This window comes from Anolis sagrei, chromosome 1, assembly GCF_037176765.1.
Source record: "Anolis sagrei isolate rAnoSag1 chromosome 1, rAnoSag1.mat, whole genome shotgun sequence".
Taxonomy (NCBI): domain Eukaryota; kingdom Metazoa; phylum Chordata; class Lepidosauria; order Squamata; family Dactyloidae; genus Anolis; species Anolis sagrei.
The window spans coordinates 231882578-231936017 of record NC_090021.1 but is presented as its reverse complement, the minus strand read 5'-3'; the positions used below and the strand labels follow the sequence as shown (position 1 = coordinate 231936017).

At 39.4% G+C, this 53440-nt stretch overlaps 1 protein-coding gene across 1 annotated transcript; it reads left to right on the top strand.

The window, feature by feature from the left end:
- The first annotated feature begins 7317 nt into the window (after nucleotides 1–7317).
- On the top strand, nucleotides 7318–52955 carry NUP160 (nucleoporin 160). The gene is made up of 36 exons (XM_060772637.2): nucleotides 7318–7483; nucleotides 8750–8858; nucleotides 11625–11835; nucleotides 12307–12529; nucleotides 13104–13188; nucleotides 14015–14129; nucleotides 15281–15439; nucleotides 16015–16092; nucleotides 16694–16791; nucleotides 17079–17163; nucleotides 18693–18761; nucleotides 20385–20468; nucleotides 21854–22024; nucleotides 22557–22656; nucleotides 24338–24503; nucleotides 24999–25126; nucleotides 25231–25391; nucleotides 26274–26407; nucleotides 27317–27387; nucleotides 28201–28357; nucleotides 28621–28690; nucleotides 29288–29386; nucleotides 30010–30129; nucleotides 31048–31143; nucleotides 31276–31370; nucleotides 32428–32524; nucleotides 33659–33764; nucleotides 39539–39699; nucleotides 40288–40348; nucleotides 42346–42456; nucleotides 42922–43045; nucleotides 43226–43327; nucleotides 44774–44915; nucleotides 49182–49307; nucleotides 49995–50099; nucleotides 52399–52955. The coding sequence occupies exons 1-36, from the start codon at nucleotides 7375–7377 to the stop codon at nucleotides 52483–52485; spliced, it is 4215 nt and encodes a 1404-aa protein (XP_060628620.2). The 5' UTR covers nucleotides 7318–7374; the 3' UTR covers nucleotides 52486–52955.
- The last annotated feature ends 485 nt before the right edge of the window (nucleotides 52956–53440 follow it).

The window sequence follows — 53440 nt, the reverse complement described above, 5'->3', positions numbered from 1 at the left end:
GCCATGTTTACAAGGCTTGGGAATCCTGTAGATCTTGATTTTTTGTAGTCAGCAAAAAAAGAACATCAAGGTAAACGTATAAAGAATGGGGAAGAGGACTGAAATGTGCTGAAAGTGAAGGGGGAAATTATAGGTAGTAAACTGAAGATATACTAATATAACCAAATTATACTGGCACAATACCACTTATACTGTTATGGTTCCATTTTATGGAATCCAAAGATATGACAATTAGACCTATGGTGTATCTAGAAGGAGAAGGAGGAGAAGAAGATGACAATGACAATGACTCTGGCACAAGCTAGTAAAGGTGGTCCCAGTGGTGATTGGCACACTGGGTGCAGTGCCTAAAGACCTTGGCCTGCACTTAAATACAATCGGCGCTGACAAAATTACCATCTGCCAGCTGCAAAAGGCCACCTTGCTGGGATCTGCACGCATTCGCCGATACATCACACAGTCCTAGACACTTGGGAAGTGTTCGACGTGTGATCCAATACAACAGCCAGCAGAGTGATCTTGTTTGCTGTAGAGTCATTTGTTGTGTTTCTAATAATAATAATTTGCACCTGTTTTTTTCATGTCGTACACCGCAATGAGTCACCCTTGGGCTGAGAATTGCAGTATATAAGCGCAGTAAATAAATAAATAAATAAATAAATAATAATTTATATCCTGCCCTCTCTCCCTGAAGGGACTCAGCCTTCTCTGCCGGGAGTGCTAATGCCTCAACAAACTACAGCTTCCAGGATTTGATAGCAGTTAAAGCAGTCAAACTGCACAAATTATATAGTATATGAACCCTTAGAATAAGCTGCCAGAGAACTCTTGCATTTGCTACAATATAAGAGCACATTTGTGAATGCAAAGCTACTCACAAAGCTAAAATTAAGGCTCCCATTATTCTGCAATATTGTGTCTACAGTCAATGCTGGTGAAAGGATTGTGTAAACTGCAGTCCCCAAAAGTAACTATCAAAATTCTGCATCACAGAGACAACAATTAACTTTGATCGCTTACGCCCACTGGGCTGGCTGTCAGGGGGAAAAGATTCAAGTGCAATTGAGCAAAATAGGTCTCTCTGCAAGGCTGACTGAAGATAAATATCACTTCTGCAAAAGAGCAGCCAGTCCCTGAAAAGCATGGCTCTAGAAAGTGCTAGTCAAGTTCTGGATCGGAGAGATTCCGTCTAAACAATAGGAAGAACTTCCTGATGGTAAGAGGTGTTTGGTAATGGAATATTCTCTGGAGGTTTCAAAGCAGACGCTGAATGGCCATCAGTTGGGAGTGCTTTGATTCTGTGTTCCTGCATGATAAGGGGTTGGACTGGATGATCCTTGTGGTGTCTTCCAACTCTGATTCAATGAAAAAAGTTTGCCTTTCCTTCTTCCTCAAGCTATGTCAGATATAGGGTGGTCAATTCAAAGCATGTATCCCCAATCCAGCATTGTGTCTCTGTTCCAGTACAGGGCCTGTTCTAGTTAGTGCCTACGTTCCAAGAAGCAGGCCCTGGTCTGCCACCTGACTTGCACAATAATGCAGCTATTCTGCATAGGAAGACAGACTGCATTGTATAGCTGCAGCCGCCTAAGAGCTGTTCATGCAGCCCTTCAGCCTGAAAAGAAGTATTGTTCATGATGGCCCACCCTTCAATCTCTCCCCAACACTAGGGAGGCAGAGCTCTCCCCAGCAGCCAGAACAACACCATTCAGAGTCTTCCACATCTCCATCCCAGATGATGATGGGTTTAACCTTTCCCTCATCCTGCATGGCTCTAGAAGAATCGAGAGCTGGGTAGACAGGCAAGAGCCATGGGGCAAAGAGCTTTAAATTCAGAAGTAGAATTTTGGCAATGGGCCCTTAAGTGACTAGAGATCTATTCTGAATCTGCATGGTGTATCACAATGAGAACATAGATTTCCAGATGGAAGATGATTCCAACAAGGTTTGCTTGACTCTCCTTCTTCTTGGCATATTTCCCCCTTTCCCCCTCTCTTTGTGCCTCTTCAAAATCCACAGCACTGTTGGTTACAGCTGACCTTCAGTTAGAACACTTAAGGGCCAGGACTTCCTGGTTCTTGGTGTTTATTCCACTTTTTAAAGGTTAGCTTTAAGCCCACCTTTAAATCTCGTTTGCTGTCAACTGACATCCTGTTTTCTGTTCTTGAGCTGAGAGTGAAATAACTGCTTTGGGAGACAGTGATCGAGCATTCATACAACATAGCCAATCCAACAAAGTTAATGATGGAGGATCATTGCTTAGATGCTGGTGGCCCTTGCTTCTTCCAGAATGCTGACATTTGTCCGTCTGTCTTCTCAAGAGATTGGGTTTTTTTGAAGGCAACATTGATAGAATAGTTCCAGAAGTTGAGAGTGACATTTGTAGATGGTTCATGTTTTACAGGCATACAACAAGTTGGAAGGACAATAACTTTATAAACCAGCATCTTCATATCCCTACGAATGTCCCAATCCTCAAACACTCTCTGCTTTATTTTTTAAAAATGCTGCACTCGCAGTGCTCAGATGATAGAGCAACGAAGATACCTTCAATTTCCCTTCCCTAGTCTAGAGAAAATTACAACGTCCATTTCAGATCATTCTCCAATTTCAACTGGCCTTCTACTATCATACTTCCTCCTGGATTAGCCATCAGCAGTACTAACATTCAAGCACCACCCCTGAAAAATAATATTTATATTTACATACAAATAGTGAGCTTGTGTACACTACAATGTTCACACCCTAGAGCCATTCAAAAATCATGATATCCTGCCAAATTTTCTGTTGCCCTCGCAAACGTAACATAGTTATGGGATTCAATTCCTATTACAGCCAGAATTCTCTTATGTGAAAGGGCTACGAGATAGCTATAGCCCAGAGGTTACACAAATTAAGTCACTAAAGAGGATGTTATGTTAAAATCATACAGGTACATTGTTATCTGAGTATATGAAAATGATGAAAAGGCATGGTTTTAGAGGCAATACTTTCCTGCTGCATAACAAAGCTTCCAAGGCCATTGTGATACAATGAGGTAGCACAGATGAAGTGACAACTGATATCTAGATTCAAAGAATCGAACAGCAAGGATCTAAGCTCATCTGGAAATCCATTGATAAAGCAGATAAAAGGCTGACCCTGAACTAAATACATCCTCTTGAAGAAAGTCCAAAGTATAGATAGAAAAGAGACGTAAGGGTCCAGGTTCTTAAAAAATATAATTTGAGTGTATAATTTAGGGTGTCCAGCCTCCCAAATCTAATCTCATCTGCTATAGCAAGGGAGATGTGAGAATTAACGATAAAGACAGAATTAAAGGTTTAATAGAACTAAACTGGTATAACGCCAGGGCTGGCATCCATATGCCCAACTGATGCAAGAAATGATGGTTGTCATGAAGTAACAGCAAAGTGTTAGTTATTTGCTTTGTTATTTAGGGGTTTTTTAACATCTGAAGATGGGCAAAAGTGTTTCTGGTATTTTCTGTGTCATGTGTCAAAACAATTCAGCTAGTTTTGGGCATTTGCAGCTACTATTTAGGCAACAAAATACTTTGGGTCAGTTGTGTTGATGAATTACTGGGGGGGGGGTAGAAAAAGATATTTTTAACTCTGTATATTGATCACTTTGTTCTACAGTCTCAACAAATCTGCCTTTTGGTATGGAAAAGCAACCACTGGGGGTACATCTACACTGTAGAATTTATGTAGTTTGACACCACTTGCTATGGCATAATGGGAGTTGTAGTTTGGTGAGGCGCCAACACTATTTGGTGGAGAAGGCAAAAGGCCCTGTAAAACTACAGCTCCCAGTATTCCATATCATTCAGTTACAGTTGTTAAAGTGGTGTTAAGGGTGTATTAATTCTACAGTGTAGGTTCACCTTGTGTCTCACTATGAGAAACAGCAACACAAAAGGTGTAATACAGACCAAAGCTAGATTGCTGATTCAGATTGTAAATTTCAGCAGTGTTCCAGGGCAGAAGCAATGGAGATAACTTTTTAAAAACCCATAAATAAATATATTGCCTTTAAAATTAATTAATAAAGCAAAGAGTTTAGAAAGGTTAGTTTTTTGAACAATAATCCTCAGGAATCTTTTACCTAGCACGAACATGTTGGCTAGTTGATACAGGGAATTTTAGCTCTCCAAAATCTAAGTTCTTGAAAAGTGTTGTTCTGCTAAAGTAGGGGTAGGAATCACAAATTGCAACTTTTAGCATTCCTCTCATATTTCAGAATGCTAAGTTAAATATATTGGGATCCCACCTATGCTGTCATATAATGCAATTTCAAACTGAGAGTTGTAATCCAACAGCATCTAGGACTCTATTTGATTTCCATTCCTGTATGAGAGAAAGGAGACAATAAAAAGGGAAATCAAAGCTTTTGGGGAAAGCAAAGTCTTTGAGGGAAAGAGGAAAGTGTTTGTTTTTATTGTTGGATTGAGAAAGATAAGCAACAAAAGCAACTCACTAAGTGTTGTTCTTGCTCTTTCTGGACTCTGTCCTCAATCCCGTGATAAATAATAAGCAGAAATGACTCTCACAATGTTGCATAGGACTATACAAAGAGAAACATTTTCTTGAAATTTAAAACAAAGCATTGAGTGCTCATGGGATAATAAAACATGTCTTCACAAGCACTTTCTGTACTAATATTCTCATACATTACTTTAATGTAACGTTGTCTCGCTCTCCATAGGGCGAAAAATGTGAGAACAGAACAATATGTAAGACTATATTTAGGTCTGTGACTCCATCACCTTTCATATTTTAACACATTTGCCTGATTAAAACGTGAACAGAGATTTGAAAGTTTGCATCATTGGTTTTATGCATTTTGGTTGGTCAATAAAGATATTATTCTTTTGTGGATACTTCCAAAATAAGACAGACTCAATTTAGTCATTATTTATTCTATTGAGAGTTCAGACTTGATTTTCTCTAAATCCCATTAATTTGGGTTTGTTGGGGTTTTTTTTTAGTAGTCTGTGGTATCCCTATAACTCTTCTCCAGCACATTGAAATGAATAGGTTTTCTTAACATATGAACTTATGGGGAAAATAAACAAACGATGTGCCAAGGATCTTAAAGTGACTGATGCCCTCTAGAGACAGAGCCAAGGTAAATCAGCAACTGGAATTCCTGAAAACATAAAGCATACTGACCTCTATTTTGTTTTTTAAAAAGCAAGAACAGGAGACAGGAGGAGAGCCAGTGTGGTATACAGTAGTAGTTTAAGTGTTCAACTACAACTTTGAGACCAGAGTTCAAATTCCTGCTCAGCCATATCTCAATGATATAAACTCATGAGAATTGTAACTTTACAAGGGCATTTGCCTTCCTTGCCAAATAGTGCTGGTACCTCCCCAAATTATAAATCTCATTATTCCATAGCATTGAGCCATGGCAGTTAATGTAGTGCAATATGAACAAATCAGTAAAATGACACATCAGTGTCCAAGGAAACACCAGACCTCTTATCACTGACCTTAACACAACTGCTGTGGGGAAAAAGAAACAAAAAAGAAAGATTTGAATGAAAGGGAGAGTGAAGGGAAATAGCTGCATTATAATTCATTATAATGCAGTCTATAATTCAATATTATGACATGTGTTATCTACTGCCAAGGCATTTGTATTATAAATAAAAGTTGCATGGACATGTTAATAAGGTAAATACCAGTCAGTACTTTCTCATTTGATTTCTCTTTGATCACAATGGCTACAATCCTATCCTATACATGTGCATAATACTCTTATAGTCAGCCCTCCATATCCATAGATTCTGCATGCATGGATTCTACCATCCACAGCTTGAAAATATATATTACAAATCCAAAAAAGCAAAATATTGATTTTGTTTTTAATGCGAGTGGCACCATTTTCTACACAATTGTATATAATGAGACTGAGCATCCATCTTTATTTATTAATGTTCATGTATAATTGTTATTTGTTATCCTGTATTTTATGATGTGGCATTGAATTATTGCCAATTGTAAGCTGCCCTGAGTCCCCCCAGGGATTGAGAAGGGTGGGGTAAAAATGTTCTAAATAAATAAATAAACAAATAAAAATGCGCTCAAATTTCTGAATGACACTGTATGTAGCATGGGTGATAGTCATGAAAACTTATGCTATGTGCAAAGAAGCTGTTAGGAAAATGTGATAATGCTCTCAAATCAACCAGAAAAGGAAGAAACAAAACCTCTCCCATGGGCCAGGATCCTCTTCCTTTGAAGAATACTGAACCTGGCAGATATTATGATGCTACAGCACCTTCCAATGTGTTATTTCTTGTAACAAGAGCTCCAGGCATCCATGCATATGGAGGTTATATTCCTTACATACAGCACACTGCTCACACAATGCTTTTTGGTGACTTGAGGGCTTTTTTGTGACACACAGTGTAAGAAAGTGAGTCCACATCCATGGCACCACAATATCTTCTTTGGAAGAAAGAATAATAAAGTAAATCTGAACTTGAGTTACAGTTATTTACAGAAGATGAACATTTGATTGGTAAAATATATAAGCTGTTATTAACACAAACTTTAATTTAAAATATTGTATAACATTACCTTTGGTTTATATGTATAAGGATAATACAAAAATGTCTTCAGGGTTCTGATTAGAAATACATTTATATATATCCTTAATGTGTTGTCGAAGGCTTTCATGGCTGGAATCACTGGGTTGCTGTGAGTTTTTCGGCCTGTATGGCCATGTTCCAAAAGCATTATCTCCTGACGTTTTGCCCACATCTATGGCAGGCATCCTCAGAGGTGAGATGGGAGAAAGAAACTAGGCAAGTGAGGTTTATATATGGGAGAAAGAACTCCTGTCTGCTTGAAGCAAGTGTGAATGTTGCAATTGATAATCTTGATTAGCATTTAATGGTCTTGCAGCTTCAAAGCTAATTGCTGCAAGGCCATTCAATCAATGCTAATCAAGGTGGCCAATTGCAACATTCACGCTTGCCTCCAGCAGACAATGTCTCCCACCCTGGGCATTATTCCACAGATATATAAACCTCACTTGCCTAGTTTCCAACAGACCATTCAACCTGTGAGGATTGATGTTTATATTTGGAAAATCATTGGTTCCGGCTGGACATCATCCCTTTTGAAATCAACGCGCACGCAACGACCGTTAGGCCGGACGTAACTGAGAGCCAATCATCCCGCCGTTGCCCTGGCAACGCCGCCTGTCCTTTCCGTAAGCAGCGTAAGGGCACGAGTCGCGCAGACAGCCACGCCCCCTCCCGCCCCATGATGCACAGCGGAGGCGCACTCCCTCCGGCCACGCCCTCTTCCTGCTCCTGCCTCCCGTGAGGCCCCGCGGCGCCGCGCGCGGGAAGGGAAGATGGCGGCGTCAGTGGCCGAGGGCCTCGGGGAGCGTGGCTACCTGGAGCTGGGCGGGACCTCAAGGAGGCCGCGACGCCGAGCCCGGGAGCTCGCCTTCAGCCTCCCAGGTGGGTGCTCTTTCCGGGCCAGGTGGGCCACCCTCCTATTCGAGCAGCGGTATCAGCCAGGCTGGAACAGTAGCTCAGGCCTGCAAAACCGAAGGCCGTCAATCCAAAAATGACCTCAGGGTTGCTCCACCACGTACATACTCCTATGTTCCTATGTTGTAGTACGTTACCGAATGAAATTTGTACAGGTTGAGTATCCCTGTATGCGAAATGCTTGGGGCTAGAGTAGGCATGGGCAAACTGAGGCTCTATTGGTGTTTTGGACTTCAATTCCCAGCAGCCTCAGGCCCCTCCCTTTCCCCCCTCAGCCGCTTAAGCGGCAGAGGGGGAAAAGGAAGGGACCTGAGGCTGCTGGGAATGGTGGGAATTGAAGTCCAAAACACCTATAGGGCCTCAGTTTGCCCATTTCTGGGCTAGAGCTACCCTGGATTTATTGGAGAAAATATACATACTTGTATTTGAATATATGTACCTAATGAGATATATAAATGGGCATCCAAATCTAAGCAGACAATTTATGTTTTGTAATGAGGTACCTTTAGATGGGACCCAAGCCTAAGCATGAAATTTGATTATACTTTGTATACATTTTATACTAGGCATGGGCAAATTTCAGCCCTGCCTCCAGGTGTTTTGGACTTCCAACTCCCGCAATTCCTAACAGCCAGTATAAAGATATTTTTAACGTACTTTTTAATGGTTTGTGCATGGAACGCAATTTGTGTATGTTGTACTATCAGAAGGCAAAGGTGTCTCTATGTCAGCCATCCAGTGTGGGCAATTTTGGAGCATATCAGAGTTCTGAATAAGGAATGTGCAACTTGTATTCACATAAGTACTAAAAGAACTGTGTATGCCTTCTTTGTTAAGGTTTTTGTATTTGTCACCCAAAATACTTTAAAAACTGTTACAAGCATTCAATTCACCATGAAAAAAGAATATGAAGGAAAGCTGCCATTTCTAGATGTCCTAGTTATCCGCAAACCCAATCAACAATTGAGCCACAGTTTACAGAAAACCTACACACATGGATAGATACCTACATAAAAACTACAACCATCACCCAAGTAAAAAAAGAAGCACAGTTAAAGCCCTGGCAGACTGTGCAAACAGAATCTGCGAATTCCTCCTCCAAGGGGAACTGGACCACCTAAACCGGGCTCTACAGGCCAATGGAAAAACATTTTTTTGTTGCCAGCAGGTGTAATGGTATTCTTTTATGTGGTGCATGGTGGCTGACCAGCCTCCCTTGTTTGCCCATTGCAGGTGGTGGTTTGTCCTCTACAGCCGCGCGGTATGCAGACAGCGCTGGTGGATACTGGTACCAGCAGAATGCGCAGCTGGGATCGGTAACCAGAAACCGCTTCATTCATTGGTGAGTGGGCCAAAGAAGTGCTTTTTGTCTGGCTGAACAGTTATTCTGTTCTTGTCACAAATATCTACCCCTTAGTTTGCTTTGAAAGGGGCCCTAGATTAAGAATTCTGTTTTTGGGGGGAGGGAGCAACCATATTAGGTTGAGGAAGCAATACTTATAGAATACTTTTCAAACTACCAAACTTACTATAACTTGTGATACAGATTCAGTCCACTTCCTCAGAGGAATGGAGTATTATCTTTGAGTTCCTTTCTAGAGAAAGAAATAAACAGACTTCCACAAAGTACATGATAAGCTGGAATACTGATTGAAGTCAGAGTAGAATTAAATACACAAAGTATAGTAAGGATTTTGTTATTAATACCATGAACTATGAATGGAAGTGTTGGTGATAACAAACATTCTAGTAGTGTCTGCTTCATTTGTTTCTTTCCAGTGGGCCCTTTTTGTCTGTTCCTGGTAACCTTTGTGTTTAGAGAGATGTCAACATTGATTATTTTTTTTTGCAACTAAGATTGGAGGAATGTTTTCTAGATCTTTGTCCAAAGGTGCTGTGTAAATAAAGCTGATTTTGTAAAGCTTTGATCAGGGGCCCCCAAACTAAGGCCCTCCAAGGTCATTTACCTGGCCCTCGCCCAGGGTCAACCTAACTCTGAAACGACTTGAAAGCACACAACAGCAGCTATTTAATCAACCAAAAACAGGCCCACACTTCCCATTGAAATACTAATAAGGTTATATTTGTTAAAATTGTTCTTCATTTTAATTATTGAATTGTTTTAAAGTGTTTTTTGCACTACAAATAATAATTGTGCAGTGTGCATAGGAAGTCATTCATGTTTTTTTCAAATTATAATTCGGCCCTCCAACAGTTTGAGGGACTGTGACCTGGCCCTCTGTTTAAAAAGTTTGAGGACCCCTGGCTTAGATGCTCCTTTTTTTGCATTGGCCAGTTCCTCACTAGGTAAAAATATACATCCAGGGAAGGAGTCTCAGGTGAGATGTGTATTTAAATCAGTGATGCGTAATTTGAATGTCCAGTGACAGCAACTGTATATGGTATTGAAATGGACATTGAAGTCAGAGTTAAAGCATTGATTTCTAGTGGCTTCCATAACAGTGTGATGCGGGTTTTGCTAAAGGTTTTAGTTTGAATTTTACAGGAACTGTCCCAGATGCTGAACTATAGGCCCACAAATGATTTCAGCACCTTGGATAACTCCTATAGAGTTTGCATATAAACCAGATTGGAGTTCTTGTTTCACTAACATGACTAGAATTGAATAAATGCGACTTACCTAAACATTAACAACTGATTTAATTGATTATAGTACTCTGTTGGGACTAACCAGCCGTATAGCAAAGAATTTCAGAGCCAACAAACAAGATAGGTTCTAGACATTTGTTCTTAAGTTGAATTTGTATGTAAGTCAGAACTACTACATTTTTTAAGTGAAAAGCCAGCCAAAACCATTTTTTAGTTTTAGATAGCATGGGAATGGATTAGCATGCCTGTAAAGTTTGTTTTGCTGTCTGTGCCCTGTTCAAAAGATTTCATCTCATTTCCTGTCCCTGTGACAATTGGATTTTGAAAATTTTGTCTTGTCATGGAAACAAGGATTGATAATGAGGCTTCAGTTGAGACACCTTTTTCCTCTTACAAGAGTGAATTTCCCTTTCCTCTCACTTCCTGTAATGAGACATCATTAGGAGTCATATGTAAGTGAGATGTTTATAACTAGATGTTTGCTTGTACTTTGAAGGTCAATTGCATATTGCAGTGAGATATGAGGCCTAAGTTTGAAAGTGCTTGAGTTAAAAGCAGGATGGTATATAAGGAAAACATGGAGTTGGTGAATGGAGTGATATCGAGGAGCTCACAATCATGTCTAAATCTCAAAAATCTGCATGAGGACAATTGTGACATAGTTCAGAACTTCTGTCAGGAAGGCTGCTGATTCATCTTTCAGGTGCATTGTTATGGGGGTGGATGGGCATAATTTCCAAAGCCATGAGGAGGGTGGGTGGGGAGAAGACCAATAAAATGAAATCATATTACTTTGAAATTGGTTAGGGGAAACTTGCACTTGTCTGAATAAACTTTTGAATTTTAGTTTCTGAAATTATTGCACAGGGGTTTGCTCTTTTCTTGGAAGTTAGTACATCAGAGGTGGTTACTGAGCTGAACCAAAAGTTGCTTTGTGGTCGGTTATGTGTTCATAAGTTGTCTTAATACTACCACAAGCAAAATAGAAGCTTATGTACAATACTACACCCAGGGTTCCATCCTCTGGATTGTAGAATAGCCCATGAATTGTTGGTGAGACCTTTACTTAACTGCTCTCCTCCTTGGATCAAGAATATGGTAGTGGTAGAATGAGAAAACATCACTCACATGATGTGTGCTTTTAATTGAGGCATTGTAGGACTGGGGGGGGGGGGACTGGTTCTTTTCCCCCCTCTTCCTTTACCCAACTCTGCAAATAAGGGGGTGCAATATATAGGGAGTTCTTCAATAGTGCAATTTCACATGGGTTTCCAAATCTTGAAATGTGCAGGTTCCTTTTCTTGTTCGGTTTTCCATAGCCAGGCATAGAGTGTAGCTGCACATGTCAGGCTTAGCTGTGATGCAAGGTGCCATACACATTTAGTTCCTAAGGATCGCTATGCTGGAGACATACCTCTATTAACACCAACGTTGGGTCGAGTTGTAATTTCTGAATTCGTTACTGCTGTCGGAATTGACTTGTGTTCCTTTTGTGCAGGGCTACTTCAGGTGGGACCCTAGAACTGATGGAAGAGTCCCTTGATATAAACCTTTTGAACAATGCTATTCAGTTCAAATTCCAGAACTGTAGCCTCTTACCTGGAGGAGTTCATATCTTTGAAACCCAGAATCATGTTGTGATCTTGATTTTAACCAATCAGACAGTGCACAGGTTGATATTACCACATCCTGCTCGGATGTACCGGAGTGTAAGTAATTTATTCCCTTTGTTTTGTTTTCCATTTTTTCCCAAGATTTTAAATACAGAGGGAAGGTACCATTTTGTCTCAGATGGTGGGTTATATTTAGATCAGGTATGGGCAAACTTCAGTCCTCCAGGTGTTTTGGACTTTGATTCCCACAATTCCTAACAGCTGGTAGATTGTTAGGAGTTGTGAGAGTCAAAGTCCAAAACACCTGGAGGACCGAAGTTTGTCCATGCCTGGTTTAGATGATACTCCAGGATGTGATTTGGAGAAGCAGAAACATGTTTGACTGTGTTCTACTCTTGAATGTACAGTGCCCTGCAGAAGTATTTATTCTCTGTTGAATTTTCCATGTTTGGTTGTGTTACACCCTGGAACTGAAATTGATGTAACTTTGCAGAGCCTGAGCAATTTTGCAAAGGCTGATGGACAAAAACTGAAAAAAATATGAATTATTTCATTATTCCATTACAGGAGCTGATATCAGAAAGCCACATGCAGTCTATTTTCACAGATATTGGAAAAGTTCATTTTAGAGATCCATTGAACTACTGTATCATCCCCACAGTACCTGGACTTTCTGCTCATTCCTCGGCTTCAACAGCTTGGCTTTCCAGTGATGGAGGAGCACTCTTTGCTCTGCCATCTGCATCTGGTGGGATTTTTGTCCTTCAGCTGCCGTCTTATGATGTTCATGGTAAGAGTGTAGGAGGATCCAGATATTTTGTTAATTTTCATTTAGAAATTTCAAACTGTATATCAAAACATCTGTACTAGGGGAAATGTGCAGTATTTCCTAATGTATGTAAAGAAAGGGGGAAAATATAACATCTTTAAAATCATATTGAAATATTGCTTGTGTTGAAATGTGTGGTTCTCGACTCCTGTCTCGAGGGACTGAAGTTCATTGCCACTGGATTCTCTCTGGGGCCCCATTAGCAGCTACTGGTGACCTGAGGGCTCAACTCATCTTGGTGCTTAAGCCAGACAAACTGATCAGCATTCCACTTAAGCATTCTTAAGTATTGACATTTCAGTTCAATTAAGCATTCTCAAGTCTTGGGAAATAAGCAGGCCGTTTTAGTACTCTTTTCAGAATATTTATTATATATATTCATAGATAAAATGCAGCAGTCACCTCATTAAATTTTGGGCATTTACTGTAAGTATTTCAAATAGATAATAACTTTGCTGTTAAAATCTCCTTAGAAAACTCGGGAGTGTTATTGTACTTTCCAGATAATAATGTGCTACTATTTCTCTTCTGTTAGGAATGGCATCACCATCAGTTTTGGAGTTGAAACAGAGCTCAGTTATGCAGCGCTTGCTTACAGGTTGGATGCCAACAGCTATCAGGTTAGTATTTTGATAGCATACACAGCTACATTTTTATTTAAAACTGTCAGCAAGTGCCATAGTTACAATTAAATAAGCACTCAGTGGAATCTACCTTCATGGCTTTGATCAGTTGAAAATAGTCACAAATTTTGCCATTATTGCTAAACATTTGAGTGGTTGTGGCAGTGCCAAAAAAATCTGCTTCTTCCCCATTCAAGTGCATGGAATCAGCATGCCTTGTTTTTAACATGGATTGTGTTTCCAGTACATGTTGGAAATTACCTCACATGCCTCCTCTTTTTTTGGTGGGGCAAGTGGGATTGCCCCATCTCCTCATTATAAATCAAATAACCAAAGTAGTGTTTCCCAAGCATATCTGATGTGAGGAGCCAAACATTATTTTTTTCTAATATACTAGAGGACAGTACTACATATATCTGTGCCTATTGGCTGCAGTTGTTTCTGTCCTAGAAGCTCTCTACGGATTGGCATGGATGGCGTGGGGGCTTGCACTGATCCACAGATCATTACTTTAAGTCGCGCTAATTTAGACAATCACTGTTCTATTTGACTATCTCATCCTTAGAGCACTGTTGTATTTGAGCTATATTAGAAATATGTTTCTGTGCACAATGGAACTGTAAAAATAATGTAAGCAGATACCTTACGCATATTAAATGGAGGATATTTCCTCTCATGTCTGGATGTCATTCCAGTTAGCCATTGCAGTCCTCTTCCAAATTGTACACAAATCTAAATCATATGTATGCATTGAAAGATGTCTGGAAAGCATGTGTTTATTTCTACTTTTATTTATTAAATGTTTGTTTCTTTTTTTCCCTAGGGGTGACCAGGGGCCTTCAGATCTTCCTGTTAGTATGTCTGTTCATTGTCGTGAACATGACACTCTCCTTTTTGCTCTCTACCAGGACCATAAACTAAGAATGTGGTCATACAAAGTGAGTGAAAGTTTTGTTTCCTGTAGATAACTCTGTTATTTAAGTACAGTTGCAATTCCTGGTTCCAATTAGAGTAGAACCATTGAACCAACTGCTGAATGCTAAATCAATATTTAAATAAATGCCATTAATTCAATGTGTACTCATGAAAAGATGAATTAGGCCACAATTATTCAAATGGACAAAACTCAAGTGGAACTGTGTCCCAGAGTAAAAGGCTTCGTTTGGACAATCCGGGAGAAAGTATAAACTCTTAAAAGTAAACAAAAGGGAGCTTATAGAGTTGGGCAATAATCATAATTATAAACAATTTGGGGGAAAATTTGAAGGGAGGAGGGGGAAGGAGTTGGAAACACAGCTTCTAAATCAGGGGTCAGGAACCTTCGGCCCTCCAGGTGTGGTGGACTTCAACTCCCACAATTCCTTGAGGCTCGGCATTCGCCCCAAAGGCTTACCTTGGCCTCAAGGAATTGTGGGAGTTGAAGTCCACCACACCTGGAGGGCCGAAGGTTCCCCATGCCTGTTCTAAATGGAAAATAGGACACCCCTTTTTTCAAGGTTTCTGACTCATGGGAGGGGGGATGATCACAAGTGATAGAAAAATGCATGGGCACAGGATGAAAATGTTAATAAAAAAGTCATTGAAGGTGCAGACAAATGTTACATGAAAATGAAGTGTGTTATAAGTATTAGCACCAACGAAAAGTAAGTGTAACCAAGATGATTTAATGTTGAAACATTCATATGGCTGCTATACTTGCCAAATAAGTTGCTAGCAGCATGCCGGTTCAAATATGCAACCAGCATTAAGTACTGGTAGCCTTTTAAAAAAGATGCACCTCAGTATAGTTTGTGTAGTAGGGTCAGAACAGGGCACCTAATTTTGGAATAAAAAAACCCAAGATGGAAAGGTGATAGTGGCAAGGACAGTGTCAGTGTGTGACAGCTTTGTGTGAAACAACTCTTGAGGTTGGAATTGCATTCTTGCAAATAGAATCGCCCAGACAAAGTCTGAGGCCAGATGCAAATAAGGCAATGTAACATCAGACTTTAGTGTCTCTCCAGTAAGTTATAGTGATGTTTTTGTAGTAATATATATATATACAGTTATTCTGCATTTTCTTTGCTTTTCTCTTCTGGTATCTTGACAGGATCAAATGTGCTTGATGGTAGCTGATATGTTGGAATTTGTACCTGTAAATAAGGACCTAAGAGTTGCTGCTGGAACGGGGCACAAATTACAGCTAGCATATTCTGAGACTTTGGGGCTTTATATTGGTGTGTACTTGCATGCACCCAAACAAGGACAGGTACTGTGATACCTTGCATTTGTAGAATATAGCTTTGTTGTTGCACATCACAATAAAATAGATTTTAGAGTCTATGCAGATGGCAGAATTAAGTTATAGAGTCCATGTGGATGAGAAGAATTAATTGTAAGATGTTTTATATTTGCTTTTGTAGTCCAGACAGCTTAGTGTAATTTTAAAATTTAAGATTCTGTCTTAAAAGGAGAGCTTGAAAAAGCTGACAATCTTAATCTTTTGGTGCTTTTAAAAATGGGGAATTGCTGTGCATTGATCCTAGACAAGATACATTTTGATGGGGTATATTTAGAATGATTTTTTACTTTCACTGTTCCAGGGGAGTACGATTTATCACACAATTCTATAAATCTTATTGTGTACGGGTTTTGTTTAAGAAAAGAGTGAAAGTCTTCTTTTAAAACATACTGCTTAAATGTTTTGTTTTCAACTTGATTTTCAAAAACACTTGTTTAGGTTGTCTTTAATTATTACCTTATTTTGTAGTAAGAGAACAGGGTAGAACTGGTTCCATTGTGATTTAATTTATGCTGACAAAAGTATTTTTATATTTTTGGTAGTTCTGTGTGTTTCAACTGGTCAGCACAGAGAGTCACCGCTATAGTCTCGATCACATATCATCACTATTCACTTCTCAGGTGAGAATAAACAAAATTTAATGAATGTTAATGAGTCTGAAGGGAATTTAGATAAAAACGGGTAGTCTCTCTAAGTCCTTATTTTGTGGACTTTATATCCACGCTCCAAAAAATACTTCCTGGAGAAGTGTTTGTGGGCCTCTCTAGGTCCTCCAGTGCTACTCTGTGGCATGTTTCCACTATAGTCAGAATACAGAGATTGCTGTTGTCCATGGTTTCAGGTATCTGTATGTGTGTGTGTGTCTTGAACCATATCCACAGTCAGTTTGGAAGTTGTATTGTACACCGATTGGGTTCAATAGAATTCTGCCTTCTGTCTCTTCCTATGTGAGAACAGGCAATGTGATGAGATGTTGGTGACAGGTGAAGATTTGTACTTACTTCCCATATTTTTATTCAGCCCTCCTCTTTATGGGTTGTTAGCTACATGTGGCCCCAGTATTTGTTGATAAATATCAATAGACTTTTGTAAAGTTCTTCATAGATCGCCAGAATTTTTATTTTTAACTTATTCATTTGTAAATTGTTCCCTTGAACTGATTCAGACTTCAAAATTATGTTCCATGCACTAATTGACTTGTCATGGTATCTTTTCATTTAGGAAACACTGATTGACTTTACCTTAACTACCTGTGAGATTTGGGCACTATGGCATGACGATGAAAATCAGACCACTGTGAAATATATCAATTTTGAGCAGTAAGTTTTATATCTTGTCCCTATTGATCTGGACCAAAGATTGTTCCTGGAATCTGCTGAACAACAATCAGAGTGCACATATGATGAAACATATCTAAAGTTATATAATACAGATATTTTGGTGTGTCATTGGTGAAATAAATGTGGCAAAATGGATTGGAATTTAGTATGATTGGTAATACTGTATAGTTTTTTTTTCAATTTGGAAGTAATTTTTATTGTTTAGAAAGACAATTTGATGATACATGTACTTTATATTAACTACACTGTTCTGCGTATATTTTCAGGAATGTTGCAGGTCAGTGGAACCAAGTGTCTATGCAGCCCCTGCCATCTGAAGAAGTGGATATTAGAGAAAGTCAACACCCAAGAGTGAGTGAACCATTAATTAGTTGAAATGATTAATCTAACATCTTCCTTAAGTTTTGTTTGTGCTGAACAATGCAAAGAAATATTTTAGACATTGTGCAAATACATTGTGATACATTGTGTCTTTCCTTCTGTTCAGTCATTGAATTTGAATGGTGAAACAGAAGTATGTAAAAGCATATTTTGTATCTGTTCAGGCAAATAAAACGGAGAGACCTTAAGATTTCTGTAGTTAAAGAGTGTCAAACATTGATTGACATAGATTGATAGTGTAAACCTTGTTTCTAGTGTAATTTTAATGTATTTTATGTTGCATTTGTTGTTCCTAGTGCCCAAATGTGTCGTAATACCTGAGCTTGTTATCAACACAGTGTAAAAAATAATTTGTGTACCTCTTACTTTACTTACATAAATGTGGAGCTTATTTCTAATTTGAACAGATTTTAAAGGAATTGGAAAAAAACATACTGAGGATATGTATTCTTTTGCTATAAAATGCAATTTTCTGAGCCCTGTACCAAAATGGCTTGATACAATTTGATAGTTTTGATCTGTAGTTTTGATAATATGGTATTCTACTTGTAGCCAACAATGTACTGCCACCTATGACTCAGTTTTCGGGGGGGGGGGGGGGGTTGGATTTGGTACTTTTTGGAAACAAACTCCAAAAATTCATTCCTGTTTTGTTTATACTAATTTTCTCTCACAGACTTGTTCTGCATTATCTTTGCTTGTTTTAAGTCTTGAATTTCCATTTTTGTACTTTAATTCAGCTTCAAGATTTTGTTGGCATGGTTGGAGTTGTAATACATTTCACGTGGTTGAAAGGCCACTAAAAGACAATGTGTGGTTTTATAGTGATTGTAATTTTTAAAAAATGTTTTAATGTATTCCAATTTTGATCTTAATTTTAATTTAAATGTTTATTTTAATTGTACATTGTTGTTAAGGCATTGAATTGTTGCCTATCTGTAAGCCACCTTGAGTCCCCCTAGGGTTGAGAAAGGCGGGATATAAATATAGTAAATAAATAAATATCCTTTAGCTCAGGGGTCCTCGAACTAAGGCCCGAGGGCCAGATACAGCCCTCCAAGGTCATGTTCCCATCCCTTACTCAGGGTCAACCTTAAGTCTGAAATGACTTGAAAGCACACAACAACAACAACAACAACAACAACAACAACAATCCTATCTCATCAGCCAAAAGCAGGCCCAGACTTCTCATTGAAATATTAATAAGTTTATATTTGTTAAATTGTTCTTCATTTTAATTGTTGTATTGTTTTAAGTGTATTTTGCACTACAAATAAGATATGTGCAGTGTGCATAGGAATTCATTAATGCTTTTTTCAAATTATAATTTGGCCTTCCAACAGTTTGAGAGACTGACCTAGCCCTCTGTTTAAAACGTTTGAGGACCCCTGCTTTAGCTAATAATAGTGCAAGGGATTACTATTACAACTGGAATTATTTGTTTTTTAATTAATCAAATATGTATACTTAAATATTTTAAAAGTATGATGCCTTTACAGGAAACGTTTACGGAGGCTATCTTTATGCCTGGCCAGTTTACAAATGCAGCTTTGCTGAAAGCTTTACAGGTGAGCATGAATGTTCATTGTTTGTTTTGAGGTTTATGCATAATACTGAGGATTGATGCTTACCAGAATACTTACCAATTAATAGTGGTCTTGAGTTAGCAGTGATCTTACTATATATACCATTAGCCTGGATAATGGTTGCTTTGTGTAGTAACAAAGTTTTATTAAGCGGCATATATCCACCATCTTTCTCATTCCCGGCATAATTCCTATGTACAGGCAGTCTCCAAGTAACATACAAGATAGGTTCTGTAGGTTTGTTCTTAAGTTGAATTTGTTTGTAAGTCAGAACAGGTACATTTTAAGTATCACTCCAGACATAGTTATCTATCTTTGGGTAGCATAGGGCAACAAATCTCTGTGTTGTTTGTTTTACTGCTTGTACCCCTGTTCAGAAAATTTGACTTCAATTTCTGTTCCTGTGAAATTGAAATTTGAAAATATTGACTTGTTGTGGAAGCAAGGATTGGTGAGGAAGGTTCACACCTTTTCCCCATGATAAGTCTTCCGGGAGTGAATTTCCCTTCTTAGGCATAGATTTCTCTCACTTCTTGTTGTTTCATCCCCATTCTTAACTATGAGTTATTTGTAAGTTGGATGTTTGTAACTCATGGAGTGCCTGTATGAGTATTTGAGGATATAATTGCATAGAGAAATGAAATGGATAACTGCTTGGACATTTAGGAGTTCTCATGGTTAGAAGATTGGATGGGACCAAAATCCAGTTGTTAGAGTAGGCTTGTTGAATCAGTGGAGCTCGCATCGTGTTGGTTTATACTGTTCCCATCTATTCAAAGAATCTATTCTATTAGCAATTTACTTTATAACCGAAATAATGTTGTCTCAACATTTTTTTATTGTGGTTTGGGCATAAGACAAGCAGACTCAAAGCTCAACATTAGAGGAGCAGAATTTATTTGAAGAAAGGGGGACTGATAACAGTGAATATTGGAAAGCAAAAGAAATAAATATAAGATGACTAGAACGTTTCAGGATTAGCAGTGTGGGTAAGAAGAAATCAACTGCAGCTAGCAGAAAAACAGGATTTATAGTTAATAACTCATAATGCTCAGAGAAAATTAAACTGATATGGAATTTTGATACTATGAGGTTGAGAGAAAAGACGAATAAATTAAAGGGGTAGAAAAAGTGAACTCAACTAATGTCAGTCTTTGCAGAAAAAAAATCTGTACACAAAAGGCTGAGAACTAAGGAAGCAATTATCCATGAAAGGCAAGAGGAAAAAGAGTACAGTTCATACTGTAGGCTGCAGTGGTAGAACACCTAATGGAAATCAGTGATTTTGTTTATTGAATCATTATTCAGAATCAGAACCAAGAGTAAGAAGGAGTGACCCTTTTCTGTGAATTGTTTGTTTTCTTATTAAGATTTAGAACGCTTTTAACACCTGATGAAACAAGTTAAAATACTTAATAATGACACTATTAAGGAATGTAATTTAATTTTATATTTTATATTCCCCTACCCCTTTTCCAGTTAGTGGCTTGCTCTTAGTCTTCCCCAGAAGAATACACTATTGATAGTCATTCTGCTTTGATGTTACCTTGGACACCTGTATGGAATTGTAACCAGCTTGTTTCATTTGCTGTAACTTATCCCTAGATATTTTCTCAAGGAACTGAGAGACTCACTGACCTAAGCTGGGACGAGCTGAAAAAACAAATTACTACAACTGTGGAAAATGAGGTGAGATTTCTATTTGGGCTACTTATTCTCTTTTCTTGTCACTGTTCTACAGGAATATCATAGTTGTTCTTGAATTCAGAGGGCCCTTGGTATCTTCTGGAATTTTGTTCCAGGATCCCTTGTAGATACCATTAATTAATTCCATGACAGAGATGGTTAAAGCCATAGATGCAGAATCTGTGGCTACATTTATTCATAAGACATTCCCCGAAACAAATGTAACTTAGTATGTAGCTGGAAAAATTCATAGATAGCACTGTTCTGAATCTATGCACTGTTCTGAATGCCATTGCCATTGTCCAATTCTATGTCCAATTATGAGGGGGAATGTAGTTAGCTATTAGTCCTCTGAAATCTGTCAAAGAGTCAGAACAAGCTTAGAACAACTCAGGAGTTTACTGTCAAGTTTCTATAACATTTTGCTGTCCTTTCACTTCATTCAGCTGTTTTGGATGACACAAATGTGTGTTATAGCTATTTTCTGATCTCCTGTCACAGTAGTGTATGTATGAATGCCTATAATATAAACAAGTGCTGTGTCAAAGGAAGTAGAAAGTGGGGTGGTGTTGTCCTCTGGAACTGAAGACAGATTCAGCTCTTAGGAATGAAATTCAGTAGATAAGGTTGAACCAATCGTGTCTCTAAATAGTCAAAGTCACAGAATTAGCATTGAAAGAAAAATTGGGATAGGAAAATGATTCTTCATAAGAAGGTAGGGATAAAAGCATAATAAAATGGGTCCATTTTGTGGGCACAGCAAGGAAACTTACCCAGACCTGGCCTTAGTTCATGTTATCTCTTATGATTGACCTTAGTACTATTGTCCCCAAATTGCAGCCTCTTCCCTAGCTCTTGGTGTAAATCATAGACTTCGAGAAATGTGGTCTTATCACATTGTATTATTATTATTATTATTATTATTATTATTATTATTATGCCTTTTCTCTCCATAAGGGGATTCAAAGCGGTTTGGGCTTTTGTAGAACAACCTTTAGCTCAGTCTTTCATAATTTCTTGAGGATTGATCAGTGTTGTTTTGCTATAACCAGTTTGGAGAATAATTTTTGGACTAGATCGAGTCTGTAATGAGAATAAATGAAAACAGTTTCTGAACAAAGCGCTGGGTTTGTAATGTGTCCATGAGTGAATTTTTGTTAGTCAACCACAAGTTAATATGGTTTATTTAATAATTGGAGTAGTTTTATTTGTTTTTGGATGGGACAGGGCTGGAGAAGGAGGCAGTGAGAGAATTATCCCTTTAGTTTCTTTTTGTATGACATCGTATTTATGTTGCTGTATTTTCTTTAAGAGTAATCGGCTTATTATTAAAATGCTGCCATTCTTTGATAATCAACAGCTAGTCTTCAGTCCCTTCTCTTCTCCAGTTCCAGGGCAATGTTGCTGAATATGAATTCTCTCATGAAGAATTTAGACAGCTACAAGTAGAATCCTGGTCCAAATTCTATGCCTATTGCCTTCAATACCAAGAAGAACTGTCACGCCCCCTTGCACTTCTGTGGAATCAGTGCAGTAATATGGTGTGCCTATTAAAAAAGGTAAGAATCAGGCAAATAAGGGGTAAAGGTGTAGGCATTTGTTTTCCTGGGTGAGGTGCGGTTGCTCTGCCTCGAAGGTTAATGTCCCTAAAATATTATTGGGCTCACTTGTATTGCATTACAACCTTCCGAGTTTTGCAATTTGTTAATAAATGTGGGAGATGCCACATTCATTGAACTTTTTATTTTAGTTATTACGGCAATTTTAAATGCTTTTCCTTGAAAGGGAATGCACAATACAGCTAGCAATAAAAAACTACGTAAGAAAAAAAAAGTGTTAAAGTACTTGTCAAATCTGTTGAAAGTTAATTGGTTACCTTTTTAAGAAGCCAGGAACAGTCAAATGTTAGGCTCTTAAAGTGGAGCTCTTTCTTACTGTAAGCCAATTTTCTCCCCCAAAATGTCTTTGTGAAGCAGGGGTTAGCTTTTCCACATTTAATTTGTGGAAACATACCTATTTGTTGCAGTGTGAAGTAATATCAAGCGATTATGCTATTTGAAGACTAAACAATTGATATATTTCTCCCTTCAGGGACAACTGACTTTTCTTGTGCCCTGTTCCTTAATGGATCATCTTTACCTCTTGCCTGATGAACAACTGATCAATGAAGTTGAGAGTTCTGGTTTAGATGGTAATGGAAAGAGGTTGCAAACCTATTGTCTTAACTTATTGTAAATCTAATTTTCAAAGCAAAAAGTAAACATATTCTCTGTTTCTTTAGTGGAAAAAAACCCCTCACAATTTTTCACCCACATTCCAGAGAATGACTTGAGGTTTGCACTAGTTTGTGGAACTTCAGACTCATTTTTTAAAGCAGTTGAATCCTATGACAAATAAAACCTGCTTTTATGACCTAGTTTCAAAAGCAGCTTCCTGTACAATATGTTCAGACGTTAAATTACTTTGAGCTTATGAAACTAGCTTCTCAGCTCTTTGGATTCTGTCCCATACTTTTTACAAGTTGTGTTTACATTTTATTCGTTTTATTTATACCAAAGTTTGTTTGTGTATGGAGCTGGATTATTTACAACTACATTTTTTTTCTTTGCTTTGCAAAATGTATGAACTTGGCACATGCGGAAGAACAGAAAGAAAAATCTGCCTTTGAGTCTCCCAATGCAAGCTTCATAGTTTATTCAAGAATAATCTTCAGATCTTTTGTGCTATGTTTGCTTTTTTGAGCAGACTTTTCTGAAAGTTAAAGGGGATGTGCTCTACAATCTCAAGTTGAGGACTCCCTAAGTAGACTCCCTGAAAGCAGCAAGCCTGTGCCTTCCACAGTGGTTTCAGCAAGTAAAAATGTTATTCCTTTTGTGCCCCTCCCATCCACAATTTAATAAAAAGGCGGAATGCTGATAATGTAAAGAAATGCATAAAAATTAACTAGTGTTATGTTTCCATTGACAAAGGTATTACGCTAATAACCATTGAGCAGAACCAGAACCCAAAATGGCTGGAGGTGGGAAGAGTGTTGGGCCAGTGGGCTTATTAACAAAAGACCCTCCCCATGAATGTATAGCAGACTAACTTAGCAGCGTGACCCAGAACCGATAGCCCAAAGCGACAATAAGAACAAAAACATCCAAATCAATGTTATCTCTTCCATAGGAGGCTTTTCTTTGTAGGTTTACGTCACACTCCTCAAGACGACACTAGCTTTGGCCCACTAACTTGTAACAGGTTTCGGCCTACTAACTCTTTCGGTGTTTGACTCACACTTTTGTAATAAAAAATATCCAGTTAATTTTTTATATTTCTGACAGAGAGGGCATAATACCATTGGAGTTTCATCCATTTCATAATCTTTTCTCCTCCAAAACTGTTCAAACCATGTCTGGAGCTGCTGTCACCCACTAATGCCTCTTTTAAAGTCTTCTACTAGATCTGCTAATGTGTTTATTGCTAAGGTCAGCAAGTTGAAAGGATGAGGGAATGGAATTGATACAGTACTTAGTAGCTGATCTTGCCTCCTAACAGCCTTCTTAGTGACTCCTTCCTCAAGTGCTAGCAATGGACAGCAAGCATATATTTAGAAACAGTCATGTCTTCCATTTCACAAAGAGTCGCTTGTAAAATTGACCTTGTGAAATGAAACTGTTTCAGAATATGCACCCTTTAAGATTACTAAAGATTACTCCCTGCCCTGTTTCAGAATTTTTCTTTGCTTGAGTAGATGCTAAGGAATAAAATGTTGGCATCTTAGACTTAAAAAGACTGGAACAGATTTGGAGTCTATTTTTATTGCAGGTATTGTTCTGTGTTTCCAGTACAGTTTGTGGTTTTATTGTCAGTGTACTACCATTTCATTGCAGAATCTGAATTTACACATGATCTTGTGAGTCTGGTTCAGTGCCTTCGATTAATTGGTGAATCAGTTACTGTGGAGATGACGCTCAAAATGGAAATGGCTTGCTTCTGTCGTCAGTCTCCAGAGCGAGCTGCAGAACAGATCCTTAAAGATTTGATTGCTAATGACACGTATGTATAGCTTTGAGCACTGTATGTCCTTATACAATTTGACTTACTCCTGCTTACAGAGTTTAGCAGATAGGATATTTTGAGGATGTACTGTTGTACATAACCCTAGAGAGAGCAGATTCATGGCTTACTTGTTGTTTTCTCTCTCAGGTGATAGAGACAGCCAAGCTGGTGCCACTCCTTTCTAAAACCTACCCTTCTGATTTTGTAGATTCCCCTTTCTCTCTCTCTCTTTTAATTTAAATAACGTTATCCAATTTTTCCTTACCAAATTTTCTTAGAGGAGCTTCAGCTGCCATGGGTGCCTTGGTGGTCATTTTGGTGGTAGTGATGTGTATTTTACAGTTTAATATCCTTCTCAGCTAGGTTTCATAGCATGAAATAGGAAACTTGGTAGTAGCAGGGGAAGCAATTTGTCTTTTTGTCTTAGTTTCTGATTTGTGCGTCTCAGTACACTACATGCTTCCTTATCACATATCATTTTTTCTCTTGTAGAGAAAATCTGATGGAGGATATTCACAGCAAACTACAGGAGATCAAAAACCCTATTGGTGCTATTGGGGTTCTTATTCGGGAAATGGACTATGAGACTGATATGGAAATGGAAAGAGGATTCAATATTGGTGAGGAGGCAACAGAATTACCTATTTTCCTCTGTTGTTTTAATTAGCTGGAAAGGGCGTGTACCTGCAGGCATACATTTTTGCCTTTTCCCTTCTTTTTGCAGTTCAGCCCTTAAATGTCCGCGTGCATCTTTCACAGCTTTATGGCAGTAGCACAACAGTCAATATGGTATGTCAGTGTGTATGCAAGATGTCTACAACCCGCTTCTTTATTTGTCGAGACTTGTTGATTTTACAGCAACTCTTGCTGCGACTTGGAGATGCGGTGAGTATACCTAGAGGTGATTGTGTAACCTCAAGAAATTCCATCCTCAGGCATCATAAAACATAGTATAATTCATTGGAAGGACAGTATACGGATGTAGGGATGGTTGTGGAACAAAAATGGAAAAGGTGCTTGTATAAATATGCTTGTGGCTGTAATGGGACTATTTGATTGCACATTTATCTTACATTTCCCCCAATATGGGATTCAAGGCATCTTATAGTAATTTAAAAAGGATTAAGCCCAAACTTTAGTTTACAAAAGTTTAAAAGTAATTAAACAATTACATTGTTTTGAAAGAAATAAATATGCTTAAAACATAATTTCCAGTGATTTAAAAAAAAATACAGCACACTGTTTTACACACACACACTACTGCTATATAATTAACATTTAGAGGCCTGCCTGAATAAAACTGTCTTCACCTGGCAACAAACAGAGCAGTGGAAGGAAGCTCCACAGCTACGAAGGAGAATGAATGGCCACAGAACAGGCTCTCTCCTAAGTCCTCACCAGATGTACTGTGAAGGTGTGAGATGGAGAGAGCCCTCCCCTATAAGCTTGTGCAAGGCGATGTAATTTGGTGTAAAGTCTACCAGGCTGATTCTGATTTGATTTTCCTAGGATTAGGTCCTTCCCAGAAAGGAGATAGTTCATTTTTTAGCTTTTGGGGGGGGGGGGGTGCTCAGGGCAGCTTCACAACAAGCACTCATTCGAGTGCTAACCACAGTCATAGACACCTTTTTGCCCCATGGCTTTCGTTATACCTGAGATAGGAAGGATAATTACACAGGGATTTGCAATCATACATTTGTTGCCTTTGGGCTAAATATTATTACATTACTTGACCATTGCTCTCCCTTTAATGATTGATGTTTTTAGGTGATGTTGGGAGGAGGCCAACTATTCCACACCCAGCAGAACCTGCTTCATCGAACGTCTCTTTTACTGTTATCTTACTATGTGATCAGATGGGCAAGTCAGCGTTTGGCATCCGATGTTCCAGTTGATGAATTGTAAGTTTGTATCTAATATGAAAAGTAGGCATAGTGCAGTTCCCTTCACCTGTAGAAAGATGGACATTTCAATAATAGAAAACAGCCAATTTAGGCAGATTCTGCTTTGCTCCTGTCAGAATTGTTTCAGAGTTTTGTTTCCACTGTTTCAACTTTACATAAAACAATTTGTTGTGAGATGAGCTTGGCTATTATCAGATAGTATCTTGTTCAATATTGGTAACCTAGAATCATATTTGCATAGGCTTTTATGGTGGAAAACATGCTTAATTGTCTTTAAAACAGAAAATATATTCTGGAGGTAATTAAAAATGCCTAGTAACAAGAAGGAAATTACATTGTGGATGTACCCATTGCATTGCCCTGAATGTAATTTCGATTCTAAGTACCCATTGCATCTGATTCTGTATAACCTCAGTTTGTCTTCATTGTGCTATATTCCAGTGAGAGTGTATTTTCATATGAAAAAATCTTGGCAAAACCCCTTCTTTTTAAGGGTTATTAAAAAGCTGTGAACTTTGTTATATGTCAAAAGTGTTCCATTCCAACATTTACTAGTAAAAGATGTAAAATATAACTATTTTCCCAATTATTGAAGTTTTGGACTGAAATTATATCACTTCCTACTTTAAGTTTTTGTTGTGCAGTGTTGGTAGACTTATTCAGTGAACAAGGAGAATTTAGGACATACAATCCTTATATAGTAACACTCTTAACCAGGGTAATGCTAAGGGTTACATTGTAAAAAAGCATTATCAAATAGTTACAGTGAATAACAATAAGAAAATTTTCATTTATGTAAATTCATATTTATTATATTGTTTAGTACCAGATTTTCCTATCCATCATTTAGCGTGTAATATAATATAAAAATAGTTACCTGACCTGATGAATACTGTCTGTCCTTAGAGAATCCAACCTACAACATCTTTCTGTATTAAAACTGACAGATTCCTCAGCTCTAGCACCACTCAAATTAGGTAAGAAGAAAAGGTAACTTTGGGAGTGGGGTTCATAATAGTGTTCAAAAGCTAAAATTATTTATCTAACTAATTGTGCATTCATTTGATAAATACAGTAATACATACTACCAAAAAGACCGAGCTTTGCAAGAGTTGGAGATTGTTTTTTTTTAAATAAATTAAATTAATACTATTACACAGTGGAATTTTTTTAACTGAACAAACAAGAAACTTGCATGTATTGCATATTATTTGGAAATCATTTAGATCCTCTCATTCTTGTGCTTCTTCCCTTTTGGTCTGCTGGTTGTCTTCGGTTTTCTCCCTGGCCTTTTTCTCCTTCTGTGCCAGTGCTGATACAGTCTTTTGCCTGTTTATATTGCTTCCTTCATTTACCAAAACTGTAAGGTAGCCTGTCTGATTGTCTATCTTTTCCCTTGTTAAAGGATTTGGTGGACCTAGATTTTTAAAAATGCAGAAAGGTGTGCATCAGGAAGATTTTTCTGTCAATGGACATAGATTAGAGAGAGATGGTTGCAAAAATAGGCATATTAGGCAAGTGTTTATAAAAGGATCAATGAATCTTGCATTTAAAAAATATCCCTTATAGAAGGCAGAACATAATTGACCATTTCTGTTTCCTCCTGCCTGCATTCTTTAGAATTGGAAGACAACAAGGAAGGCATTAAAACAAGGATTATTTTATGAAATATGTTTAGTATGATACTATTTTATACATAGAACTGGCAAGTACAGTCTATAAGTATGAGGAGCAGTTTTCCATTGCACTGTTGTCTTGATATTAACTACACATCAACATCTTTTTTCCAGTCTCCAGCCCTCAGACTATTGTGGAGCTCTTCTTTCAGGAAGTAGCACGAAAGCACACAATATCTCAGCTGTTCCAGTCTAATGCAGCCTTGGATGAAGCGGGTTTGAGTTGGCCTCAAATGTTTTCTGCAATTTGCAGTTATCTCCTGCAGTTGTTGTATCCTTCAATTGTATATTTTATTTGACCAATGGAAACAAGCTGTGTTTTCTTCTAGTCTAACGTAATAGATGTGACATTTTCAGTTTACCTTGGATATGGAGAGTACATGGAAATCAGAGAAAGGATGAGTATACATTAAGCACCCATCTGATCTATGTGTATCAGCATTTTAATGAATACTGAAGGGTTGTTTTCTGTTGAAGTGGAACCTGCCGTCTTGTCCTCTCTTTAAGTACCTATATTCCTTATACAGTCTTCAGGTGGCCAAGTAATCCATGTTTTCTTTTTGCGGAATGTTTGATGGGAGCTTGTCAGTATACCCAATTGCAGGTACGACCAACATGTGGGAAATCCTTCAAATGGGGGATGATGAATGTGTTGGTCCTTTGCTATTGACTGTGCTGTCTAGTGCCAATCAGAGATGCACTCCAGTGATACCTATAGGCTAGTGTAGATGAAACTTTGATTAGCAAATGGGGAACATGCACTATCTCTACATGGAGTTCATTCAAAACCATAACAGTAGTGTTCTAATCTTGGGTTGCCCTTTTATGTAGACAAAAACTTTTACTGTTTCTGGAGGGACTTGGATCAAATAGAAGCACACTACTGGCAAAAGCAGGAGATGTAGGTTTATATTGATTACCAGGAGCATCCGGGTCACTATCTTAATCCTCTACAGTTTTGTAGAGCATTTCCCAGTCCTTTGGAATATTGTTCTATCTACAGGGAAAGAAGACACTTTTGGCTTTGTCATCTGCAGCATTTTGGGGACAGACCTCCGTTCACTGGGATTTAGGACCCAGCCTAGCTATTTGCCAGCACATATTTTAGAACTAGATTTCATTGAGGAACATTCATTGGAGCATGTGGAAATGAAGAGAGGAACTTGGTCTGTCTAATAACTGGCTGTCACTTTTATGTCAGGAATATATTCGTCTGCTGGAACCTTGGTGTCATGTGAATGTGGGTTCATGCCGCTTTTTGATGGGACGCTGCCACCTCGTTATGGGCGAAGGGCACAAGGTAAAACTGTATTTCTCTACTGCTGTTAAATACCTTATTTTTACAAATCATTTGGTGACAGATAAAAGGAAAGAAGTTGATTTGAGCAGTGATTGTCGCAGCCAAGAGCAGGCTATTCTCTGTTACTTTGAAGAATGTGATGTTTAGTATTGATCCAGACTTTCATATTTTTGAAACAAAAGTGCTAAAACCCCTGTTATCCTCTGCCTTTGTTATTGAAATAAGTTTAATTATGTAACTCTTAGAACCAGTATAGTGTAGTGGTTTGAATGTGAAATGACAATTCTGAAGTCCAGGGTATGAATCCTCACTTCACCGTGGAAACCCAGTGGGTGACCTGGGAAAAGTCACACTCCCTAAGCTTCAAAGAAAAGCAGTGGCAAACCCAAAGAAAACTTACCAATAGGTCTGTGTAAGTCAAAAGGAATTCAAATCACATAACAATAACAGCAAACAGAACCCTCACTGTCTCATTTTTTGAAAGAAAATTAAAGTTAATTTCGTGTTCTTCTGCAATGGAAAATGATCTTCAGATTACCAAAATATAATTGGATTTGTAGAGTATTGGGGCTGATCTAAGTTTAGGAGTTGTAATCATTGAAAAATGCTGGCCTTTCTTCTAGGCTCTGGACTGTTTCTGCCAAGCAGCCTCAGAAGTTGGAAAAGAGGAGTTTTTGGACAGACTGATCAGATCTGAGGATGTAGAAATGATTTCAACCCCACGGCTTCAGTATTATGACAAGGTATTTTTGTTGCCATCCAAAAATTGTTCAAATTGACTTTGTTAAAACCCCCACCAACAGTTCAAGTACGTGTGTTTGATTTATGTTGAGCTTGTCTTCCTAGACTTGGGATCTAAATTGATAAATCAGTTCCTCGGGGAATCATTGGGAGATCAGGGGGATGCGTTCTAATGGTTCTGAAGTAAGCACAAAATTAGAGATATTAGGCAACGTGCAATACGTTTTTAAAGATTTTTAAAGCAAATGTCAGAGCTTATTTTCACCAGGCTAGAAAACCTTTCCTTTCCAGACAAAATACTCCAATTCATCAACCTACACATAAGCAAACAAAGGAAACCAGACATACCAAATTATCAAGATTCCAGTTTCCTCTCCTCCTCATGTCCCTCTTCTAAGCAGGCAAAGAAAACCCCTGAAGAAGACTCAAAGCGACTTAACATAAAAGCATTAGCACAAAATTTAAAATATACAATTATACAAATATTAAAATAGAATATAATATAAACAATATTTTAAAAATTCAGTTAAAAACTCTTCAACATATTCCATGCATATTCAAAGTTAAAACCACAGTACCCCCTGAATTGAGCTTTAAAACCTTCTTCTTTAAAAAGCTGTCTGAATAAAAAGCTTTTGGCCTGTTGTTGGCTGTATCAACACTGCAGTTGTGTTCTCCCTTTCCAATTCCTCTAATCTAGCTAATGAAACCCAATGCATTCAGCTTTTCTTACTTTTCAAACTCCACACCAGGACTCCAAATGACTCTCATCTCAGTCTTCTTGCTCCTAGCTTGCTCAAGTGCATAGACACATTGGGAGAGTTATACATTGTGAGTGAGAAACAGAAATTTTGTGAACTGAGACAATTCTAATTTTAACCATCCTGTCAAACATTCATGATTGTATGTTCCCTCTTCAGGTTCTGCGTCTGTTAGATACTATAGGTCTGCCTGAACTGATAATTCAACTGGCTACTTTAGCCATTACCGAAGCAACTGATGACTGGAGAAGTCAAGTAGGTGTGCATGTGTGTCCTCATGCTAAAATGCCCACTCTTTCTATTTGTTAATTCTGTTAAAAGAATAATCTATTTTTCAAGCTAATTATACTTGGTTGTAGCAATCATTTTTCCATATTTGTATTGTAGGCTACTTTGAGGACTTGCATTTTTAAGCACCACTTGGATTTAGGACACAACAGCCAAGCTTATGAAGCTTTGATTCATAATCCAGATTCCAGCAGGTAAAGTTGCCTTATCTTTCAACAATATCTATATGTCATTTATAGAGTGCTAATCACTGAGGGAGGTTTACATTCTTAAAAATAGCTGGAACCCTACACCAGGGTTTCAAGAGGCATGTGTTTACTCATGTGGAGAATGCTTGGTTGAAAAGAGAAAATCTGATTTCGCTTGTCTTTTTTGACAGTTCCCAGTGTCAAACCACCTGTTTGTTTTAATGGAAACATAGTGCCATTTCGTTTTAGTTGACATCCACAGCAGACAATTGCTTTTCAGTGCTCAACCACTACAATTCCTAAAGATACATGATGTGTCTTCTTTATTTCTATGGAAAATGTTTGCTTAAATACCTGTCAGTACGGGTTTACCTTTTGTAAATTCTGTAATTTTGTAAAAAGGCCTGTGTAAGTTTGCTCATCTGTTTTTGTTCAAATAAAATGTGTTGAAGATTGTATGGTGGTCAAAGGAATGAATCTCTGTTGGACTATTGCATTAGACCAGAATTTCTCAAACTGTACTCCTCCAGCTGTTTTGGACTTCAGCTCCCAAAATCCTTAACAGCTGGTAAGCTACTTGGATTTCTGGGATCTGAAGTCCAAAACACCCAGAGGAGCAGAGTTTGAGAAACACTGCATTACTGTGGGTTCACAGTAAGGCATTATCATGGTTTCAGAGAGGCCTGGTAATCAGCTGTTATTTTTAATTGTTATGCACCTTTCAGTTTTTTGGCATGTGCTGTTAATTCTGAAAAGGAAAGGAATTTCATTTTATTTTGGTGATTGGAGGAAGAGTTACCATATATACTCGAATATAAGCCGGGTTTTTCAGCCCTTTTCGGGGGCTGAAAAAGCCCCTCTCGGCTTATATTCGAGTTAAGGCTCAGCCTGGGGAGGTGGCAGGCGGCACGGTCCTAAAGCCGCTTCTCCTGCCGCCTCCCCACCTTCTCCTGGCTTCAGGACGAGGCGAGGCCCCAGTTTTTGTGGTAAAATTAGGTGCCTCGGCTTATATTCGTGTCGGCTTATGCTCGAGTATATACGGTATCTTTTCCTCTATTTCTAGGCAATTGGATTGTTTACGGCAGCTGGTCATAGTTCTCTGTGAGCGGTCCCAGCTCCAGGATCTTGTGGAATTCCCATATGTGAATCTTCATAATGAGGTAAATTTTGAGAACAAAAGGGTGAGTTGTGCTTCTTGAAGGAAGGGGGGGGTATAACAAAGGATCAACGTCACACCGGGCAGAAGGAAGACCAATCCCACCGCTGCCACCAATATAAAAAAGATCAACGACCACTTGGGCAGGGGGAACAGGCAATCACACCCACTGCCCACCAGTGTGAAGGGTTAACGTTCAGCTGGACACTACTTTAACGATGATAAATGACTATGACAAGGGGGAAAGACTCTCTTATCCCACCTCAGAAATATTGTTAAGTGACCAACTGATTTAACGTTGTTAATGACCCATGTATTAGGTAGATTCGCCGCCACCACCTCAATTAATGTCTGAGGAAAACATAAGTGTGAATGTGAAATAGGAAAAGTATATTCAAGCCCTTGTTCTTCCTTATTGACTGCTTCTCTCGTTGACTGGACTGAAATTGAGTTGTCTTTAGGCTAGCTGAGCTCTAATGAGTTACACAGACCGAGGCAGACACCAGTTTAAAGATGAAAATTAGAAACAGGTTTATTTAAACTTGGTGAACAAAACAACTCTTAAAAAGAGTGGTACAAAAGCGTAATATGGTTTCTTGAGGCTTAGCTGGTTAGACAAGCAGTCTTATCATAAGACTTTAACTTTTGTTCCCTGTGAGTTCCTTGCTTCACACTGGCCCTTACACTGACACAGTGTGTCCCTGAGAACAGTACACTGACTGCCTCACAGAGCAAACAGGCATTCCTTCACTGACCCTAACATGTACAGTGCTCCAGGAACCTATGCCTTTCCTATGCTCTAAACCCAAGGCTCACTTCAAAAGTTCTCCCTGTCTAAATTCTTCACAGCTCCCTCTTCCTAACTATCCTTCTACACTCTTCGACGTTTAAAGCTCTTCTCCCCGGCTTGTCAAAAGACACAGCCTTTTTCCCTCTAAAACCTAACTCCTCCCCTGACTGCTCTGGCCAATCAGGAGTCGGCTGACTCCTCCCTCTTGCCTCTTAGCTCTCCTGCCTATCTCTCAACATGTCAGCTACTGACTTTCCAGGCTTCGGCCTTCCTGGCAAAAGGTTAGATTCATGACGGGGATATGAGGTAATCTTCAAGTGTTATTGATAATTATAATCTGTGTTTCAGGTTGTGGGAATAATCGAGTATCGTGCTCGGGCAGTAGATCTGATGACCCACAATTACTATGAATTGCTCTATGCTTTCCATGTTTATCGCCATAACTACCGGAAAGGTATGACAGTTCTTATGAATTGCTTCAACTGTTCAGAAACCTGTTTATGTGGCATTTTACTGGATAAAGATCTACAAAATCAGAAGTGGAGGGTGAGGTGGAAGATAATTGAAGTTCGAGTTATTGGGAGAGTTGATAGGCATGGGAGTGGGGTTAACAGTTCATGTGCATACCAATTTTTAACATAACAATTATAAATTACATTTTGACAATGGTTTGCAATTTTTGATTGAAGATCATTTACAAAATATTGTTTAGCAGCTTCGGTGAAATAGCAAGTGTAGAAAACTTTTACTTGGCCATGCAATTCTAATATGATGTATAAGCATGTGCAGTGAAGAATTGGTTTCTGATGTATTGTGAGGTTTTTTTTAATAGTTGTATTTTTTATTCTAAATAAAAATCAGCAATCACTTATTTTAAGCATATAAGATTTCTTTAAGCTGAGATAAAGTGTGCTCAGCCTGCTTCAAATATCAGCCTTAGTTTATTGACCTTGCAAATTAAGTTCAGGTATCCCTTCCCTCACCTTTGTATGTAGGCTTTATGTGCTGAAATGACACGTTAATACAGGACTTACTTTTCTGGTTCTCTTTCAGCTCAAATCCATGGAACTAGTTTTTGCAGTGAAAAACTGGGGATCATTTATTTATTTATTTATTTATTTATGCGCTTGTATACCGCTAATATCTCAGCCTAAATCGGCGACTCATTGCGGTTTACAACACTTAAAAAACAACAATATTCAGTTTAAAAGCATAAAACACATATACAATACAAATTATTGGGCCACCAATAACCATCCAATGCATCTCGTAACTGGAGTCGCAATCCAAATTCATCGTCCATGATTACCAGTCCTTTAGTCATCATAATTTGTTGCAACGGATTAACCGAATGCTTGTTTAAACATCCATGTCTTCAATCTTTTCCGAAACACCATCAGCGAGGGGGCTGATCTTACCTCTATGGGGAGGGGGTTCCAAAGCCGAGGGGCCACCACAGAAAAGGCCCTGTCTCTCGTTCCCGCCAGCTGCACTTGTGAAGCCGGCGGAATAGAGAGCAGGGACTCCCCAGAAGATCTTAGGGTCCTGGTGGGCTGATAGGTTGAGATACGTTCGGATAGATAAGTTGGGCCAGAACCGTTTAGGGCTTTAAAGGCCAACGCCAGCACTTTGAATTGAGCCCGGTAGCAGATCGGCAGCCAGTGGAGCTGGTGCAGCAGAGGAGTTGTATGCTCCCTGCGCCCCGCTCCTGTTAGTATCATGGCTGCCGCCCGTTGGACTAATTGGAGCTTCCGGGCTGTCTTCAAAGGCAACCCCACGTAGAGAGCGTTGCAGTAGTCAAGACGGGATGTAACCAGAGCGTGGACTACCGTGGCCAAGTCAGACTTCCCAAGGTACGGTCGCAGTTGGCGCACAAGTTTTAACTGTGCGAATGCTCCCCTGGTCACCGCCGAAACCTGGGGTTCCAGGCTCAGCGATGAGTCCAGGATCACACCCAAACTGTGAACCTGCGTCTTCAGGGGGAGTGCGACCCCGTCTAACACAGGCTGTAACCCTATACCCTGTTCGGCCTTGCGACTAACCAGGAGTACCTCTGTCTTGTCTGGATTCAATTTCAATTTGTTCGCCCCTATCCAGACCGTTACAGCGGCCAAGCACCGGTTCAGGACCTGGACAGCCTCCTTAGTAGCAGGTGGGAAGGAGTGACAGAGTTGGACATCATCTGCGTACAGATGACATCGGACTCCGAAACTCCGGATGATCTCGTCCAGCGGCTTCATGTAGATGTTAAACAACATGGGAGACAGTATTGAACCCTGAGGAACCCCACAAGACAAACGTTGTGGGGTTGAACAGGAGTCTCCCAGTAACACCTTCTGAGACCGACCCTCGAGGAATGAGCGGAGCCACTGCAGAACAGTACCTCCAAGACCCATCCCCGCGAGGCGTCCCAGAAGGATACCGTGGTCGACGGTATCGAAGGCCGCTGAGAGGTCGAGCAGCACCAACAGGGACACACTCCCCCTGTCGAGCTCCCGACGCAGATCATCCACTAAGGCGACCAAAGCTGTCTCGGTACCATGCCCCGGCCTGAAGCCAGACTGTGCCGGATCCAGATAATCCGTGTCTACCAAGAATGCCTGGAGTTGTGAGGCCACCACACGTTCCATGACTTTGCCCAAAAAGGGGAGATTGGAAACAGGTCGATAGTTGACGAATTGAGTGGGGTCCAGTGATGGTTTCTTCAACAGCGGTTTTATCACAGCTTGCTTTAAGCTGGCTGGAATTTTGCCCTCCCGAAGGGAGGCATTAACCACCACCTTCACCCACTCGGCCAATCCCCCTCTGGCCTCCTTCAGAAGCCAGGATGGGCAAGGGTCTAGGATGCATGTGGTAGCTCTCATTCCTCCAAGCACCTTGTCCACATCCTCGGATTGAACCAATTGAAATGAATCCATCAAAACCGGACAAGCAGATGCTCGTGTTACATCCTAAGATACTGCCGTTAATATGGTATCCAGTCCAGAGCGGATCAAAGCGACTTTGTCTGCGAAGAACCGAGCAAAGGCTTCGCAGCGAGCTGCTGAGTCATCAGGGCACCCATCCTGAGTGGCGGGTTTTAATAGGCCTCTGACAACTCGGAACAGTTCGGCCGGACGGTTCTTTGCAGACGCAATAGTGGCCACGAAGAAAGTCTTCTTTGCGGCTTTTATTGCCGCGGCATATGCCCTTAAAAAGGACACAAACCGTGTTCGATTTGGCTCGCTCGGATTCGAACGCCACACGCTCTCTAGTTCCCTCTTCTTTCGCTTCAACGCTGCCAGCTCCTCGGTGAACCAAGGAGCTGGTTTAGCTCGGCTACTTGAGAGGGGACGTTCTGGAGCGATCGTGTCTATTGCCCTAGTCATCTCCCCATTCCAGAGAGCGACCAGAGCATCAACAGGATCACCAACCGAGGTGGCGGGAAATTCCCCAAGAGCCGTCAGGAATCCATCCGGATCCATAAGCCTCCTGGGGCGGACCAGTTTAATGGGTCCTCCACCTCTGCGGAGGTTGGGGGGTGCAGTGAGTCTAAAACTGACCAGGTGGTGGTCGGTCCATGGCAACGGAGAGATGGATAACTCAACACCGCCACCTTCCTCCCATCCCTGGCAGAAAACCAAGTCCAATGTATGTCCAGCACTGTGGGTGGGGCCAGATACCTGTTGGGACAGCCCCATGGTTGCCATGGTAGACATGAAGTCCTGAGCCGCTCCCGATAAGGCAGCCTCGGCATGGACATTGAAGTCCCCCAGCACAAGCAGCCGTTGGGACTCCAACGCCAGGTCCGAGACCACCCCCGCTAGCTCAGGCAGGGAGACTGTAGTGCAGCGAGGTGGATGGTACACTAACAGAATCCCTAATCTGTCCCGGTCACCCACCCTCAGGTGGACGCATTCAAAATTTGTTGACTGCGGGATGGGGGCCCTGGTCAGAAGAATGGAATCTCTATAGACCACTGCAACTCCGCCTCCCCGCCCTCCGGATCTCGGTTGGTACTGCACAGAGAAACCTGGTGGGCAAAGCTGGGTTAAATTTACACCTCCAGCTTCGTCCAACCAGGTCTCTGTGATGCACGCCAGATCTGCCCGTTCGTCCAGGATTAAATCCTGGATGAAAGTTGTTTTACCGTTGACAGATCTGGCGTTCAACAGCACCACTTTCAATTCGGAGGGACCGGCATCCTGGTTACACCGACTTACCATATCAGGAGACCGATTTGGGATTACTAATGTTGTTCCACATTCCCTAGGCCGAATTAAAGGTCTCCCTTTCCCGTATCTCCCCCTCCCCACCACGACTTCTATGGGGGCTCCCCGGTTAACGGAACCCTCTCCCTCCATGACGCATTCAGCAGCCAAAGTATCCACTCGTAATTCATTGTTGGCTGTATGGTATGTTATAGTTCCAGGATGCCATAGTCCTGCCTTCCGTTCATTTCCTATTCCTATTATGTTAAACTCCGGTCTTTCTGATCTACTCCGTTCCCTCTCTCTACCAAAAACAGTTAACAGCAAGAATAACAGATGCCAGGGAATGGATAGTGACATGGATAGTAGCTATTAACACTGTCAAAGGAGTTCTTAAAGTGCAGGAGTTCTTAAAGTGCAGATAGATAATTGTATCAACATACACGATGGTATAAGTAATTAAAGTGCAGTAGCTTAGTCAATTGGCTCTAAAGTGCTCGAATGGAGTGCGTCATGGAGGACTTAAATTCAGTGCAAGATGGTTGAGTCGATTAAAGTGCTAAGGCTCAGTAAAGTTAATGGACCACCGAGGTAGTAAGTTAAAGTGCAGATGGAGTAAAGTGCTAGAATCACGCTGAATATATATTCACTGTACTTAATAACGGTGCACCATTAGTTCTTAAATTCTCCGTTAATCATTAAGTATAGTTGTTGTTAATTACTGTGGTTAAGATCCCCCCCGCCTCTCAGAGTTTAGGTTGCTGTCCCGAGAGATGTATCAGGTGCCAAAATGGACAGCACAGTCCTTTTAGAGTTAGCGCTAGTGGGGTGCTCCGCACACACACAATACAGATAGTCAGCACAGTCAAAGAAGATGGTCAGTACAATCAGAGATGGTCAGCACAGTCAAAAGAGGTCAACACAGATGAGGATGGTCAGCACAATCAAAAAAGGTGGTCCACACAGTTAAAGGAGGTCAACACAGACGGATTAAACGATGGTCAACACAATCTGTCCGGAATTGGATACCACGAGATGCCAAAAGATGGCAATAATCAGGCCAAATGATGGTCAACACAGTCTTCCGGAATTGGTAGTTACCAGCCGAAGTGATGGAATCTCGTGTGATGGCGGCAGATTAATCCCGGGCGGGCAAGGGAAGCTGGAGCACTGGAGGCCAGCGCACCAGAGGCCGGCACGGTGGAAGAACTCCAGCGCTAGGCAGGCGTCAGCAATCGCTGGGTTGGGGCTGGAGCGCTGAGAGGGCGATGGAGAACAGGCGCCGTAGAAACCGACGCGCCGGAGGCTGGTGCGATGGAAGGCCCAGCCAAGTGCCAGGCCGGGCGGCAGCAGCCGCTGGGCTAGCGATTGGGGCGCTGGAACGCCGTGAAGGCAACAGAAGACGGCTGGAGGCAGGCGATGGAAGGCCCTCGCCGAACGCCAGGAGGAGGCAGGCGATGGAAGGCCCTCGCCGAACACCAGGTCAGACGGCAGCAGCGGCCGCCGGGCCCAGCAGCCGCCGGGCTGAAGCCGTCGCTGGAGCGCCGAGAGGGCGACGGAAAGCGGCGGAAAGCAGGCGATGGAAGAACCCAGCCAGGCCACACGGCAGCAGCGCAGCAGCACAAGCCGTCAGTCAACTCAGGCAGCACTCCAAGCCGGAAAATGGCGGCACGGCTTCACTGCAGTTCGTCCAAGCCGGAAAATGGCGGCTCACTAAACTATATAGTTATAGTCACTAAACTATAACTCCCAGGTTTCCTTGATAAAAATCTAGATGGTTATACTGATATAAAATTGCTATGTTTTAGAGTCTCACTTATTTAATCAGTTGGTCATATTTGGAAATAGTAACAAGGAATCTCCAGCCATTTTGTAAGTTATGATCCTGCTTTTGGCTAGTTTTTTTGTCTCCCAATTTTAGATTAAAGATAGATTTCAAATTAAATTCTACCCCTCATTTCTCCTGGACCTATTCTGAAAAAAGACATTTCAGGGGGAGGTATAACTGTTTTGATGTATTGTTTTTTTCTTTCCATAGCTGGAACAGTCATGTTTGAATATGGAATGCGTCTGGGCAGAGAAGTTCGCACACTGGCTGGATTGCAAAAGCAAGCCAATTGTTACCTTGCAGCTCTTAATTGTTTGCGATTGATTCGCCCTGAATATGCTTGGATAGTACAGCCAGCTTCAGGGGCAGTGGTAAGGGATTCCCCCCCCCCCCCAACATTCCTTACTTTGGTTACTAGCTGAAGTTACCATTATATTTTTCATTTCCAAGACATGTCCTTTTTTCAGAATTAATATTTCTTTCTATGTAATTTTAAAAAAATGCCTGTTACTACTCTGCCTCCTGCCCTGCAGTACTGCCTTCTGTTTACCAGTTTGCATTAACTTACTTTTCAGAACAACCCAGAGCTTTTGTCATGGACTTAGAAGGAGGAAAATGAGCAAAGTAAAACTGAAGATAGGCAGACTGTGGGTAATGATAAATAGTAAAGTTATGAGGAAGATTAGAAGCTGTGTAGTGAAACAAACTTTCCCACTGCTATTGTTTTTGAGGTATAATATACTGTACCGTGATTCTGTTTTGGCAGTACTCATATCACATCCTTAAGTATGATTCTCACCTTAAGAAGCATAATGAGGCTGTCACAAACTACAAAAAGTGTGGATGTTGAGATCTTGGGAGGAATATACACAGTTCTGGTCCTATTAACACTGCAGTGACAAAATTGTAGCACCTAAAATTCTCTGCACTCACTTCAGTTTACTCTTGTCTTTTACTAGTATGAACGTCCAGGGGGATCCCCCAAAAGAAGTCATGATGGAGAGTGCACTGTTGCCCCAAGTGAGTGTTCATTTACTCTTCCTCATTTGCAGAATGATCGTACAATTTCCAGATTCTACCTTTCAATTCTGATCACTTTAAGTTGATTTTGACTTATAAGATTTCTGGATTAATTATTTGCCTACTTGGATATTATGCATTATGCTATTTTGCCTTTTGCCTAGTTTCTTTCTGATCTCTTATATCACATTCACTTCTCCTCTGTGTTTGGAAGAATTTCATTATGATAACTGATAGTGGTATCCTCTTGGTAGACGTACATGTTATACCAGTCTGTCTCACATACACATTAATATCTTAAATGATCATAATAGTTGTGTAGTGAAATTAGTTTATGTTCGCTATGATGCAAGAGGAATGGGTTAGAGCTGTTCAAAATAAAAAAGGACACAAAAGTCCTTTAAGAGAGTTTCCTTTATTTTTTATTGTTGCATGGCTGTGCAAATTCCTTCAGTTGCAGCTTTTGGTGCTAATACAGTATGAGGACAAGTGTTATGGGAATACTGAGCTATGACTAATACGGCTATGACAGTGGGCTAAGACTAAAGTTAACGATCCCCACTCAGCCATGGAAACCAACTCATTAACCTTGGCCAAGTAATCCTCTCAGCTTCAGAGGAAGGCAGAAGCAACCTCCTCAAACAAATCTTGCCAGGAAAACACCATGATAACTTCATTTTCGGGTCACTGCAAGTCAGAAATAAAGGCACATAACAGTAACACCACCTTCTTATATTAAAGTCATATTCTCCAAATATTTGAAATAGGAATAGACAGTACTACCCAAACCACAATATTAATCCCATTCTGTTGCCTTCCCAGCTTTGAAAATATCACACCCAACTCCCCACTCCCTCTTTGGCAGAACCTTAATCTCAGTTGTCCCATTAAATCAGTGAGAACTTCATAAGTCAACACATGCATTGCATTGGTTGAGTAGGTCTCCTCAGGTTGGGATCAGCAATTGGATTCAGGTCATTTCTGTTACGGTATATTGCTTTAAGCCCAGTGTGTGTGTGTGTTAAAGAAAGCCTAAACAGAAAAGCCTTGCAAAGTATTAATGATTAACTGCAGCTGCAGAATGCTAGCTAGGCCACACCTTTTAAATGTAACAATTTGAGGCTTGTGCAGACGGCTGGCGGTTGGAAGTTTGAATTGCTGGAGAGAAGAAGCAAGAAGCTTAGGTTATGGTGAAGTAACCATGTTTTATTTTGTTATGCTCTATGATTTAAAACACAGAAGATTTATTCTGTATTACTTACAGTGACTATGTAAGTGTGCCAAACTGTTTTATTTTTCAACTCTGCATCCAAGAGTAAAGTTTTACTGTTTTATTTCTTCTGACTGGTCTGTGTCTTTGGCATTGGGGTTTTTTTTTTGGACATATTGGACATTTCTACTGCGCAACAACTTGACTCTGCGCAACAATTTCTGCTGCTATTGCTGCTGTTTCAGACCATTTCAAGAAAATGGTACAGTACCATAACATCTGCTGTGGATGTTGCTGGTGTTTTGGGACAGCTTCAGCAGCCTGTCACCCCTTTAGTGTTATAGGGCAACCAATTCAGCCTTGCCCAGTTCCTTGTTAGAGAGAAAAGGAGGAGATCATTGTGTTACACTAAAGAAATTTTAATTGTCCTTATTATAATAAGCATTGATTTAAAATACATCTTAATAATTAGCATATTCCTCTGAGTACTGGTGCTCATTTTGCAAAATATGGAGGATAATTGGAAACATCTGGTGTGATGATATCTGCATGGTATTTGGCATCTGACTGAAGCAGCTAGTAACTATTATTGTTATTATTATTATTATTATTATTATTATTATTATTATTATTTATAATCCACCCTCTCTCCCCAAAGGGACATCAGCTGTTTCTTTATTACTGAAGTACTGAATTTTATCTCCTTCTTGCTCTGCTTTTGCTTTCAAATTCTCAAAAGCTGAGTTTTGAACTTGTCACAGTATATATTAATTATATTTTGATGCAGCGGGAAGTCAGATTGAAATATTGGAGTTACAGGATTTGGAAAGAGAATGTATGTTGGCCCGCATACGACTAACACTGGCACAGCATGATCCATCAACAACTGCTATTACAGGTAAGATTGGAGGGCGTATTCATAGTATTTGAATGTTTTTGTAAAAGAGTGGGGAACTTAAAGTCTTTATGGTATGAAATCAGTCCATGTGAATTAGGCTTCTGTACCTGCTTTTCCTGGTCCTGTGAGTGGCTGTATATATCACAATTAGGATGTTAAAATGCGGCAGACACTTGGGACACACTTACTACCATTATGACATTGCTGTGTATATGCAGCAATAATAAGAGTCTGTAATGGGTTCTGGCTTCTTATAACTACAGTAGTCCTGCTTCTCATTCGCAGTCAGAAACTGGGGTTTTTGTTTTCCTCTGATAACTGAGTGTTGCTGTTACTCTGTGTCTGAATGTATGACTGTTTTTGAAGCTGGGAGTGAAATGTACAATTGCATGTCAATTCTTATTAACCAGCAAACCTGAGCAGGCGTGTTCAAAATAGCATTCTCTTGTTTCCTTACCTGCCCAGGAAATTCTTCTCCGAAGGAGCTGGTTACCCTCCTGGTACAAGCTGGCCTCTTTGACACAGCCATTTCTCTCTGCCAGACCTACAACATTTCTTTAAAACCCGTGTTTGAGGGACTTACTTTCAAGTATGTAACTGTTTTATACCAATAAACATTTGTTATTATCAAATTTAAATTAGATTTGAAAAATGTGCAGAATATTTCAGTGGAAATCATATAGCCTGACACTAAAATAGTCTCTAAGCCTATAAGAGAGAGGAATAGAGTTATTATTTCTAGCTATATGATTGGCTGTCCATGTTTCAGATGTGTTAAGCTTCAGTTTGGAGGGGAAGCAGCTCTGACAGAAGCCTGGGACTGGCTAGCTGCAAATCAGTTCTCTTCAGTCATCACAACCAAAGAAACCAGGTATGTCATATATTTTGCGTGAAAATAAGCAGCGGTACAAAAGTTACTTTTTGCTTATAAATTGAAACACTCCCACTTAAGACTGTGTTCTTACATGATAATGTGAAATTTCCCTATCCTGGTGAGTTCTGTTCAGATTTCTTTATGTCATGGGCAGTAAAAAAGTTTGGTTTCATCCCCTGTTCTCCACAAATCTTGAATGATGAGATAACTGTAAACTTTAAATGTGATTCATCTTTAACTTGCTAACGTTTCCATAAAAAACTGAACAAAATGAGGTGAGTGGAACTTTAAAATGATGAAACAAGTGGAGCCAGAAGAGACACAAGAAATGTGGTGATAGAAGAGGAGGGAGCCTGGTTTCTCACACCAAATGGGAGAGTAAAGGAGCAACAGCCAGTAGAATTGTAGTGGAAATTGGTAGGAGGTAGATTCACTGTATCATGAAAGCTATTGCCTTACCTCATGGAAGTCATTCTCTCTTAGCCTTATTCATTTACAAGGTTGTTGTGATCTCCTGGATGAAATGTAACTTTTAATGTAAATAAAGAGCAGTAATTTGGAACATACAATCAGGGCACTGCAAAAACCTGAAAGTGGGACATAAAAGTAACTACCGTATATTCTGGCATATAAGACTACTTTTAACCCAATAAAATCTTCTCAAAAGTCAGGGGTCATCTTATATGCGGGAGTCGTCTTATACGCTGGGGTAGCCTTATGCATGGGAGTCGTCTTATATGTGGGGGTAGTCTTATACGCCATATGCAGCGACAGTATGAAAGCATTAAGGGCAACACTGTACAAGTACAGAAGAAGAAAATCCATTCATCAGGATTCGTGGACTTAATGCAGTCCCGATGGTGAGATGAAGGGGCGCCTCACCGGGAAGGTGTAAGTGAAGGGCGGAGCAAGCTGCAGGCGCCTGGGGCGCCCGGAGTATGGAAAAAAAAGAGATAGAGTGGCTCTGGACCCAGAAAAACACAACCCTTTTACCTGTCTGGCCCGCCCTTGTATCCTATTGCCATACCTCCTCCTCTGCCTCTCAGATCTCGCTCCTGAAGACTGCGGTGAAGTGGTGCAGGTGCGCAGGTGCGAGATCCGAGAGGCAGAGAAGGAGGTACAGTAGGAAAATTACCATATTTAAATCAAATCTGCTTTAAAATTGTGTTGGAAGAGGGATAGTCTTATACGACGAGTATATCCCAATCTCTATATTTTAACTGGAAAAGTTGGGGTCGTCTTATGCGCCCAGTCGTCTTATATGCCGGAATATACGGTAGTTCCTTAAGAGATCCCAAGCAAAACATAATAGAAGCATGTAGAAACCCCACTGTAAATCATGCATAGTCTGGGCCAGGAGGATTTTCGCTGGCAGCCAGAAACATTCATATATTGTGTAAATGTAGCTTGCAAGTAATAAAAAGTATTATAATTGTATTGCAGTGCACCAGATGAAGCATGGCGTCTCTTATCCTCCTATCTGGATAAATATAAGTGCCCGAACAGCCCATATCATCGTTGTGTAATCAACAAGTTACTGTCTCACGGAGTTCCACTGCCTAACTGGCTTATCAACAGCTACAAAGTAAATTATTATTTTTATTTTTATTTTTTTCTGTTTAAAATAATCTTTATTAGCTTTAGTTAAAAGAAAACATATTCAATATCTGGACGGATAGGTATAAGAAGGGGGGGACAAGAGGTAGGGAAAAAGGGGGAGGGGTAATAGTTTAGAGGGGGCAGAGTGGGAGAAATGCTAATGGGGGTTGATTGAAGTAAGGGGTGTGACGGGTGTAGAAACGGAAACTAGGGAATCACTGTGGGGAAAGAAGGGGTGTGTGATAGGTGTGCGTCTGGCGTTGACTTCCCGGTATCTTCTGGAGGTTTTCCTCTTCCTTCGTTTCTTCTTCTTCTAAACTCCTTCTCTCTCTTCTCTCTTCTGCTCTCCCCCTTTTGTTTTTCTTGCCCTTTTTTCATGTGATTATTTTCATATTTTTTTCTTCTATCAGATATGTTGTTACTTGTTTCCAATCAATTTCTATTGATGGAGTGCCCCTTTTTTTTGAAAGAATGTAAGTTAATTTGTCCATATTTCTTATATCCAGGATCTTTGTTAGCCATTCTTCTTCTCCCGGAGGTTCCTTTTCCTTCCAATATTTTGCATATATTATTCTGGCCGCGGTTGTTAGGAGAAATAGGATTTTGTCTTTATTCTTCTCCATTTTTATGTCGTGGATCCCAAGTAGAAATGTTTCTGGTTTTAGGGGTATATTCATTTTTAGGATTTTTTGTAATGATTTTTGTATATTTTTCCAATATATTATTGCTTTTGGGCATGTCCACCATAAGTGGTAGTATGTCCCTTCATGTTTTCTGCATTTCCAGCATTTTGTGTTTGTACTTTTGTTAAATTTCCCAATCTTGTGTGGAGTTATATACCACCTATATGCTATTTTAAACCAATTTTCTTTAAGTTCCATCGCTTTCGTATATTTTAATTTCTTATTCCATACGTCTTCCCATTGTTCTTTCCTTATCTCTCTTCCTAGGTTTTCTTTCCACTTTTTCATGTATGTTTCCTCCTTGTCTCTGTCTCCTTCTTCTTCTAATAATTTCTTGTATATCTTTGAGATTAACTTATTTTCGGATTGCATAATCTTGTCCCAGAATTTTGTACCTTCTTCGAAGCCTTTTTCTTTGTCTATCTTGAAATGTTCTTTGATTTGCTCGTACTGGTACCATGATATTCTGTTGTTGATATTTTTTAATTCTTGTTGGGTTTTGATCTTGAATTCTCCATCTTCCTTTTTTATTATGTCTTTATATTTGGGCCACTCATTCCATCCTAATACTCTTCTTTGGGAAGCCTCGAGTGGTGATAGCCATAACGGGGTTTTTTTGTATAGTTTATCTTTATATTTATTCCAAACTTTAATTAATGATGATCGCACAAAGTGATTGCCAAAATGTTTTTCTTTTTTTGCTTTATCATAGCCTAGGCTATGCCATCCTGATGTTAATCCTTCTCCTTCTATATTTAAAATTTTCTCCTTCTCTAGTTTTGCCCAATCTCTTATCCAAATTAGTGCACAGGAGTCGTGATATAATTTGATATTTGGTGTTGCTAAGCCGCCTTTGTTTTTCCTTTCTGTCATGACTCTATAATTTATTCTTGGTCTTTTCTTCTGCCAGATAAAGTTCATCACATCTTTTTTCCAACTGTCTAATAATTTTTGGGATCTAATTATTGGTAAATTTTGAAATAAAAACACTAATTTTGGCAGTATCGACATCTTCACCGCTGCTATCCTTCCTAGAAGGGATAGTTTCATATATCTCCATTTTTCCATATCCTTTTTGATTTTTTTCCAATTTTCTATATAGTTGTTTTCTAATAGTTGCAAATTTTTTGCAGTGAGTGTAATACCTAGGTACTTTATTTTTTGTGTAATTTGGATGTTCCAATCTCTCCCTATTGTTTCCTGCTCTTTCTTTGGGATATTTTTGGTTATCGCTTTGGTTTTTTCTAGGTTTACCTTGAATCCGGAGACTTGGCCATAATCACTAATTGTCTTTAGCCATTTTCCTAAGTTTTGCTTTGGCTCTTCTATTATCCCTATTATATCGTCTGCGAACGCCCTCGCCTTGTAATTACGTCCTTGAATACGTGCTCCTTTAATTTCCTTATCGTCCCTTATTCTATCCAATAGTATTTCTAATGTTAAAATGAAAATTAACGGAGATATTGGGCAGCCTTGTCTCGTTCCTTTCTGGATATGAATTGTCTCTGTTTGTTTGCCGTTTATTATAATTTTCGCTTCCTGATTGTCGTAGATAGCCCCAATTATGTTTTCAAAATAGTGACCCATGTCCATCTCTTTTATTAAATTTTTTATGAAATCCCAATTGACGTTGTCGAAAGCTTTTTCCGCATCCAACGCAAGGAACATTACCTTTTTTTGTATATTATTTCCATAATATTCTAATAGGTTTATGATGGTTCTGACATTATCTGTTTGTGACCTTTTGGGTAGGAACCCTGCTTGCTCTTCTTTGATCCTTTTGCTCAGTATTTTCTTTAATCTTTCCGCTATGATATTCCCTAATAATTTATAATCTAAATTTAACAATGAAATGGGCCTGTAATTCTTCACGTTTTCTGGGTTTGTATTTTCTTTGTGAATTAAGGTTATCAGCGCTTGTCTCCATGTTTGAGGCATTTCTTTTGTCTCTCTAATTTCATTCATAACTCTCTTTAGGAAAGGAGATATTTCGTTTTGGAATGTTTTGTAGTATATGGCCGTTAGGCCATTTTATATACAAAATTAAGTTAAGTTTGAGGGGAAATAGATGACAAAGGTATTTGCTTTAATTGCAGGTCGAATGTGTTTTAGTGTTGTTTTTTTCTTTATAGCTTGACTTCCAAGTTGTTGATAGTAAGGATAGTAAGCAAAGATTGTCCTGCTGTAAGTAAATAAATGGACTATTGAAACCCATTAAGTTAGGAAAACAAACGGAAGTAGAGAAAGTATTTAAAATCTTTCTACACATACTTTTGTTCTCCAAAAAGCTGTTTACAAAAACACTTCAAACAATGAACTTAAAAGTTATTTTTAAAATCCAGGTTTTAAAAAATGTATAGCAAATTAACAGGACTAATAAACATAAAATTATTGATAGAATAAAAATGTCCTTCCCTTCCTGAACCACTCACTCAACTGTAATCACATCTTGAAACCACTTAATTCATTGCTTCTAGAAAGGAGCATTTTTTGGTTGCTGATGTTGTCCTTTTGAATGAAAACAGCTCTGGTCCCTCAGAGGGGATGGTTCTCTGGACAAAGCCTCATTTTATTAGTCCACCAGTGAGTGTCCAAACAGCAGTTCAGAATCTTTACAGCTTCTGTGAGAGCAGTTGAAAAGAAAGAAGAAAGCTTTATGACATCAACATACTAAGAGGGGACACTCAACCCAGAAATCCTATATAGCCTTAAATAGATGTTAAAAAGCACTGGAGGGCAACATTTTCCATTGATAAGTAACCCCCCCCCCCCCAAATCCTGTTTTCTGGGAATTCCCAATAAAGCCCAAAGTCACCACAGAGAAGTTCCCCCCAATCTCAAACAGACCAGAAGGATACCATGCTTGATGCTTTCATAGGCCACTAAGATCATGAAGCTCCTCTCATCCTGATTCAGCTTCCAGCGTAGGTCATCCACTGAGAGCATATTGGCACCAATAAATGTTTGTTGTTACTGCACCTTTAAGATATTTCCTGGCAACATTTCTTCAGAAGGAGTTTGTCTTTGCCTTTCTCTGAGACTGAGAGTATGATTCTCCCAAGACCATCAAGTGGGTTTCCATGCCTGAGTGAGGATTTGAACCCTGATCTCCAGAGTTATAGTCCAGTGCTCAAACTACTATACCATCAGTTGCAGAACTTTAACACAGTGGAAATTAGATACAATACGGGGATCCAAAAGAGGGAGGGAAGTGAGCCAAACATGGCATAAATACAAGAAACAAGATAGCCAAAGCAGAAATTAGATCTTTATCACACAACATTGTTATAATGCTATATTCCACTTTTACTGCCATAGTAACATCCTGTAAACTTATGGAATTTGTGGCTTGGTGAAAGCCAAGAGCTCTAACTGCTATAACAGTCCAGTGTGATACCTATATTAATGTTGTATTAATCTCTGTAAGAATGTACATTTCTCTGTGTTGAGTTCATCTTGTGCTCAGTCTATGAAAACCACATCATTGCAGGCATACAAGAAGAATCCAGTTGTGGCCTAAACTCAGCAATTTAGCTAGTGTCTGATGAGTTTTGTTTCTTTCTCTACAGAAAGTCGATCCTGCTGAACTTCTCCGCTTATATTTGAACTATGACCTTTTGGAAGAAGCTGCAGAGTTGGTTTTGGAGTATGTGGATGCCATACTAGGGAAAGGACATGATTACTTTGGTATTGAGGTACCGTGAATGTTTCTCAAGTTCAGCCTATTGCGATGTATATGGAGCAGATTAAAAACAAAACCAAATCCAGGTCTAATTAGAAATGCAGGTAGGTTGATACTTTTGTTTAGGAGCCAGGAATCTCAGTGTACTATAAAAAAATGGCAGTCATGTGAAGCCTGCCTTGGTGGTGTGTTACAAGTAGTAAACTCCTGCACCACAGAGAGAGAATTCCAGTATCCGTTTTTCCTCAAGTTGATGTGATTCCGTTTGAAAAATAGCTGTGTTGTATTGTATTACCATATTTACTCAAATGGAATTCACATCTTTTTTGGATAAATTGCTTAGCCAAAATGAAGAAACATATTACATTCAATGACTCAGTACAATTGCATGCCAAAACCTTGCCTATGCCTCTCCATCAGACTGAGACTAGGAAACTTGCAAGCTTTGGCAGGATGGAGAAATGGTGGCTTTCCAACTGGCCTCAATCAGCCCCCCCCCCCCCTCAAAAAAATATGTCAAATGCAAAATTTTGATGAAATGGTTTTGCATTTCAGTTCAAAATTCAGCTCCTTTATATTTTTATCAGTTGGCAAATGTTTCTGTGTGTACCAAATTTTATTCAAGGCACACTTGAGAAGTTTATTCACTCCATTCTAATAAGAATTCAATAATAAACACTGTTTTTGTTGTTTGTTTTAGTTCCCATTGTCAGCTACAACACCAATAGTCTGGCTCCCATATTCTGCAATTGACCAGCTTCTTCAAGCTCTAGGAGAAAATGCAGCCAATCACCATAACATGATGGTAGGTATATCTAACGAAAAACAAAATTTGTCTCTTGAATGCAAAATTGATTTGTTTAAATCTAATTATATTTTGGGGGCCCTGGTGGCACATTGGGTTAAACGTCTGAGCTGCTGAACTTGCTAACTGAAAGGTTGGCAGTTCAAATCCAGGGAGTGGGGTGAGCTCCCGCTGTTAGGCCTAGCTTCTGCCAATCTAGTAGTTTGAAAATATGCAAATGTGAGTAGATCAATAGGTACCACTTCTGTAGGAAGGTAACAGCGCTCCATGCAGTTGTGCTAGCCACATGAACTTGGAGGCATCTACAGACAACGGCAGCTCTTCAGCTTAGAAATTGATATAAAAATAATGGATATAAAGAACATGGACAGGTTGACTTATTTTTTGAAAGACTATCAAAGCAAACCCAAAAATCCTACAGATTGGACTTTATTAAATTACTCTTTTTCTTCTTTGAAAACAAAAGGAAATGAAGTAAATATGAGAAGACAGAGAGTACCCTTTTCACCCCAGATAGATTTTTCTTCCCACACCCCAGATACTCCTATACCCTCCCCTCTTCCCTTATAAATTCAATAAAAATATTTTTAAAAAGAAAAGAAAAATGGAAATGAACACCCCCCCCCCCCCAGAGTTGGACACGACTAGATTTAATGTCAGGGTAAACCTTTTATCTTTACAAATTATATTTTGATTGATCAGCTCTATAGAACTCACTAATACAGAGCTTTCCAAACTATGTGCTGCAACACATTGGTGTGTCACACAGTGAGAAATTTTAAAAATCTCAAAAATGTATGTTATCTTACAAATCATATTATTTTTTGAAAAGTTTTCATGAGATATGTTGTGTCCCCATACATTTTGTTATTACAGTTTACCTATGTGACCGTATCTCTTATACGGTGTTGGTTTAATCTCCGGTTTACAATAATTACTGTGAATTACTGCGTTGCAAAATGATGCATGTCTAACAAGTGTGTCGCCAACATGAAATGTTTGGAAAATTCTGCACTAATATTTTAAACATTTTTTCACCAACTGAAGCTACTAGATCAGGGGTCCTCAAACTTTTTAAACAGAGGGCCACATCACAGTCCCTCAAACTGTTGGAGGGCTGGATTATAATTTGAAAAAAAATGAATTAATTCCCATGCACACTGCACATATCTTGGTTTTAGTGCAAAAAAACCACTTAAAAACAATACAATAATTAAAATGAAGAACAATTTTAACAAATATGAAGTTAATAGTATTTCAATGGGAGGTGTGGGCCTGCTTTTGGCTGATGAGATAAGATTGTTGTTGTTGTTGTTGTTGTGTGCTTTCAAGACTTAGGTTGACCCTGAGCAAGGGCCAGGTAAATGACCTTGGAGGGCCGTATCCGGCCTTCGGGCCTTAGTTTGAGGACCCCTGTTCTAGATGCTCTTTTAAAGGTAGCTACATGTAAAATTGGCTGTGCCCTTGGGAGGGGGCAGTCTGAAATTTATCGTGCTGAACTTGCACAGTCCTTTCCTGGTGGGTGGAACAATTCTTTCTCCATTTGAATAAGACACCGTTAACTAGAAAGCCTGTGAATGACCTCAGTTTATCTGAACAGAGAACACTGTGATTAGTAGCTTTTGAACAAGCCAAAATATCAATGCTATCATGCAGGGACATGAGAGAAGCCTCCCACAGAATGGTAGAACATCTGAGTGTCCTCTGGGCAGTGTACCTGCAGATGGCAAATTCTCTCACACCAGAAGCAACTTGCGGTTTCTCAGGTTGTTTCAAAATCGAACCATTATTTGAAGTTATTTTAATATTCCGTCCTTGTTTTGAAGATGATAATTGTTGCTTCCTGGTCAAGATGAAATGAGAAATGGTGATTACTTAAAGGCTTCCTGGGTTAATTGTAGTTTAGCCAAACTTATTTTGGCATGATAAGGCAAGATCATCTGAACACAACCCTTACATAATTCAGGTGGAGATTCTTTAGATATAGATAGAACCTGTGTGCTCAGCGTAAAAGCACGTTGTCTCCACAATGTTTTGGTTACAAATTATGACATCTCAGGGTGCTCTCTGTGCCTCTAAAGACTGTAACAGGAACAGTACAGGGAAATGAAAGCTTTTCTCCAGCAAATCCTGTTCACACCCTCATAAATCTCTTAATATTTTATATTATTCTTGAAAGTTTAGAAACTGTAGTTGGCTGAAAAATGGAATATTAATAGGATGAATATATGACTTTATAATGCCTCTTCCGTTTTCAAGTGATTAACAAAAAAATGACTGTTTTCCTATTATTTTGTAGCTATTCCAGAAGATTCATGACAAATTAGAGGCCTACCAAAACCAGGTTGACAAGGCAACACGAGATTTTCTGTATCGTCGAAACTAGCCAATGGCTTTGATTTTATGACCTCACATAATAATCACCTTGTGCCTAGTGGCCCTTGAGACAACATAAATGATGCTTGAGGCTAATGTGCATCACTGGCATGCAGTATATGTGAACCATTTGATTTGACACATTGGCTGGGGTCATGCGGGGGCCCTGTGCACTGCTGGTGGTGCTATTACTATAAAGTCTATTTTTTTATTATGATGCAAAACATTCCCTATCAGGGGATGGTTAAGATTTTTTAATATGTTGGGGAAATTAAGCTTCAACAAAGTCTGTGCTGAGCTGGGGGACATTTGTTTCCAGTAATGAAAAAGATGTTTGTACATTGCATGTTCATGCCATCTTTCTACTTAATTGTTTTGTATTGCATTCCTTGTACTGTACTATATATGAGCACTAATGGTGATCTTATTTATTGTGACATTTTTTGAATGATCTTTAATAAAATCAGAGCTTTGTTAAAATCTCTAGATCATCTTTAATAAAACTGAAAACAGTAATCTTTCTATTCAACAAAATGTTTTTTGAATGAGACAAATAGGAAGGGCTATCCGATATTTCTGTGGTGGAATGGATATAGGACACAATGATCCTATTAATATTTATTCATTGTGTGCAGTAGTTCTTTGGAAGTGTATACACTAAACCTACAATTTTCTTCCAAAATAGAGTTGCTCAAGTATTTATTTATCATGTCAGGAGCAAGCCAAACAGTTGTATTGCATTTTTTAACAAACAAACAAAACACAAAGTTTTAAAGCTTGGTAGTTGATTAAATGTCCTTTGACCAGTAGCTGGCAACTTGGAGTGCCTCTGGTGTTACTATAAGAAGGTCCTCCATTGTGCATGTAGCAGGGCTCAGGTTGCATCGCAGCAGATGGTCTGTAGTTTGCTCTTCTCCAAACTCATATGTCGTGGATTCCACTTTGTAGCCCCATTTCTTAAGGTT

What these genes read in the sequence shown, in the direction of transcription:
- NUP160 (XM_060772637.2), top strand. Translation starts at nt 7,375, where the DNA reads ATGGCGGCGTCAGTGGCCGAGGGCCTCGGGGAGCGTGGCTACCTGGAG. An exon ending in TCTAGCACCACTCAAATTAG is followed by an intron (nt 27,388 to 28,200) that starts GTAAGAAGAAAA and finishes TCTTTTTTCCAG; the next exon opens with TCTCCAGCCCTCAGACTATT. An exon ending in GGCTTATCAACAGCTACAAA is followed by an intron (nt 44,916 to 49,181) that starts GTAAATTATTAT and finishes CTTTCTCTACAG; the next exon opens with AAAGTCGATCCTGCTGAACT.